The sequence below is a fragment of the Pseudonaja textilis genome, chromosome 4 (assembly GCF_049901715.1).
Source record: "Pseudonaja textilis isolate UNSWEBS1 chromosome 4, rPseTex1.2, whole genome shotgun sequence".
NCBI classification, from domain to species: domain Eukaryota; kingdom Metazoa; phylum Chordata; class Lepidosauria; order Squamata; family Elapidae; genus Pseudonaja; species Pseudonaja textilis.
The window spans coordinates 44,088,511-44,160,599 of NC_141993.1; the positions used below are offsets into that span (position 1 = coordinate 44,088,511).

Genomic DNA, 72,089 nt, shown 5'->3' on the forward strand with positions numbered 1-72,089 from the left:
GCAATATGGGCCCCAAAGTGCCCCAAAGACTGCTTTAGTTGCCACACTTTGCACTAGCTGAAGCTTCTGAATCGATTCCAAGGGTAGCCCCATGTAAGAGTGCATTGCAGTAGTCCAGATGATAGATATTAGAGCTTGAGTAACTGAGCACTTGATGGCTTTGTAGGAAAGAGCCAGTTCAGTCTAGTGGTTAAAGTGCCAGGTTAGAAACCAGGAGACTGTGATTATATAAAATAAAGTTCAAATAAAGTTGAATTAGCCATACTTGGAATGACTAATTGAACAATACGAATGCTTTGCCTCTCAAAATATACATTTATCTTAAAAAAAAACAAAAACAGAACCAAAGAAAATTATATGAGAGGCACAGCTTCAGAAATATTACAGCAATCTGATGTTTTCCAGATTTTTTTTAAGACTACAGAAGAAATCCTATGCTAGCTGGAGATAATTTGTTGGGAAAATAAATGTGTGGATGATGGGAGGTCTGATCCAATATATTTGGAAGACACTCCGTTGAGTGTCTTCCCGGAGTACTCTACCTTGCCAATTTAGTATAATAGATAGACGTACAGCATGGGAGACAGTAAAAAGAAATGCACCGCCATTTAAATCTCTGCCTACTGAACACATTAGGCGGAAATATGGGCGGATTAACACAACATGCTATAGTGGTTCATATAGTCCTGCTTTTAAAAACTACCAAGGCTACGTTCGCACAACACATCCAGCTGAAATGTAGCTGGCTTTTGATTCTGTCTTCCAGATTCCACCTGATCATCCGGGATCGCTCGCTTTGTGAACACATAATTCCTCAGCTTTCTTAAAAGATTAAAAACAAAAACAAAGAAGGGGGCTCAGCTCTGCAGGAGAAGCGAACGAAACGGGTGGATCCTAACGTTCCGCTGGAGGTGCCAGCCCTCCCGGGGAAAACTTGAATGGGAACAAGGGGAACGCCTCCTGCCGAGGAAGGGAAGAAGGACGGCCAGCGCTGAGAATCGTCGCTCCTCCCTCCGGTGTTCACGAGGTCCGAGACGTCAGTTGTGCATTGGCAGTTTCCGGAACCGCTGACATGAGAGCCCCCTTCCTGCAAAGTTATCAGGTGAGAATTTCAGAGGTTGAGGCGGGAGCGATGCTGTTTTCCCAATCGGGATGGGAATCGTTCGTGAGCTGGCGAAGAAGCACACGGCGGGGTTCCTGGCAACCTGGGAATGAGGCTCGAACAATGATAAACCAGATGGGAGTGCAGGGGTTATATAAATGAAGCTAATTTGGAGCGACTGGAGCAGAATAGCTAAGATGTCAGGAATTCCCAGAAAACCGGAAGCGTTTTAATCAATTTAGTGTCTACATTTCTTCCAAGACATCCATAAATGCACACGCGTGAATAGCTTTTTCTAATTCTGCGTGTATTCATTCAAAAATAAATTTCAGAAACTTCAAGGGGGGCTTTACCTGCTTAACTAGCATTTTTGATTGAACCTATCTCATGGAAAAATGAATTTCCCAAGTACTTTGCATGTTGCTGGCCAGCTTCAGCTTCCAAAAAAGGCTGAATGTCATCAAAGATGCGATTTTGATTTAGTTGAAAGAATGAACCTAGCCACTGTTGTTTATACAACTTGGATTGTGGTGAAGGCCCAGAGTACATTCTAGGCTGAAGGAAAATTTACACTTCAAGTTGTGTTCCAGGAGGCTCGCCATATAACTTTGTTATGTCAGAAAGGTGCTTTTTCAAGTGGCAACTGGACTTTCTGGTTTTTCTTTGAAGATTACTTATCCAAGAAGCTTCTTGAAGCTCATCTTGTAAAACCACCTTTGGGACAACCATGACCTCAATGACTGAGCAACTCCATAGACATTATATCAGAAAGTTTACACATGCACATCATGGTCCAAAATTGTCAATATGTCCTTGCATCCTGACATCTGATGCAAGGAGGTAAATTGCATTTTTTTGTATCATTATGATACAGGTTTCATTATTCCCCCACCCCACTATTTTTGGCCCATGCAAAAAACCAGAACCTAGATAAATGAGTAGAAGAAACATATCTATGATTTAATCCAAATTTAATTTGGATCAGATCACTTAGATTTGATAAATATAATTCTTCATATATCTAAGCCGTTTCCCTTCAGTTTGGTGTCAGCATTTGCAAACATTTTGCAAAACTTTGTGGGCCTCAGGTTTGGGCAGGTTGGTGTGATATATGAACCAAGTTATGGGAAGCAGTCTTTGACATTTTTGTTAGAGTCAGGGCTAAATATGAGATGTTCTTTATCCACTACTGATTTGTTAGGAAAGTGAATCCACTGTTAAGTATAAATAATAGATAAAAGTACCAAATATGTTGGTACCAATACTATGAGACTAGTAACATAATAATTGAATAACAGAGTTAGAAGAGACTTTGGAGGTCTTCTAGTCGAATGCCCTGGTCAAGAAGGAAACCCTATACCATTTCAGACAAGTGGTTGTCCGATCTCTTCTTATAAACCTCCAGTGTTGGAGCATAACTTCTGGAGGTAGGTCATTCCACCGATTAATTCCACTATTTCACTATGTTTGAAAACCCCGCAGAAATAATTACCTTTTTAAAAAGATTTCATGCGTGTGTTATTATTGTTAGGGTTGGTCACACAGTCCGATGTTAGGATTTGGCATTTTTATCCACCTATCAAGCCTTTCCCCAAGGACCTGGGAGTGACAGATGTTGTCTGGTGGTTTTTAAAGCTAACATCACAGGATGTAAAGTGTTCCAACTAAAACTGCATTTTGCAATTGACTGATGGTGATTTTTCAGTGTCAGTGGTGTTCAGATGATGCTCCAGATGTTTTGAGATTGCACTCAAGGCACCTATTCCTTTTGGTATTATTTTTGCTTTGTTTTGCAAAAGGCATTCTACTTTATTTACAGCTCTTCATAGTTTATGATTTTCTTCAGTTCTTTCTTTTCTATTCTGCTGCCTCCAGGTATTGCCATATCCCTTTCCAGACTTTTTCTGATCAACAGTTGTTAAATCTTATTAATATTACAGGTAGTCCCTGAGTTACAACCATCTTTTAGAAGTTACAATAACAATGAAAGAAGTGACTTACGATCAGTTCTCACACTTATGACTGTTGCAGCATCCCTGCGATCACATGATCAAAATGGCAGTCGACTGTATTGATGATGGTTGTAGTATCCCAGGGTCACATGATCACCATTTACAACTTTTCCAGGAAGCTTCTCACAAGCAAAGTCAATAGGGGAAACTGGATTCACTTAATGACTACTTGATTTACTTAAAGATTGCAACAAAAAAGGTAATATTATTGGGCAAGTGACTTATTTAACCACTGCATCACTTGGCAACAAAAATTCTAGTCTCAATTGTGGCCATAAGGACTACTTGTATTATATCCTACCTTTTTAGGTAAGGATATAACTCACCTATTATTTTGAAAGGTTACACAGTCAGCCAGATGTTTAGACTGGATATGGCATTTTTAGCCACCTACCGAGTCCTTCCCAAGGACTTGGGATATTATTTATTATACACACAACAATGTACAGTCACAGCTGCTAGTTCTTTAGCTGGCATTTGCTTCTGTATGAATCAAGTTCTTCCTAAGAATGTAGTATTTTATAATACATTGGTTTAATATATTGTGGATCCAAGCAGCTAGCCTTTTGTAATCGACAGATGAAAATTTTGTCAATGCACAGGGTTTCTAGATGGCATATTTCAATTTGTTTTTCAAACTTTGATATTTTGGGTTCTTCTTATTTTGGGTTATTCTTTGTCTTCTACTGTACTATCTGATGGTGTTGCAATCATCAGTTATACACTTTCTAGGAACAACTTGCATCCTGTGACAATACCTGTAGCGCAGTCCAACAAGATTTGTCTATTCCAAGTCCTTGGGAGAACTCAGTAGGTAGATAAAAATACCAGATCCACTCTAAACATCTATCTGATTGTGATGAATATAATTAAATTTCCCGCTCCAGTGGACTCTGGGTAGCATACCAAACTAGAAAATCATGAAAAACAGATAAAAACTACTAAATTGGTCGGATAGCTAACACTAAAATGATATAATAAACAACAAAATAAACAAAACAAAACAGGACCTTAAACAAATAATAAACATCACACTAAAACCATGTGAGATGGGTTGGTCTGACAAAGGGTAACTGGCCAAAAGTCATCCACCCGGCTCTCAAGCCTAAGGGAGAGGTAGAACTTCTCGTTTCTAGTCTAGCACTTGAAACACAACTAACTTCTGGTTTCTAGTCTAGCACTTGAAACACAACTAAAAAAATCATCTGCTCTAGCATTAATTACATTTTCTTTTCTTCAGTCCCAAACTCTAAACAAACATGACCCCGTCATGTTTAAATGATTAATTAGTCAATGCAAACCCTTAACTTTCCAATATAAAAGATAAATAGTGGTCGCCCTAAGAACAAACATTTGAAATCCAATATTTCTGACGAAATATTCATAGCTTTGGGGCTCTTCATTGGTTTTAATTGTGCTTCTGAAAGGATTATGGTAAATGACAGTTCTTTCTAAAGTACAGTTGGTATTTCTCTCATTTCATTATTCTCCATATATAACAAAGAGTTCATCTTTCTAATGGCATTTTAAATAAAATTTTGAAGTGAAAACAAGCCAAGATTCAATGACTGAAGACTTAAATAATTCTCTTGTTTTGCCGCTTACCTTTCAAGCATTAGTTTTTGGACACGAACTGGCAAATCAAAGAGAATAGGTTTTAGATGATTAATAATGTTGACATATCTTACAATTTAACTGAATGTATGATCTTGTTAACTTAATTTACTTATATTTCATATACTGCTTGATATAGAAAAGCTGTGTTGGAATTATATTCAATTAACAAACTCATGCAGCACAGTACTTCAGACACTAGACTAAAGCACCTTCCATGCGAAATTGGTGTACATATCTAGGTTTGGTCCTTCACTATTCTATTCCAATCATATTGCTTGTCTTGACAAAATCTTCAGTAGCTAAGTTGCTTATCTTTTGTTGAGGTGCTGCCTCAGAGGGGTCTATGACAATTTTCCACAGCCAAGGACAGCTTGCCTCAGGACAGCTTGCCACAGTCAATTCGCTGTGGGACAATTTGCTGCAGGACAAGAGTTACACTAATAGCAAGAAATGATGGAATAGAATCATTAAAGAAAGGATGCAAAAGGAAGGACAGAATGAAATGTGAATGACAAAAAATAACATGAATTTTATTTTAAATAAAATAAAATTGAATTTGTTAAATTGTCCCGTGTCGAGTTAGCAGTGGTGAATTATCCCTCAGCAAGTTAGCCATGGTGAATTGGCCATGGCAAGTTGGCCATAGCGAGTTGGCTCTGGTAAATTATCCCATTCCAGCCTCAGAGGCACCACTGCAAATCCATAATTGCCACATTTTCTCTGAGGTTTTAAGGTCAGTGGTTTTCCATTGGTGGAAGCTCTTCTTTCTTCAGAGCAAAGTGCCATTTACTTTGTCACTATCACTTTTTTCTTCAGAAGCAATTGGAGTCCTCCCCCCTTTGGCTTCACTGTGAAAACTTTTTATTTCACTACAAAAATGAGCAAGGATATAATAAAAATAGAGATGAAATAAGGTGGTGGCTGGAATGACAAGTATCCTCCAGTACCCTCTCTTCCCTTTAATTTACTGGTGACCTTTTTATCATCTTCTTCCTCATTATCCCCCTTCCCCGAAGAGCAAAGTGGACACTCACAAAGAAATATGAAATTATTGTGTAGGAGGTGCTCAAATTAAGGAAACCTCTCAGGAGGCTGCAAGTATTAGGTGGTAGGTTGTGCCAAATTCCTTGGGGAGATGACGGATTGAGCTGCAATAAAGAAAGCAGGGGTTGTACTATAAGGGAAAAAAAGGAATGTTCCTGTCTCATATAGTTGCAGTAGCAATGAGAGGCATGAGTTCAAGTGGGAGCCCTGGAAAAAAAATACTCCTTTTATGGAATTCTTCCTACTAGCAGCATATCAAGGGCATTAAGTGGTACTTGTTCCTGGAACAAAAGTTAATGAATAAGTACTTTTCTTTATCTTTTTTCTTCTTCTGAATAGCTCACAGTGTCCTCCTATAGAATACACATGGTTCTTTCAAATTTGTTTTCTTTTTTTCTATATGAGTTTTAGGCCTTTGGCATGCTACCCTTCTGATTTGTTAGTTGGAATTATGACAAATTGATCCAAGTTGACCCAAGGCTGGTGTATATGCCTATAGCTTCGGGCAACTGAGTGGAGTTCATATGGTTATTGTGTTCTGAACAATCTAATCCTGTGAAATATGTTAAGAGTTTGACATGAGCTTGGGATTTCTGGCTGAATAATCTAGACTGAAGTCCAACCTACTCCCCCTCTCCCTCCCAATGTCATGCTGCCTTCTGTTCTGCTATTGTGAACTGGTACAGTCTATTTTTGCAACAGTCATTATCTGCAATTATCCATTATGAAAAGAAAGAGGTTATTGTGGCCAAAGTCTGCTTACCTTTGAAGTTTTGCCCTTTGCTTTGTCAGGCATTGCTGAGTTAATGACGAGCAAGAACAGAACACAGAAGTGATTTCACTATCCAAGGCTGGGAAATTTGGGTTTCGGAAGGATTACTACCTGGGACAGGTAAAATATGGGCCATATAGATGATGATGTATAATGCTTTCCAAGGTTTATTTTATAGAGACACAAATTCTTAATTTCATTTTTGTTTGACTTTATTGTTTATGTTATTGCTTGTTACTTTAATATTGAATGTACTGCCTGCAATGTGTATAGTATGAAATGAGGAGATCATCTGTATTCTTCAGAATATAGCAGTTTGGTTTAGAGACTCACCCCAAAGAAATGGAAAGGGAGTAAAAAGGACTTTTTGAAGTTGAATAGTATTATGGGCAGACGCCTTGGAGATACATTGTTTGAAATCAATGTGATTCTTTAAAGATGCAGATTAGGTAGTAGCTGCATGACATAAAAGAAAGTTAAGTTCTTCCCTTCCCCTTCTCCTTCCCTCCCTCCCTCCCTCCCTCCCTCCCTCCCTTCCTTCCCAAAAATGAGATAATGCCTTACAAGCCCAAGGAATATAAACAGGAACAGGAATAAAAAGTCTAAGGATATAATTTTTGAAGATGTAAAATAATATTAAATAACTAAGTAAGTAACGAAGGAAGGAAAGAAGGAAGGAAAGAAGCTGTGGTTTCCTTTCTTTTATGTCATGCACCTATTTCTTATAAATAGGAATCTAGGAGTAGAATGGTTATAAAGTGTGGTTCTAAAGTAAACTACTTGGAGAAAAAGGAATATATAAGTAGAAGGAAAACTGGTTAGAATTATACTAGGTATCTGAAGGCTACTGAAACATTAGTCTTATTTCTAGCTTATTTGCTTTCATATTTTTCACAACGTTACTAAATTAAAGTATTATTCTATGATGGGGATTAGATTCTCATATCAGCAAAATCTAGTAGCTCAATTTTTAAATTGTATTTCAGTCATTATTGTCAGTGTGCTACAAAAAGCTTGGTTACAGTGTAGTAGATGCCATGTTTCAAATTGATTCTTGCCTGCTAGCGGCAGTTTCTGCTTCATTAGTGGATCAGTGGCCGTGGTACATATTGGAGTGGGGATATGCAGTCAGATTTATCAACAGTGAACTTTCTGTCAAACAGCAATTACTTCAGTTGATCTAATGTGTGTTGAGGTACCATAACTTCTGTAGGGATAACAAATATAATCCTGAAAGAGAATGCAGGAAAAAAGGATTTATGGTGGTTACCAGTGAATTTGGAAAAACTTGATGAAAACGCAAGATGCTAACTCAGACTTTTCTACCTTCCTTTACCAAAGAAGAATGAATTTTGTCTGGCAGTTTCTTTTTTGCATTATTAGAGTAACACACGCCCACAATTTGCAAACCTACTTTACCACATCATAGTTCTCCAAGGGATAGAAATATTGTCTTATAATTACCTTGATTTGATAAAAAAATGGTTGAATTAGGAAAAACGCCTTCTAGTTAATGCACCATGGTAAGTGAAACAGTGACTTTGAAGAAGTTTATTCAGGAACAATTAGTGTGTGAGTATTTTGCTGTATATGTCAGATTTCCCTGTCTTCTGCTTTTTGAATGAGTATCAAGCACCTGCCAAATTAATTGTTCAGATACAAATCTCAGTTAATCTTAAAATATGTCAATAGCATTTAATGTAGCAAACATTTGATTTGATTGTCCAGTGAAATCTATGCCATTTAGGAAATAGAGTCATTTGAGAATGCACAGCTGATGTTAGAGCCTCCAAATATATAATTATCTGCCAGAATTGTGTGAGAACAAAGCAGAACATTAATTAAAGTAGTCTTATAAGGAACAATTTTCCAGCATTGTTGATCAGTTGAAGGCTGAAAATACCGTGCACCATACTCTCGTATGCAATGTAGCCATAAGGTGAAAAGAATGATGGTCACATAAGGCTTGTTTGAACAAAAGGTATACCTGATGCCTGAAAAGTCTGAAAAAAAATCATTTCAAAGAGCTAGTTCTTAACTCTTGTTTTGTTTGTGAGAAAACAGAGATGGCAAGCGATAATGCAACTTCATTGTTTTTTCTGTTTTATTTTTTCCCTCTAGGATTAGGTCTCAAATATCTAGATGGGGTTGTGGGAAATAGTTTATTGTAAAACTCTGTAATATAAAGTGTTATGACTCCCCTTCAAAATTCAAACGAACAAAACAGAAAGCAGCCGTTTCACAATTAAATCAAACAGAAAGAAGTCTTACAAGATAACGGCTGGCAGAAATCTCAATCCACAGCATAAATCTTTACTCTGTCCGGCAAACCAGTCCTGGCAATAAATCTCAAGTCTCAGAGCTTCTTGCTGTAACGTCCTCATTCAATAAGTCACTTTGTTCCTGGCAAATTGTACCAGCCCAGCTGTGTCCTTTTATACTCATTGAGGCAACGTGCTAATTTACTGACTCGCCCTGCTCCTTCGCTCCAGCTGATTTTGTCTTCTCAACCGTCTTCTGTTCCTTACATTTAACCACAAATTTTCCAAGTTCTCATCTCCACTAGAAGACTCTCTCAAAACTTCCCTGTCAGCCATTCCCAGCTGTTGATCAGATAAGGAACCAGAGGAGGTCAAAGGTCCTGACAATTCTAATACATCAGGTCTGTCTTCCTTTGTCACGTCCATCTCCTCATCCTGGTTACCAGTCCAATCACTGAGCCATGCCGGCTCATATTTTTCTGCCATGTCCTCCTCACTTGAACTCATATCAGTCACAGGAGCTGAATCCAAGCCCGGAGCCACAACAATAAAGTATTAAGTAGGATTGTGTGGTGTAATATTAGGTGCATATAATATGGAGTGTATCATTTCAGTGCTGCCTATGAATGACATACTGCTATGTCCAAAATAATGGTCAGCTGGCCTGCCTGCCTATCTATGTATCTTCCTATCTGCCCGCCTCCCTTCTTGTCTGCTTGCTGTCTAAGACAGACTGTTGTCTGTCTATCTACCTACCATTTGCTGATCAGCTCCAGGACTAGTGTATGCCAGAGGGTCAATAATTGTTTTGAGGTACAGTAGTCTAAGAAATCAGTCTAAGAATCTATCCCAAGATTACCTGCTAAATTTTGAATGCAGATTGAAACTTGAGTCTCCCTGGTTCTTGTCCAGCACATTAACTACTAATATATGCTTCCTTGAATTTGGACGAAGTTGTGTAATGTAATATGGCTAACATTACTAGATTCAAACTTTCAGAACAAACAAGTATTTACCCTTACTATAGAAAACAATCCTTGAACAATTGTAGAGCCTGCAATTTATTCATGGCAAGGAAATGCAGTAACATGGAAGAGGTGATGGCTCTCAGAACTTTCCCTATGACTGAAAACAGCAGCAGCTTGTGAATTATTTCCTTCCTGTTCTGTGTCCTTGCCCTTCTCTTATGTCTCAAAGCATCTGCTGCTTTTTAATTCCAAATGTTTCCTTACATACAGCTTCTTCCAGGCTGCCCTCTTTCAATTATCCACTGCCAAATAATTCAAGATGATTAACGTAAGATCTGTGAGAGTTTATCAAGGAAGTAATTGTGCAACCAGCTTTGATCTATGATGAACCATTCCAGTGTTTCTGTGACTGGACATTTAGTGGAAGACTAAAACTCAAAGAATTCTACTAATTGTAGAAGGCTGATGGCCTTTTCTATTGTTCCCCAAATATATAGAATGTGTTTCTAAGAGCTCTCTTTCTCTCTTGTCCACTAGTCTTTTCATAGAGAGACAGTTTGGTTTAGTGGTTAAGACACCACTTATAAACTGGGAAACTCTGAGTTCTAATCTTTTCTTAGACACAAAGCCAGATGGGTAACTTTGGGCCAGTCATCCTCCCTCAGCCTCATGAAAAAGGCAATGCCAAACTACTTCTGAAATCTTGCCAGGAAAATTGCAGGGACTTTTCAAAACTGCTGGCACCTGGAGTCAAGGTTGACACAAAGGCATGTGTGCACGCACAAAGTATTTTCAAAGGCAAGTCAAGACTACAATGAATGGTAATTCAATAGGCTGCTATTTCAACAGATCTGCACTGTGCAAGGTTGGGAAAGGCTATAAATATAGATTCAAGTGAGATCAATTGAAAAATTCTACTTGATAATTTTCTGGAATTTTAAACCTTCAGTACAAAATCAACAGGGCTCTTAACTTGTTGTTTTTCTAATAGGACCATGCTTCCGAAAATGACTACAGAACTGCTGAAGCAGCTTCGGCAAGTGATGAAAAATTCCAAATATGTTTCTGAACCCATTCAAGCCTACATTGTGCCCTCAGGAGATGCTCATCAGGTATTGGATTGTCTTCTGCTTGAGAACTGCCATTCAGAAAAACAAAACAAAACACTAAAGTAATCCAGACAATAGAAAAAACTGTTGGTGTTTCACCAAATAGACTGCAACAAACAGTTCCCAATTGTAATTTGTGCTGTGATATTGGTGATCATCAACAAGATATAATTTCAGTGAGGCAGTCTTTTGATAAAAACTTTTCAATTTGAAGCTTACTTGGCATTGTCAAGTATCACATGATTGGTATTCAAGCTTTTAGAGACTTGCATACAGTTACATAGTTCTTGTAGACAAACACTTCTTCAATGGAAAGCAAAGTGCAGTAGGGTGGATCAGGTTTATGGTTATCATGGCAGCAAATGAACTCTGGGGCCACTCCAGATCCCTTGTCAAGGGAAAGGTTTCCCAGGACTAGCAACCTAAGGAACTCTACATCTTAATTCCTGTTAATAGAAATGACTTTTTAAAAATGATATAAATATGTTTTAGATCATCATAGTTAAGATTAATTACCATATAAGTATCAATTGTAATGCTACTTAATTGACATTGAAAGAAGAAGGAAAGCTTGAGATAGATCCACTGTATTCTTTTTGGTATTCTTAACTATACAAAGACATCTGATAATATGCCAAGATCTTTCTCTGTGTATTTCAAGACTGAAAGAAAAACAGCAGGAAAGCAAGGCTAATTTATATGTAGTTTCTATTACTTTCCATCCCTTTGATCATCATCAGTTTTGCTTTCTAATTTATCTTCCTTAGAGTGAATACATTGCACCTTGTGACTGCCGTAGGGAATTCATTTGTGGATTTAATGGTTCTGCAGGTAAGTTTCTAGAATTGTGTCCAGCCAATTAAAGTTGGTATCTCTGTAGCATTCAATGCCAAATCTCTCTTCCTATGAATGGGGCCTTTAATGGGGCCCTTTGTTTTTCTCACTAAATTATAGAGACAAGCTAAACTCCTGTATTTTTCTTTTCTTTCCTTTGTCTGCTTTTACATATAGATGTTCAGACAGACACCTGTAGAATACGGTCCCCAAAATATCACTTGGAATTAAAAAAAGAACATGCATCCCAGATAAAATGACTAAAAAGAAAAAAAATCAAAAGTTAATATGCTCTCTGCATAAACTGTTCTATACTCAATGGCATAGAATAAAATACATAAATGGTATTTGTGCTGCCACTGGTATGCACTGAGGTATTATTTAGTTATATGTGGAATGATTTAGATACATCAGATGCATTAAATGGACATTCTAGTCATCTGTTTTTAACATTTGGCAATCCCTGTCCTTACTGGGAAAATTGTTGTCCATCAAATCTGATAGTTTCTTTATTTTTTATTTTCTTTTTAATACAACAAAACATCAGCTGATCATAGAGAATTATCCATACAAGTTGACTATTTAAAGTTCTTTCAGAGACTTTGATGTTGTATTAATTCCATGTTCAGTGATTAAGAGAACATTCTTGAATACCACATGTGAACTTCCTGCTTGAAGAATATGATATATTGCTACTTTTCAACATTTTTGTGGACCACATATAATAGATAATCTGTTAAGGCCATGGGCCAGTGATGAACAGGCTGTAGACAAGACCAAGGTGAAAGATGGGGAGTTTATTCGCTTCTGACTTTTCACGATGGACATCCTATAAATAGGATTGTCTGTAGGACCACCTATTTTCTTTGTTTCTACCCACACACAAAATCATTTCTTGTTTCTTTTTGATTCCTAATAGAAAACATGTAACCAGAAAAGAAACAGATCACATTTTCTAATCTTTCCAGACCACTCTTTTTTTCCACGTCACTTCTGGACTTTAGATTGTGCACCCATTGCATACCTGGATATATTACACTCAAATCTTTCAGGCCACATTCATATGAATCCCCAACAATCCTGCTTTCTTTTTTTCTTGTGTTCAAATAAAATTCTATATATATTTATTCAAAGTAATCCCTAACCGAGATTACTTCTAAATAAAAGTGAATGAGATTGTGCTGTTCTATCCATGTCTATCCAGAATGGGTAAGTACACATCAGACTGCAGCCTTAGAAATAGTTAGAGACTTTCCTTCCCCCTTTCCCCTATGTATATTGGGGACGTGAAATTACAACACCATTGATAATCATTTGTATGTATGTATACAAGAGGGAAATGACTAGCTCATTTCTGAAGAACTGTTTGGTTTTGCAGTTTACACGCTGGGCAGAAAAAGATTTGAAAGGTTTGAATTGTTGCTTCCCCTTTCAGTGTACACACCAGCTGGACTGGTGATGTAATATCAGAGTAGTAATGAGCTTTTGCTGACCCTTAGATGACTCTTCAATAAAACAAAAATCCTGTTAGCTATTTCATAGAGTACTTGCAGCTTTCCTTTTTCTCTGTCCAAGGCCTATGAAAATAGGATACTTGTACTCAGGGATTTGCAGTAAACAATATCAGTTAGCCAAGTTTAGTTTCCCTAAAGAACATTTTCTGCATCTGAAATCACTGAGCATTGAACACTAATTCTCCCTCCCTCCCTCCCTCTGTCTCTCTCTCTTCCTCTCTCCCTCCCTCCCTCTATTTGTGTGCATGTGTGTGTAAGAGAGTGAGTCTTGCATCAGAACAGCATGTTCTGTTTAGCAACATTTCCTGTGGCTTCAAGCATTGCACTGTAGTCTTAAGATCTGGGTTTAGTTTCAAGCTGTGCCACTGATTAACATGCAGTGCTAACGTTGTCAAGTCACCTTTTTATGGCTTTCCGTTTGCCTGCTAAGCAAAATAAGATCAACAAATTAACAAGTCAGTATATATAGCTCTGGTGGACCTCTATAATTATAAGAAAGCAAATCACCCAATAGATTCCCCACCCTTTAATCATAGAGGAAATTGCCTCTCACAATGCTCCAATTGGCATTTTCCCTTACTTGCTGAAGTGACATATTTTAATGGTTTGATCTCCAGTGACCATTCAGATACTTTTAATTATCTTTTATTTCCAGCCTTTTCTTCTGCCTTGACACAAAGAACTTTGGTTTACAGGATCAGCATTTCTTTTTCATATACCTAACATTCCATTGATTTACCAAAAAATGATTTCTTTTTTAATACCAAAGGACATTCATTATTAGTATCATCAGTGGTTTGGCTTAGCAGGCAAAGAGAAGTTTTTTCAGCGAGAACTCCAAAACTCCATCTGGCCTTGAGATGTTAACATCTGATTAATATTTTCTTTTCTTGGATTTATTAACTGAGAACAATGTTTGCCAGTGTCTCTGTAGTTTCAGTTCTGCTGTCTTTTCTGCTTTCTGACAGGAACTGCCATTATAACAGAGCAACATGCCGCTATGTGGACAGATGGACGCTATTTCCTTCAGGGATCTCAACAAATGGATTCTAACTGGATACTCATGAAGATGGGTATGTGTGAACCCAAACTAAGGTTTTATTTCATTTTACCCAGAAAAATTATTTTAGCTAAGTAGTGGCCAACGGGGTCATGTTGAGAAACCTCTATTGGCACGCCATCAAACTAATCTGTAGTATACAAAAGGGAATAATTATTAAGGATAGAACACATTCTATTTAAGTCATAAAATTCGTGTAAGTGAAATTAGACTTTTTAGTTCTACCTGCTTTTTGTAAAGTTATTCTCTGACATGCTAGAACAATGAAGGCCTTAAGCCTAATCTCACGAATACCTGCTTTGTCTGAAACAGTACTTTACATTATATAAACATAAGTTATTTAATTAACGAGTTGCATTTGTTGTTAGTTGACACCGTGTAATTCCTGATTTTGCCATGCTGAGTAGCCTGCAGGCAGAAATCAGAATAAAGTAAGTATAATTAATATTCATCATCATACTATTTTAAACAGAATGTTGACACTGCTAGTTCATGTGAATGATACAGAAATAGGGTTTGCGTTTTACTTTCTCAGACTTCTTTTGTCCATCCAAGAGAATGCAATGATTTCCATGTAGGAAGCAAGGTGATTATCCTATCCAGTTCATCTTCTTTTGAATTGGTCTTGCTTTAATGTTTGCACTCTTGTCTCTTGGGGTTTCCCTTTCCTTAGGATTGAAAGACACTCCTACTCAAGAGGACTGGCTTGTAAGCGTGCTACCTCAAGGTTCCAAAGTTGGAGTAGATCCTTCTATTATTCCTGCTGGTGAGTTTGACCCAGTGCTTTCAACTTAGTGTAAAGGATTAAATTTTCCCACCTTACCCTGATCTACTATTCACCAATCAACTTTGTTCAGTGTGCAGTTAGTAATATAATAATAGAAATACAACATAGATTTATATACTCTTTCACAGTGCTTTACAGCACTCTCTAAGTGGTTTACAGAGTCAGCATATTGCCCCCAACAATCTGGGCGCTCTATAAAGTATTACCAACTTTTCTTTTGGATAGCAAAGCACAGTTAACTGGCAGGATGGGGGTCTGCAGCATGCCCTATCCGCTGAAGGAAGTGGGGTGGACCAATCCCATTGGTTTGAAATGGTTCCTCAGGTAGTCTGGTTTTATGCCATGGAGGGCTTTACAGGTGATAACTGATATCTTGAATTGGACCCAAAAGAAAACTAGCAACCAATGCAGTTTGCGCAACAGTAGTGTTGCATGGAAATTATGTATATGCATATCAGGAATGCATTATATGTAACACATTGTTTCTCTCTGCATCTTTCAGACCAGTGGAAGAGAATGAACAAAGTTCTGAAATGTGCTGGCCATGTTCTTGTGCCAGTCAAAGCTAATTTGATTGATGCCATATGGGCAGATCGGCCACCACGACCTTGTAAGCCTTTGATGACGCTAGATCTTAGCTTCACAGGTAAGAGAAATCCAAATATGTTTGTGGATACAGCACTGAACATGGTTTTCCAACATGAAACCTTCCAAATTTTCTGATTTTTATTTTAGCCAACATCTTGGCAGGCAACAGGTCAGCAGGCTCCTTTTTTAATTCTATCTTGACCAAAGGCACAGGAAATGGAATGGGGCAGCATGAGATTTCGAAACCACTATTGTGACTTTAATATTTGCTAACTCATAGAAATAGGTCTGAAATAGAGTTAATCTTGCCCATTTGCAGCAAGAAGTCGTTGGTTGTGCACATGTCTAAATTCCAGCTTCATGAAGTTCTAACTTCAATTGTCTGTTGCAGGGATCAGTTGGAGAGAAAAGATTACAGCTCTGCGGGGCAAAATGACTGAGAGGAAGGCTCTCTGGTTTGTTGTGACAGCTTTGGATGATGTGGCTTGTGAGTATCAGTGTGAGCCATTCAACATTATTTTATTGCTTTAGTGAGTGATTTCTGGGTATTGGCAGTGAAAATATGTCCAGCAATATGTCTGGACTATTACTCCCTTTTTTTCTTATGCCATGGCTTGCCTAATCGCAGCTTGTTGAAAAAAACCCATACTAGGCTGGACTTATAAAATACAGTGTGTTCAGTAGCAGTCCTTTTGAAATGCAGAGATCAGAGGAATTGGTTGATCAATGCCATTAACAATGAATAAAAGGAGGCTGGTAGTTCCCAGTAATGTTAAGCAACTCAGCAGAAGGTGAGCCCTAGCTCTTGAAGATAATGGGTACTTTTTTGGAGCTGCCACTCTTCCAAGACTCTCATGCATAGCGCTAACTGCAAAGCTGCTTGTCTGCCTAAACCAAATCTTCAGTGACTTTTCTAGGGCTAAAGCTGTGGTCAGGCTTTGGGTGGGCTGCTATAAATCAGGATCCAGAACGAAGGCCAGGTCAAAACTAAATTTGTTGTCTTTTGATTCTAAATGTTTGGTTTTCTGTACCAAACACAACTTTGAAAGAAGCAGTGCAGCCTAACAGTGCCATCTTGTGGCAGAAGCCCTGAAAGAATCCAGAAATTTTATCTGGATCAGGATGTTGGTTAAAAGGTTGGTTGAATGTTAATCAAGGCTATAACATTGTCTTTTTATTGTGATACAGGGCTGTTTAATCTTAGAGGGTCTGATGTGGAATACAATCCAGTATTCTTTGCTTATGCTATCATAGGGATAGACACTATCAGGTAAGAAGAACTTACTAGTAAGAATTTTCGTACTAGTTTTACTAATACTGGGCCATATTTTTAATGTACACAAAATCTTTAAAAATAAAGTATTAAAGTGTTAAATTAAATTTGTATTAAGTATATGTATTTCCAAATCAGCATTAATGTAATATATATGATGCGTTAAAAGTCCATGAAGCAATTTTATTTTATTTTTTGAAGCTCTTTATTGATTTCCTGTGATAATTTCTGCTTCATGTTTGTCTTAGATTTCATTAACAGTAACATTATGAGCTGTGGTGGTGCAGTGGTTAGAATGCAGGGAAACTCTGCCCAGTGCCAGGAGTTTGATCCTAACTGGCTCAAGGTTGACTCAGCCTTCCATCCTTCTGAGGTTGATAAAATGAGGACCCATATTGTTGGGGAAAATATGCTGACACCGTAAACCACTTAGAGAGGGCTGTAAAACATTCTGAAAGGGTATATAAGTCTAAGTGCTGTTGCTATTATCCAGCAACTGATAGATTTCATCACTTTTTAGTCATACATTGTTTATATAGAAACATTGTATTAAAATTACCAGATGGCATTATATTGTTATTTGAGTTTAAAAAGTGCTTTAGGGAGAATTGAACAGAATGTTATGTATTGTATCAGAGTTTGAATAACAGTAAACTGTACCCTGAATAGAATCTGATTTAGATATCATCCCTATGTAATATTGCTTAAATTTACTTTTCTGAGAAGTATTATCTTAAAGACATTGTAGTAATTTATCAATAAATGATATCAAGCTCTTTAAATCTTTCCCAGTTACCCTACATACTGTAAATGTAAAAACACAGTTGTCTCCCCTTTATTAAAGGTGCAGGTTATCCCAGAAAGGTCATCTTTTGCTTTTTTCCCCACTGTTCTCTTTTAGGTTGTTTATTGATGGCAATCGCTTAGTAGACACACATGTGAGAGAGCATCTGTTTCTGGATTCTGCTCAGGACCCCGAATTGCACATTCAAGTGCTGCCATACGATTCCATCCTAAATGTTATGAAATCAATTTGTGAGACTCTGTCTCCACATGAGAAAATTTGGCTCAGTGATAAAGCCAGCTATGCTCTAATTCAGGCCATCCCCAAGGTGTGTACATGCTAACAGGCAATTTATGTCTGAAGCCAAGATCTTGGAAGCTGCTAATGCTTTCTGGATGGATGAAATGACTAGTATGTTAAAAGAATTTATTCAAGAAGTGTGTTGGATTAGAAAAAAAAGGTAGATGATTATCAGCATCTGAGGGAGAGGGAGGGAGGGAGGGAGAGAGAGACATACATACATTCATACAGGCAGAGAGAGAGAATGAGAGAGACAGAGAGAGACACAGAGAGAGACAGAGAGAGTCTTGGATCAGGCTGTAGAAATCAAATATTTATTTTACAATTCTGATAAGAAGGAAACTCAGCAGCCTAAAATTGCATTTGTATGTTTTTGTTGCCATATCTTACCACTGACTCATATTCAGTTTACAATGAGTCTTCCAAAACCCTTTTTACAAATTCACTAATCAAGTTCCGTATTCTTGGTGCACTTGATTTCTTAAATCAGGACTTTTGCATTTGTCTCGCTTAAATGTCTTTTTCTTAACTTCAGCCCTTTTCTTTAATCTATGAAGATCATTTTGATTTCCCTCATCTGTTTTACCCAACTGTTATCATCTGCAGATAGAAGAAGCATCCCCTCCACTTTTTCATTAAGTCACTAATACAAAAAAATGTTATGTGATCAAGGTGTGAACCTGTTTATTCTTAATTTCAATCCTTACAGTTAATTAAGTGACACATTTAACTAGTTTGCTAATCAGAACATCATGGACAACTGTATTTAATGCCTTCCTGAAATAAATTTATATTTAGATGTTCAACAAAGTTGCCTCACTTTTTGAAGAAAAGAATGAGATAAGACTGATCTGGTAGTCTTCCTTGATTAATCCATGCTGGTGTCTGCCAATTACCTTAGAGCTTCCTTTTCCCTTCATTGAATATAGGGACAAAATTTGTTTTCTTCTAGTTGCCACCCAGTTATCTAGTATTCTCTGCAGATGATACATAAAGGTTTGGCAAGGCCATTAGGAAATTTCTTCAGCTGTCTATTATGCAGTTTTTCTGACCTAGGGGATTTAAATTTTTGGTTAAATATTTATTCCCTGATTATGTCCCTCAATTTCAAGCCTTAATATTGCCGCTTATTCTGCTGTTTACAATATTGCTGCTTATTCTGCTGCCTCTCACACATGGGAGAAAAATGAGCCAAAATACTTTAATAGCTTCATCTTTTGTTTCTTATCTTTTAGCATTTTAATGCTCTGAGTTCTGGTCAAGAAGGATATAAATGCAAAACAGAGAGTCTGGGAATGAATAAATTACCAGATTATGATCCAAGCACATATATGATATTGAAGAAAATGTAGCTTATTGTAGTGACCATGCCATGCCACACCTGAACCATTAAGTACTTAGAGGCCTGATTAAACTCTGCTTTTTTTCGTTTTGTCCATGTTTCAGGATCACCGCTACCTCACCCCCTACACTCCCATCTGCATAGCAAAAGCTGTAAAGAATATGACGGAAGCTGAAGGCATGAGGAAAGCTCATGTAAGTGATATGCCCAATTTCCTAAAGCAACATCCTTCTGTGCAAAAAGCTGAAATAATGAGAAGAATTGCTTTCATTGCAATTGACTGCTGAAACATATATGTTAACCACTGGATCGATTCTTCCAAATTCTTCTACGCTTTTAACTGTTTTGTTTCTTCTTTTAATGGCAGATTAAAGATGCTGTTGCATTGTGTGAACTATTTAATTGGCTGGAGAAGGAGGTACAGTTTTACGGACTTTTGTTATGAGAGGGGCATTACTTGGAGTGAACACTTAAATGAATAGCATAACAGCATCATGGATCTAGGAAAGATATAGCCAACCCTGAACTATGCAGGCCTTTATGGGTAATGACTAAAGTGGGTTCTAAACAGAGGTGTAATATGAGTCCAGAATGGCCATCAAATTATGGGCCTTCATTCTCTGGGGGAGCACAACCTATTATCCTGCAATCAGTAAGCTTCTTAATAAGTTGCCATTCTGTCTTGTTTGGGTTGAGGCTGTGCCTGTTTCTCCCCATTCATATCCTGAAGGTCTTCAGGCATTGTGTGTTCTGTCATCTTCCACTTGGCACAGAGTGAAGGTACTGGGTATCACCTGCAAATTGATGCTACCTCACTCTGAACTGCTGGGTGACACTTCTAGTCTTTATATCCAGCTATGTAGATGTTAAGAGTTGAGAAAATACCAAACTCTGGTAACCATGGCATATTAGAAAAAATGCAGGTATGCACAGAAACAGAAGTTAGAACATTTAAAATGATAAGAGAAGGATTAATTTTACTATGAGTGTATATTTTGATATGTTTATTATTCATATGATTTAGTACTGACAAGTATTAATGTTATGTTGTGAAAATACTATTATATGATTACTGCTAATGCACATTGTTACTATTATGATGATGACTATTGCTCAAATTGATTGTGACCGGAAAATACTCTGTTCATATAGACATTGAAACTGTTGCCCTTTATATAGTAAAAAGAAAAAAAAATATTCTAAAAAAAAGAAAAAAATTAGGTATGCAGAAAATTTTTAAAAAGTATGATTGAGGATATGCTATTTTATTGATTTAATACGAATTTGTCTGATGCTTGCCAGGTTCCCAAAGGCAACATTACGGAAATCATAGCATCGGATAAAGCAGAGGAATTTCGTAGGTAAGAAAAAAGAGTAATGTGGGATGTCTTAGGTTCAACAAACTGTAGAGATGGCAGGGACTGTTAGATGATTTCACATGCTAAAAATGAAAACATTTGCATATGCCAAAAAATGCAAGTGTACTTTTAAAATTAAGTCATGAAATCTCTTGAGCTTTCATGTGAGAGCAGATATATTGTACCATTTGGCGGTCTTTCAAAAGTTTAGCTATTTTTATTTTAGAAATTACAGTGTTTTGAGGATTGTAACCTCAACTCTACTTTTAAGACAAAATTAATAAACTTGAATATATAACCTATTCTGAAGCACTCCAGCTAACACTTAAATGTTGTTAGTGGATGGAGACCCTAAAGGGACCATTAGTCTAGCACCTAATTCCCCTTCCCTTTCAGTTTTCCACACTTTGGTTGATTTCCTACCTATCATTAATCTAGAGCAGTGGTTCTCAAACTTTTCTTCACCGTGGATCCACTTTAAATACCTTTTGTGGCCACAGACCCCAAGACTTAACTCAAGATTTAAATCATAACATTTCTTCAATCCTTTGCAGACTGTCTGTGAAGACATCATGGCCCCTCCCAGGGATTCATGGACCACAGATTGAGAACCACGGTTCTAGAGTAAACTGAACAAGTCCTGGCTTGCATAACTAAGTGGTTCAGTTCCACATCTCCAAGATTCCACATTACTTCACTGAACTGGAGCAGTGAAAGATGAAGACTTTGGTTGGCCTTTGTTTCTTAGTATTCAGAGTTGTGTACCTTCTCCCTATAATAGTTCTTAGCATTTCAAATCTCACCCAGCTAAGTGGGAATGACAAAAGAGCAAAAGAAGAGGCAGCTGAAGGAAATATGGCTAGGAAGAATCAGCCTTTTCCAGTGATTTGGTTTTTCTTAATGAAATGTATGTCTTTTTCAGGCAGCAAGAGAACTTTGTTGACTTGAGCTTTGCTACCATTTCAAGTACAGGCCCAAATGGTGCTATCATTCACTACAAGTAAGAGCAATAAAAGTCTTACACTTTTGATTATATAACCAAAAAGACATTTAGCATGATGCTATCTAACAGCTTAATTCAAATTAAGGGATAAATTGATTACTATAACTGGATTGTGACGAGCAAACCTTTTATTTGCATTTCAATTCATCAAATATGTCATTTCAGGCTTCTTAGACCTGAAATGATAATCTCCATTGGTGGTAGCATTATTTTAGACTTCTGGCTATTTAATTTATGTAGGGATTAGAGAATTAGAATCTTCATACTGTCTTGAGTTTTCTTTATACCTGTGTGTGGGAGAAGCAGCAAAGACGAATGTGACCTGTGCCACGATCAGCTAAAAGTAGAAGCCAGCTCTAAGATTGCTTTCTCTTCTGCCTATTTGTGTGTTCATAATTATTACTGAGAAACTGTTAAAATGGAATGCTTGTGATTGTTGCTATAGATGTCCAAAATTTGAGGAAAGGCTTATCCCTGTTGCCAAGGACTGCATGACTTAGAATTTGCCCTTTTAAAAGAAGATTTAAAAATAGCTTTGGTGAACAACTGAATTTTGGTCAGAGTGCTTGCTTTAGAATAGAAACTAAAATTGATTTAAATGATGGTTAATGATGAAGGAAAAGGAGTTGCCATATCTAGGCAGCTTATTCCACATTTACCTATTTTTTTGAAAGTATATAAATTCAATGGATTACATGATAGTTCAATCCAAGGAATTAAATTGTCAATACTTATGTTGATGTTTATAGCCTTCCATCTTCCATCTCATCATAGCGATTCTGGGTAGCTAACAACATATAAAAACACTATACAAAATAATAACTAAATAAAAAATATAGAAAATCTATAATAAGTGCTGAGATAAAAAAAACCCACATCTGATAAAGTCCAGCTAGCCTTAATTCCAGTGTCTGGGAACAAATCCAAATCTTTAAAGCTCTTTGGAAGGCTGACAGAGTCAGGGCTAATCTAATCTTGGGAGATAAGATGTTCTGAAGGACAAGTGCCTTGACAGAAGAATCTCACTTTTTGGTTCCACAAGATTATATTCTTCCAGTAGAAGAAACCTGCAGAATATCTTTACTTCTGATCGAAGGGGATAGGTAGAAATGATCAGGGAGTGTTACCGTGTAGGTAATAAATTTTACAAACAAACAAACATCGCACTAATAATCTTGCTTCAGGCTGCAAAAGACTGTGTAGATGATAATACTACCTTGAGTTGACCCAAAAGCATATTGGGAGTCAGTGGAGTGCAGTGCAGGAGGTATAATATGAATACATCAAAGTGAGTCCATAGCTGCCCACACCATTGCATTCTGGATCAGCTAAAGCTTCCAGATGTTGTTCAAGAGCAGCCATATGTGGACAGCCTTGCAATAATTCTGTAATGATATGGGAATGTCTTTGAGGGACAAGGGGAAAAGACACTGCCTAGGAACTTATCAGATAAAAGGGTAAGGAGTTCTCAGTGCTCAATGGGCAAAGAAAGAAACTTTGAAACAGGGATGTCAAACTCGCATCATCATGGTGGCGTCATGTGACATAACTGAACTTTCCTCCCCTTTCGCTAAACTGGGCATGGACATGGCCAGTGTATGATGCATCCGGCCCTTAGGCTGCGAGTTTGACAGCCCTGCTTTAAAAGGATATGCCTTAATATTAAAACTGTTAAAAATGATGGCAGGAGATTTGAATTTTAAGACGTAAGATTCTCTTTAATGTAGCCTGAGAATAAAATGGAATTAGGTCACTTGATTGTATTTCTTGTTCAGTTTACTTGGGAAACAGACAAATTTATTTAGGAGGTGACCAAGCTGTGATTGATTGACTAGTGCCTCTTAGTTCAGAAAATGATGTAATTAGTGCCAAAGAAGAAGTATAAAACTCTCCTAGCCCCATTCCATGTGTTCCTGTAAGAATAAGTCAAGGAGGAATCTCAAACTGTGACCTTTTCCATTTGGGTGGAGCAAGTCAAGAACCACCAGATCTAAGGACCCTCAAATTCAATGCCACTCAGTCTTGTTAAGGGTTGACCTAAAGCCTGCAGTTTCCCTTTTGGCCCCCTCAGCATCCATAATCTCATTTGGTTGTCTACAACTGAACTCTGATAGGGAAGAGATGAAGGAGAACAGGATAGATGTACCAGACCCATCCGGCTCTGGCTAGACGTTATTCACAAGAGCAGTCAATGCTGTTTAATAAGAAAGTTCTGAAACCTGACTAAAAGGAGTTCAGATAAATTCCTTCCTCCAGGGTCCCCTGATGCTGCAGGGCAACCATTTTATCAACTATCTTTCCCCAAAAGAAAAAGTTGGAGTCAGGATAGAAGTTTCCAATGTGGCTGAGTTCAGTGATGGCTTCTTGAGGATATTAACCACTATCTTATTTAACATCAGCAGGAAAAATTTCTTCCTCAAGGAAACAGGTGTGTACTGGATGATAGTAGATAGTAGCTACTGTACCAGCTCTGCCCTGAGCTTTGGATTTCTGAGCTCAGGTTTCTGAGAGAGAACAGCCCCTCCAAACCATCCAGGTCTTGGTTATACATGAACTTTATAGGTACCCAGGCTACTGATATTATATGTAACAGACCAACCAAATGTGTTATTATTAACCATTATACATGCATATCAAAGTTAATCATCTAACTGTATAATTTAAGCAATAACTTTCACAAACTGAATTCCTGAAACAGGATGTTGAAATATTAAATTTGTATTATTATTATTGAATAGGCCTTCTCCTGAAACAAATAGAACTTTGTCCTTGAACGAGATCTATCTCTTGGATTCTGGTGCTCAATACAAGTAAGTGGGTTATTATTCCTACAGCTTATGTTTCTATTTCAAGCCAATAAACCTGTTACAATATTAACTCCCTTTTCTGATCTATATTAACTCTTTAAATAATCTCAAATTTGTTCTAAAGAAACGTAGTGAAAAAATAATTTCCAATTATTGTTATTCTGACAAGGGTTGGGAAAGGGTTTTGGGGGGTGGGATGGGAGGGAAATGAGCAATTCATTTATTTCATCTTCTATTCCATTATGACTTCTTTGTATAGATGCTGGACTTGAATTCCAATGGCTGGGCAATTAATATTTTAGTGTAGTTTTTGTCAGAATGCAAATGTTGATGTTTGCCATACTAGAATGTTGCTAAATTGATGCAATGTTAGAGACTATTTTTTTCTGAACATATGTTTCCTACAAATAAGAATAATAAAACGTAGTGTGCAAAACATCAGAATAACATTATTTGCTTAAGTTTAGCTTAAGGGATGCTTAAGAGGTAGAATGAGGCGATAAATGGAAGAGAAACAACTGACATATTTTAATGAAAGACATAATCAAACTTAGCAGACAGGATAAATTTTTATTGAAGTTTATGGCAGCCTTATTAAATTAAAATTTGTTTTTATGTTACCTTTGTTTTCCTTATGATGGATCAAGTTTGAAATAGGATTTGCTTTGTGTCTAGATGTTGCAATTCAGAGGACCTTAATTCATAACCTAACCTAACCTAACCTAACCTAACCTAACCTAACCTAACCTAACCTAACCTAACCTAACCTAACCTAACCAAGTTTCAATGACGTTAGTTTGATGGAGAAATATAAATTTGTTAAGGATGTATTAAAGGCTAGAATGCACTAATACTTACTTATATACCACTTCACAGTGATTTACAGCTGACTCTAAGCCATATTGTGCCAACAATCTAGGTCCACATTTTACTGATCTCAGAAAGATGGAAGGCTGAGTCAACCTTGAGCCTGTCAGGATCAAACTGCTGGCAGTCGGCAGAATTAGCTGGCAACCCTGCATTCTAACCACTGTGCCACTATGGCTCAGAATGTTTTTGTAGCATTTCAGCATTCAGTGTATTTAACATCAGTCTTCTAGCTGTAATCCTGCAAAAAGCAATCTTTTTGTTACTGCATATGGGAAACTGAGATGGTAAGAAAACAACATTCCCAAGGCTGCTTACTGAGCTCATGACAGGATGACCTGGGGATGACTTGAATTGTAGCCTACTCTCTTAGCTTGCTTTCAGACGTTGTGGGTACTTCATCACTGGAGGTTTTTAAGAAGAGATTGGACAGTCACTTGTCTGAAATGGTATTGGATCTCCTGCTTGAGCAGGTAGCTGGACTAGAAGACCTCCAAGGTCCCTTCCAGCTCTATTCTGATTCTAAGTATTTTGGAAAGATTTATAAAGATTAAAACTGTTTTACTCAAGTTTGAAGAATGTTGCAGACCTGACCTGTTCTTCAGGAGAAAATTGTTTGTTCAGAATTTTGGCATGTTTGCTTGCCAACATTCTTAGCGGGCCTTTGAATGTGAATGTTCTTTGATAAGACATATAATGGGATCTTTCTCTTCTCAGACAGTCTAATTATTGGTTCCTTCAGATTTACAAAGAGAAGCAGCCACTGGAGAATAACGAGTTAGCCATCCGTAATATTTTCCAAGCTATAAGGACAGCCGAACTGAACTAGCTGAGGTTGCAAAGTTAATGGAAGGACTTTTCAGGTCAAGTCATAATGGGAGTAGGATAGAGTGCCTGGAATTCTGAATATAACCAACTTGGAAAAAATTCTTACTTCAGTCTAATATCCATCAATGTTGATGAAGTGGTAAGTGGACTGAAATAATTTAAGTCCACACATTTTCTGCTGAAGTGTGTATAACCTATAAAACAGCCTTCCTAACATCTTACTTGCCAAATAGGTTGGTAACAGTCCTCAGAATCTCTATTGGATTTGTGGATTGTAATTTTAGAACTGCTGTTCAGCGCATACCAGATTAGTAAAAGCTTCTGAGGAATTATAGAGATGAAAGGATTATTTTTACAAGGCCAATCTTCTAAATAAAGACTAAGAAAAAATTGTATTATTTCTAGGAATAATCCAGCAAGTAGATAAAACAGTAGTATTAGCTGAACTTTGAAAATTTCTCCCACTGGATCCAGACTTTGTCTTTGCATCCACTTCTTTTTTATTATTTGCCAAAATCCAATACATTCTGAAGAAATTTAATATTTGCTTTCTACTTCGTTGGGTATTGGTGATTGTTATACACATCCCTACCACTATAGATGATCAGAATTGTACTTAGATTCTTCTAGCTTTGGAATCTTATTAAGTTGCTCATAATTTTTGAATCTGGACTGATAATTTGGATTAAATTTCCAAATTGAATTTGGTGGAATTCCTTCAAACTTTTGTATTTGAGTAGTTGATTTTTGAAATGGAATCAAGTGCAATTAATAAACTTAATCAAATCAAATCATTCAGAGATAAGTCCTACACATTTAGATAGATCTCAACCTAAATGTATAGGATTTATCTCTGATTGATTTGATTTGATATAAAAGCACAGACCCCTAAGTTTCCCACCCACTTTATGCTATGTTAACATGATTTGTTTCTCCAATGTTGATTGGTTCACTATAAGGCAATTTACTGTACATCTTTTACTTTCTTAAGTGCCAAATTGTGTAACTATTCTGAAACGCTGTTATAGTCTTACATAAAGAGACATCCTTGTGTGTGTTGCAGAACTAGGAAGGACTTAGATCATTCAGTACTTTTTGAAGCCAAGTCTTTTGCTGCTAAACATTCTGAACAGCTTTGGACTAACAACAAAAACATGCTGACAGCTTTCCAGACAGAAATGTTCCATAGGCAGAGAGCAGGAGAGATGCCAATGCCAGAAAGGCCAAAGGGCTATGCAATAGATTGGTTAGAATAGAATTTCCTTTCTTTTTTCTTTTTTTTCTTTTGCTCTAGTATCCTGTCAAACTACTGAGAAGGAGCTTTTGAGCATACCAATTTATAGGGGGAGAAAACCAAATTTTTGGAATTTGTAGCATTTAATTTTTAAAATGTGTTTAAAATTAATTTCAAACATTTTTCAGTATCATCTTCTAGCTGAAATATTTGTGAACCTGTAGGGCATCTCAGAATTTTAAAGAAACATTGTAATTTAAGAGTTTGAAGAACATCTGCTAATATGTGTTAAAAATCAATACTGCTGCAGTTAATTTTTTCTATCTTGCTATTCCACCTTTCGTGTTTACATTTTATGCTGCCTTGAAGGTCTGCCAGGCAGATTCCAAATTATAAATCAAAATAATTCAAGTATATAGACTAGATTTGCATATTATGCTGAGCCCTAATGCTATTTGTTTGTTTTGGCTTAGTATATTTCAAAAACCCATTCTTTGTTGTTTGTAATGCCTGTTATACAGTTTAGCATGTTGCCTGAACCAGGTGCATGACAGGTAACAAAGCCCAATTATTGTGCTTCAGAACATAGCCATATGAAAAAAAAACATATAGAGTTAATAATAATAATGCAAAGTAGAAAAAAATAAGCATGATATCAGCATTGACTATTGATTATTTGTTCATTCTGCCGTTTGGTATACAATTTCTATATTTTAGTTTCCAGAGCTTTTGCACAGAGTTCTTTTATGAATAATCTTATTCAAACTCTAAAATGCTGAAGGAGAGTCAGTGGTCTTTCAGTGTCTATGAAATAATTTCATTGTATAGCATTACTTCTCAGTAATGAAAAGGCCTCTTATAAGTGATCAGGGCAAGCAGTGGCTATTCTTATGGAATCTTATTCATTCTATTAAACATTCACAAAATACGTTCTTCCTTCACTGTGTTACTAGTTATTAGAGTTTGAACCTGGTTTTTAATCTTATAATATTGGCAACATCTTTTTTAGAAGTTCTTTTTGTTCTTTTTCTTTTGAAGGGATGGAACTACAGATGTGACAAGGACTATGCATTTTGGTACCCCGACAATGTATGAGAAGGTATACAATTTTTTTTCCCCTAATTGCCTCTCTCCAGCAGCTTTTAATTAGTAAACATTCTAGGTTACATCATTTGCTACATTGCATTCATTTAATGCAGGGAACTATCTGAAAATCAAATCTGATAATATGAATTGTCCCTTAAACGTTATAGGTAAGATATCCAACCTCAGGATCCAAGGCCATCCACCCTCATGGACGCCAGGTTCCACAAGGAAGGACGATTCTTTGAAAGATGTATGAGAGTAGAAACCATTAAACTAGGAAAACAGCAAACAAGTAACTCAATAGAATTAAGATGGCATCTTGTGCACTCCCAAGTCTTCCTATCGCTAGCTAGTTCACATACCATGTATCCTCAAAGTGTACTGTACCTTTTTTCAAACAGCCTAGTTGATTGGTTGACTATGTCAGTAGTAGATTCATAGATCCCCAGTTATTGTGTTGCCCAGCTGGTGTGTTTATTATCCTATCTTCTGCAGCATCACTGAATATAAGCTGTACATAGTTTTTATCCATAGGTCATTACAATTTACTTTTTACTTTGATCAGTTTCATTTTATTGATCTTGTCTATGCAATTGGTCCATGATTTCTTTTGAAGTTAACTCAAATCTTTGGACAAATAACTGAAGATGAAGAGAAAATTCTATTTTTTCAACAATGTAACTTTAGTGTTGGGGAAAAATAATGATCCAAAAACAAAATCAACATAAATTAACTTGTTTCCAGTTTTTTTCTCCTTTCCAAAATAATAGCCAATTATTTTTGCACCTACTTTGAAGACATGCAGGAAGTTATATAGGGCTTCGTTTTTCTAATTAAAAAATCCTATCATGTTTTTTTATTTTTAAGTTAATACATAAAATGCTATTCTTTTGGTGTAAGCAACATTATACAAATCAAGAAAAAGAGTATATAGTCAGTAAAGAAAGTTGAAGGAAGGTAACAAGAAGAAATACATCTAAAACTAGTTTATACACAATTTATCATAGCTCTGTATCTTTTTAGCTACTTGCTTTCTCCTTATCCTTGCTTTCTCCTCATCTATATAGCACCTTAAACTTTCAATTTCTCTTTGAGGAACTCATCAACTCCAACTAATCATGACTACCTTGGTTTCCTCCTTCCTCCTTTGCAATTTATACCTCATTCATTCTCTCTGTATCCTCAAATCACTGAAAGATACTTTGGCATTAGTCACCCACTTCATAAATCGATGCCTCATTCCCCACATCTCTAAAATTGAGAAGTACTAGTATAGCTTAATAACTTTCTTCTGGTCAATGACAGAAATTCTTAATACAAATATATAACAGAGCCAAGGAGAACATTTATGGTAAGTCCATGTAAATACTGATTATATGAAAGCTGGATCTTTTAGCCTACAGCCTCCATCCCTTATTAGTTTTAAAGAGATTTGTGAATTATACTGCTCCTTATTATCTTTCAAAAGTAACTGCAACTTGAAATATATTGACAGATATCAGTCCAGAATGATATCAGACCGGTATCTAAATGGTCTGGGCCACAAATGATTAGACATTTGTTTTTATTTGCTTTGTTTACTGAGTTTTCTTTCTTTGCAGGAGTGTTTTACCTATGTCCTGAAGGGCCACATAGCAGTCAGTGCAGCCATATTTCCTAATGGAACCAAAGGTCAGGATTTTTTTAAAAAAATTCAGTGTTGTCTATTAAAGTGATCATCATCAGCTGTAGTGATGTCATTTTCATTAATCGGATCTGGAAGGAGATATTTAGGGCATTGGGTCTAAGAGACTGAAAGTGTAGACTGTGTTAGTAGAATTTAGTTAAAATCCTGAGTGGTTTTGAGTGGCTCAGCTGTCAATGATTCACTTGGTGATATTGGGTCCCCTGTTGAATCTGATGATGCACTCATTGTATTAAGCCATAAACAATATTTTTTCTATGCCAGAATTAATTGACTGCATTAAAATATGAACTAGGGTTTATAAACAATAACATCTCACCAGATTGTTATGGAGCTTTTAGCTGGTGTGTAGATTGTGTGTTGTACTTTCAGTATTTTAGAGTTCACAATTTAATGAAGTAAACTTTTGTCTTTGTTATTTTGTACCAATGGCCAATTCCTATAGTAGGATTGGAACTTCTAAGAATTCCTCTTAATTTCTCCTCTGGATTATTGTGGCAAGTTTTCCAAATTCAATTCTTTAAATTAGAAATAATTGGTGACATCTTTCATCTCTGATATTAAATTCAGAGTATTAAAAAATATTTTCTGTTCAGGTAATGAACATAGGAAAAAAATCATCACTAATTACTTTAGATAATTAATTTATGGAAAAATCAGTAGACATAATGGCCAGATCAGCAGGTCCCAGAGGAGAAACAAAATGTTTCCCAAACCATTTCCTATTACTCTCTTCTTGATTATAGCATAAAAATATAATTAAAAAAAGGATAGTTTGGAGTTGTTATATTTGTATCTTGGTAACTTCTGTTTTGATATATAGGTCATCTCCTGGATTCCTTTGCTCGCTCTGCATTGTGGGATCAAGGCTTAGATTACTTGCATGGTACAGGTCATGGAGTTGGTGCCTTTCTCAATGTCCACGAAGGTCCATGTGGCATTAGCTACAAAACATTTGCAGATGAACCTCTGGAAGCTGGAATGATTGTTTCTGATGGTAACTTATCCCTGTTGATTGTTATATGAAAGCACATATAGATCTCTTTGGGCAAATGTATTTTGCTTTTTTTTTTTAACTTTTGGAATATTTGTATAAGAATGTTTAACCTTTACATATTGTTTGGTTCCACATATTTTATAGGGTAGGACGAGATTGCAATGGTATTTCCTCAAAAAATAAACACGAATAATGCGATTATCAGACTATTTTGTATTTTTAAAGTATCTTCAAGTATTCAGACTTTTTGCACACGCTATATCTCAATAATCACTAAAATAGTTCTGTAAGGTCAATTATTCCGTTTCCAACAAGGGTCCTCTCAAAGATGTTTTCTTAGATTAGGTCACAGACGTTTACCGCTAGAATGTTTTATCTACCCGTCTTGTATGCATTAAAGCAGGATGTGATCCTATATTCACTTAAACATAGCACACTTTTTAAAAATTAACTATATGCAATTTGAGGAGCTGTTGGCCAATACTTGAATATTTCTTACTTGTGAGAGTTTTGCTTTTATTTTTGAGAGTTTTATTCTAAATGTTTTTCCCCTTAATTATATCTCTACAGAACCTGGTTATTATGAAGATGGCTCTTTTGGGATCCGAATTGAAAATGTTGTCATTGTTGTTCCAGCTAAAACAAAGGTGATTGATTCTTCAACATCTCCAAGACATAATTCTTATGTGCATGCTTCCCTGCTGATGTATTTAGAAGTTTAATCCAAAATAAATAAGCCCTCTAATGCAGGGGTCGCCAACCTCTGATCCATTGACCAACATCAGTTTGTGGCATGTCAGAAACCAGGCTGCGCAAACAAGTGAAGCTCCATTCATGGGATGCAGGAAGCTCACAAATCCCGCCCCCTCTGGTCCCCGGAAAAAATTCTCTCCACAGAACCAGTCCCTAATGCCCTAAAGGGTTTTTTGGGGGGGAGGGGCACTACTTTAATGTAGCAGTATATAGTTTCCAGCATGTGGCTCAGAACAGAACATGGTTTTGAAATGTATCCTATTTTTCATGCGTTCTTCTCTCTGGGATGCACAGCATGAGGGCTTTGGACACCAATTGGATTTGAACATCTCCTTTGATGCCTGTTAAGTTTGATTCTTTTTATTTAAAGAAGATAAATGGGAAATTGGCACCCATTACATAGGTTTGCTTAGGAGATAAAAATGGTGGCTATAGTCTCATGCATTAAGAACATGCAAAGTAAGCTGAGCTGAGACTGAAGCAAGTAATAAAAAAACTGGTTTTGAAACTGGCATGATAACCATTTTATGAGAGCACCCTAACATGACAATTGGTCAGGATAACATAACATGGTATGCTGACCAATTCAGAGTTTGACTATTCATCTTACCTAATTGCTGACAAAACCCATACATTTTACATTTGATCAGAACAGAAATATTCATTTCACTATGCCTACAAACTTTCATGCTAGATTCCTTGGTTGGGAATTTTTTTAACAAGGGGGGAACCTTGTTAAAGTTTGTTTTAAAGTGTATTTCTTTAGAACAGAGCAAAACTGTTTGGCAATTATGCATACATATATTTGTTCCTCTTTAAGTGAAGAGAAATATGACTAAGTAGCCTTTTCTTCTTCACAGTATAACTTCAGTAACAGAGGGAGTTTGACGTTTGAACCATTGACTCTGGTCCCAATCCAAACTAAAATGATACTTGTTCACTTACTGACTCAGAGAGAGGTAAGATGGCTATTAAATGGATTGTGGTTTATTTGGAAGCTTTTATTCTGAACTTTGAAATTAAATCAAAATGACAATACCAAGGAGGAACCAGACAACTAGAAAGATGCTGTTAATACTTACTAAAGGGCAAGAAGAAGTTGGAGAGTTAATAAGAAACTGCAGTCATCTTTGGGATGTGGCTGATGCAGTGTGAGTAGATTTACGTATGAATAACAGCCACAGAAAGTTTGCCAATAGCACTGAAACTTTAGCAAGGTGAAAGCTATGAATTGTAATGTAGTAGAAAAGAATGCAATTCCTTGCTAAACCAAACAATATTATTATGTGCTCCATTTATATCACTATAATGACCTGGATTTCCTAAGCATGTAATCAGGACCTAAATTAAAGAGGGTGATTATAAGCTTCTTGCAAAAGTATAAAAATCTTTAATAATGAAATATATCTTGATTCCTCTCTCAAAAAGCCTACTATTACTACTACTACTGGGAGCATTGGGCACCCAATGAACAAAACAACAGCAAATTGTGCAGATTCTTCTAATAATTTTTGAATAAATTTTGAAAGTAAGCATAATTTTTGAAAGTAAGGCTAGGTAATTAGGAGCTTGAACAATCCCTAATAAATTCACAGCATACACTGGACAGTTTAAAACTCAAACTCAAAATAAATAAGTCTGCCTTCTATATATTGCATATAAATTATGCATTTACTTTATGGGATCTGATAAAATCTTTATTACTATAATAGATTGTCATAAATGGAATCTAACAAATGCACACACACCTCTGTGGACAAATAGATGACAAAATCATGTGTCATGCAATGAGGTCTCACATTTCTGTCAGATTTCTTAACATTATATCCTGCTCCACAATTCTCTATGTAGTTGCGCCTGTCCTCTGAAACAAGGTTGCTTCCTAGATTTTTTTTTTAAACAAATTGTATTGATTTTTTAAAGACAAACAAAACATAGGACATAAAAGCATAAAAACCTCCTTTCTAAAAATTACTTATAAGTTTTAACAAGGCAAATAAAACATTATTTTTTAAAGCATAGTTCCACATTATCACATTTCCATTTAAGCACGTATATATCTTTTCCAAATTTCATTATTTCTCCCTTCACTTTTATTCAATTATATTTCTTTCTATCAAGGTTTATTAATTCTCGATCAAATATAAACACACAAAATACAAAACAAAGGACATAAAACTTCTAACAAACAAAGCAGAAGACATAAAAACATAAAACCTCCTTTCTAAAAGCTGCTTATAGATTTTAACAAAGCAAATAAAACATTGTTTTATACAGCATAGTTCCAAATTGTCACATTTCCATTTAAACACATATATATCTTTTCCGAATTTCTCATTGTTTCTCCCTTCACTTTTATTCAATTATATTTCTTTCTATCAAGGTTTTATTAATTCTCAATCAAACACAAACACACAAAATACAAAACATAAAACAAGACATAAAACATAAAACCTCCTTAATTATCATTTGTACATATCTTTTCCAAATTTCTCATTGTTTCTCCCTTTAGTTTTATTCCTCCAAGGTTTTATTAATTCTCAATCAAACATAGCTAACCAAAACACAAAACATAAAACATAAAACTTCTTTTTGGAAAGTGGCTTAGCCCCGGGTTACATCTTTTTTTACAGACCTAAATCAAATTCATGCTCACCTTATATACCATTCTTATCTTATTTACTATTCTATATTTTCTATGTGACTTCTCCCTTCTTTTCACTCTCTTAATTATATTTTGTTTATTTCATCTTATTTTAAAATCGTTATACTTGTATCTTTTGTCCGTTCTTTTCCAATTATCTATTTATCTCTTCTCTTTAACAGAAAATTTCCCCTGTAATCACTTTTAAAGTGTGACGCCTTGCTATCTTTCCCCTAAATTAACACTTAAAATAACCCATAATTTCCATTCTGATTCTGCTTAGTACATTCTACATGTTGCATTTTAAAATAAAGGAATAATAAAATTATAATATAGTTAAATATATAATTTCCATTCTAATTCTAATTCTACTTAATACGTTATTTTAAAATAAAATGAAATAGTAAATTTATAATAACATTAAGACAATAACAAATTAAACTATAACTAAACATTAATCATTTTACACATTCTCTTTAATATTTTATTGAATATTGCAATCATTATTAAACATTTTAATATTTTAATATTTTATTAAATCTTATAATATTCCAATACACTATTTCAAATGCAAATACTACAATACTATCTTATGTACTCTTGCAGAATCTTTCTTTAATTATGCTTTACCCTTTATCTCTGAAAAAAATCTGCTTTTTAGCATCTTGTTTCAAGCCTTTGTGACTTTTTCCCCCTTTCCTGTCCCTTTTTTCTCCTGTCTGGCCTTTTTGCCAAATAGATGACAAAATCATGTGTCATGCAATGAGGTCTCACATTTCTGTCAGATTTCTTAACATTATATCCTGCTCCACAATTCTCTATGTAGTTGCGCCTGTCCTCTGAAACAAGGTTGCTTCCTAGATTTGTATGCCTCCTCCCCCTCTACTGTTGTTTAGAACAGGAGTCTCCAACCTTGGTGATTTTAAGCCAAGTGGACTTCAACTCCAGAAGGCCACCAGGCAAGGTTGCCAAGGTTGGAAACCCGTGGTTTAGAAAGGCTATGAAGATCCAGTTTTGCACCCAAACCTTTGATGAGGAAGAAATCCTTTCCCTTTATCATGCTTGCCATTTTTTAATCTTTCTTTTAGACAATTTCTTTCTTTTTCTCTCCTTTTAGTGTGACTGGCTGAATGACTATCACCGAAAATGCAGAGAAGTGATTGGGCTAGAACTTGAACAGCAAGGAAGGCATGGAGCCCTTCAGTGGCTCATTAGAGAAACAGAGCCAATCTCTCAAGCACACTAATTGTGTATTTCTATTTTTGGATGTAGTTCCTTTTTAAAAATACATGTTCAGGACTGCTTTGGCTTTACGGTAATGATTTGCGGGAAGGCATGGTTTTTTTAAAAAGAATAATAATCAAGAGAAATAGAAGAGGAACCAATGGGCAAGATAGAGGGTGAAAGGATTTATTCCCCTGTGATATCTCTGTTTTTTTCTTTTTGATAATGAACAAAATTAAATTCAGAGCTGTGAAATCTGTGTCTTAAAACAATGAGATGGGTTAGTGGGAAAGAACACATGGCTGTGAAACTAATCTCTGGATCAAATTGATCAATCTGCTTGGATAAACAATGGAAGTAAGAAAACCTGCCATAATGTGAGTTGACACTTGGCAATTTTCTCAAATGTTAAGGGGGAATGGTATTGCATCAAAGGTACACATACCTGCTGAAATCAGTGTCTGCATAGGTTTAGGTTTCCTAAGAATAGAATTTCTCATAACTATTCCTGAAAGATTTTAGCACCTGGCTTTGCTGCATCTCACACCTCAATTAGGCAACTAGTCACTGCATATTTATCTTTCAGTAGAGGAAGTGCCAAACAATACACTGCATTTCTGGAGTATTCATTGCAGATCATACATGATCCAGTGCATGCAGGCTGTATCCTTATGCCTGTCTTATCTAAACTATGTCCATTGCATTCAGGAGTTTTTATTGCAAGACACTTAGGACTGAAGCCTCAGCAGAATATGTCTCGATAACTTTATGCCACCTCAACAACTCTCAGTAATTTATTTTCAGCAGATCCAAATAATAAATGGGGAGATTTCCAACTGAGTAATGCCAAAGGTGGTATGTTTTCTTTTTCTTTTTTCTTAGTACATTAAACATTCTGAAACTCTTGGACACAGATAACAATACCCACCTTGCTGAAGCATGCAACATAACACAACAAAATTTTGTTATGACTATGTAAATGTGTGTAATAAGTAAACACAGTATCAACAAATGTAAGGATCTTTTGAATGTCTGAACAAATTCTTTATAGGTTTTATTTTTTAGACTGCAAAGAGCTCCAAGGATCTTCAGGTGTTAACTATTGAAAAGTTTAGTCCAATGTTTTTGTGATAGCCTTGAAGTTAATAGAATGTTAAATCCCTTCGATTAAAGTAGACTATGCTTTTCTTCAAGCATGAGAAAGGAATGGGGCAAAACTTAGTACATGTTACTTTGGGGCTACTTTATATGCAACTCTCTGCACTAAGAACATCCTGGATCTGCAGAAATAGTTCCAGAGAGAGATCTCAGATTGCCTATTTCTTTTGGGTATATTGGAAATGATGAAAGTTATCCCACTGTATGTGCCATAGATTGGGGAAGTACAATTTGTGCATATTTTAAAGCACACTTTTCTGTGGAGGAATGTGTTAACATTCAAGTGTATCAATTAATTAAAAAAACAAATTCTAAATAATTCAAGTTTGTTAATGTGGTGATGTATAAGAATGCTAACATGGAGTATTTGAAATTTAAGAGACATCTAAGACACAATTGTAAGAAAAATAGTTCTTCAAGAAGCATATAAAATACTTCAACTGGCACATTGTACACAGATTAATGCAGTTTGGGGAAAGAGAATGCAGTATGCTAGTAGTTGATTTAAAACAAGGGTGTTCAAACTTGGCAAGTTTAAGACTTGTGGACTCAACATGACTGGAGGAGGAATTCTGGGAATTGAAGTCCACAAGTCTTAAAGGTGTCAAGTTTGAAGACTCCTGATTTAAAACCAAGTGATAGTCGCAGTGTGATCTGACTAGAAAAACAAAACAAAATGCAAGTGCAGTTTTAGGCTTCATCAACAGGAGTATACCCTACTTTCCAAATTATGGAAAGAGTTGCTTCACTTCAATCTGAACTCTTGTACCCCACCTCAAAATAATTTGGCCAGTTCTAGGCATCACACTTTTGAAAATCATTTAGATAAACCAGGGCAGTTTTAGAGAACAGCAAGGATGATTAGGGGATTAAAACCAAATTCTATCAAAAGAAATGGTTCACTTGGAATAGGACACCATAATAATCTAGAAATACTTGAAAAATATTGTACAAAAGAAAAAGATCCATCAAGGGTGTAGAATATGAATAATGAAGAACATGTCTTGATTTTATTCTGCATAGTATTTTTTAAGTATTTCTATGTATTTCTATGTTCCATTTTAACTCATCGGAATAAATTGCTAACAAGTAGTGGTACTAATTCTTGGAAATGATAAATTGCCATTCACTAGACCTTTACTAGATTCCCTTCACTAACCAACCAACGGTCAGAGGAAGGGATACTTTGGATTACCAAGCAGTGGTTTGGTTTCAGTGGCCAAAATGACATTCCCTGATGTGATTCCAATCACGGTGCATTCAAAGCAAAGCATGAATTGCTGTGTAATGAGATGAGTGGCAAACCAATTTAATAAATAAATAATACAAAATGAGGGGAGCCAACAAGCAGCAATATAAATTTTAAAGCTCACAAAAGAGCTCTTTATCCTAATGTATCAAATATATGCTATTGCAAAAAAGGATGGTGAAAAATCTGGCACACATTAACAGCAGAAAAGCACCATTAAAGGGAGATTTCATTTTTTGCTTGTGCTGCTTTCCTACTTTTCTCAAAAGAACTCACGTTGTTGGGGAAAATTCTTCCACATTTTCTTCAGCGCTCCACTGAAAAAGGTAAGCTGTAAAAGCAAATGACTAATGAAGCTCTGAGAGATCTTCACAGCTTGATGGACTAATCAAGCATTTTGTGAAGTTGGCAGTAGTTGCTTCAAAAAAAGCATCTTGCATCATTGAAGTAATGTGACTAGTAAGCATGGAGGGAATGCATGCATGTGAATGTGTTGTTGAATTGTTTTACATCATCTGACAGCCTGATAGCACTAGCGATGGGCCAAGTAGTCTTTTTGCGCATAGTCTGAGTATATGCACAAGCTTCTTCTGATGCTTCCGCTATTTCCACTTTAAAAAATGCCATCTGTGTATGCACAGCAAATATGCATATCAATATACTTTATACACCAATGACTACATCTCAACAGTCCCTCTGTTAAAGTACTGAAGTTTGCAAATGATACAACAGTGCTTGGCCTCATTCGAGACAACAATGAATCTGCATACAAACAGGAGGTTGAACAGCTAGCCTTGTGCAACCAGAACAATCTTGAACAAAATACACTCAAAACCGTAGAAATGGTAGATTTTAGGAGAAACCGTCCTATACTACCACCTCTTACAATACTAGAAAACACAGTATCAACAGTAGATACCTTCAAGTTTCTAGGTTCTATCATATCTCAAGACTTAAAATGGACACCTACCATCAAACATGTTATCAAAAAAACACAACAAAGAATGTTCTTTCTGCGCCAACTCAGGAAGCTCAAACTGCCCAAAGAGATGCTGATTTAGTTCTAGAGGAACTATTGAATCTATCATCTGCACCTCTATAACTGTCTGGTTTGGGTCTTCAATCAAACAAAACAGAAAGACTTCAACGTTTAATTAAAACTGCAGAAAAAGCAATTGCTACCAACCTGCCTTCCATTTAGGACCTGTATACTGCATGATTCAAAAAGAGGTCTTTGAAAATATCTACAGACCCCTCATATAAATTGTTTCAATTTCTATCCTCAAAACGATGCTATAGGGCACCGCACACCAGAACAACTAGACCCAAGGACAGTTTTCCCCTGAATGCCATCACTCTAATAAACAACTAATTCCCACAACACTGTCAAATTATTTACTAAGACTGTATTACTATTATTCTTTTCATCCTTCCTAGTACCTATCTCTTCACACTTATGACTATAACTGTATCGTTTGTATCTTTACAATTTATATTGTTTTATTTGTTTCCTAGTATGATTTGATTGCTTATTAGTAACCTGTGACTATCACTAAGTGTTGTACCTTATGATTCTTGATGAATGTATTTTATTTTTTCTTTATGTACACTGAGGGCACCAGACAAATTCCTTGTGTGTCCAATTACACTTGGCCAATAAAGAATTCCTCTCCTCTCCTCTCCTTTCCTCTCCTCTTCTCTCCTCTCCTCTGTACAAAATCTCTTCTGCTTGTTAGAAGTATCAGTCAAGGCCGTGAAAAACACAACCTAAGACGGCATATTGTTCCACTGGGACAGCTTCAAAGGGATACTTTACAGAAATCCTTGAAGCAAAGACCCTTTTTTCAGCTTCACCAGGCAATATGACAATATACCTGAACAAAGCAAGCATTGTCTTAAAGCAAGGCTATAGACAAAGACTATGTGGGCAAATGCTTGAGTCACAATAATTAATCAAAACCAGAAATGGGACTAATCTGCCTGTCATTTCTGCTTTATCTTGTCCCAGTCCTGTTCTGGGTGATCATCTTAATGTTACCAGTGGATCATTAAATAGCATATGAATGATGTTAAGCAGAAAGGCATTGTAGCGGTTTGGCAACGGACTACATTGATTTATTAAGCATCGCTTTTCAAGACAGGAGAATGACAGAATCTGAAGTTGTTTTAGAGTATGAAAGCAACAAATGTTACCTGAGTAAATATATCTTGCTCAGAGGAGTTCAATCATATTGTATGAAAGATATAATTAGACTGATGATAACAATAATCCTTGTTGGAAACATCCCTATGCGGGGAAACAGAAGTGAACAAAATGCAGGGCATTTCAATCCAGGGTTTGGTTGGAGGTAAAAGTTATCCCCACCTTACTGTATCTGTAAATGTACAGTTTCTACTTCTTTCCATAGATTTGAGTCATTCTTTTTAATGTAAAAAATAAGGTAATTTCCATGTCAGAAGAATTGGTTATTCCACAGTGGCAATACCTTACATGTACTGTATCTCAGAGACCAGAAACAGCCACTCATTTTGATAAGCAGAGAAGAGTTTTAAATAAGCGCAACATCTTTGAAATTTCCAGTTATAGCTAAAATTACAATAGCAGTAAGAGGGAAATGCATTAGAAAATTTCAAAGGAAATGGAAGGAACTCTTCTTTGACATTTTAATTAACTTGCTATTTTAATGACTTAGAAACAAGTTTAATACAAGAATTTAAATATTCAAGTTGCTAGGACTGAAAATGCACTTTTGGCATAAGCAATATTACTCAAAGAGAAGAAAAAGAGGAAGAAATTTTAAGCCATAAAAATTAAAGTCAAGAGATAAAAGAGAAATAAGAAACATGTCTAAATCTAGCTAATAATAAAACATTCATAATACCTCTGTGTATCTTTCTATGCTCACAAACTATCTTTATTTTTACCAAACATGGTTCACACATTGTGTTTGGTTATTTAAATTTTCAGCTTTTTCTTTTTTTTCATTTTAGGACATCTTCAATTCCATCCAACCATAATTTTCACAGTATTTGTCTTCTGCTTCACCCTTCATTATTATTTCATATATTTGTTTTGCAATGCAATCTTTATTCTCGTTCTTGCCTTTTAAAGTTTTGTTGAGTTTTACAAAGATATTACAATTCATAGCATGTAAGGACAAACCTAAGAAAACTAACTGAAAAAAGGAAAATATAGACAAAAATGAAAAATAAAACAGAACATTAGAAAAGAAGTTTTTTTAAATTTTGATAGTAACAAACTGTCAATTTGGTCTTATTAAAGACTTCACAAATATGCCCAATGCTGTCAGAATCTCAGAGGTCAGTGAAAAATGCTATCAATACTAATACATTCCAATTTAACATTTAGCTTTATTAAGTTATAACCTTTAATAATGGTTCAAATATTTTAAGTTATCATTATTTAAAACTTGACTGAGATTACTAGTCCTATTTTCAGTCCTCCACCCAAATTTTGCAATTTTTTTAAAATCAAGATTATTCCTTAGTATCAATTGTTCATGTGTGTTAAATTCAAATATTATGTTCCTTTTAATGACCTTTAGTGTATCAACTTGTGTTCAGTGCCAAAATAATAAAGGTTGCTATTGTAAATTATAGTAGTAAATTCCCACTATATTTGAGACTAAAAACTTGCCAGCATTTTAAGGATACCAGGTAATAACTCTTCAGTTGAACTCATAATGGTGAATTATGTCTTTTTTGTTTTAATACATTACTGAAATTAACACATATGATATTCTTTACAATTAAGTTAGGAAAATTAAACCTAACTTTGTCTCTTGAAAGCCATAGGTTTAAAAGACAAATCATGTGTTATTTCCATTAAAAATGATAGATTTTCAATGTAGTTTTAAAAAGTGGCACCATCCTTAATTTTGGGGTCAAAATATATATTAATTTTGATACAATGTTCATTTACATCATAAACTGTTTATTTTTCACCACAAACCTATGGTTATTTTTGTCCATCTCTTAATGTTCCTTTCATTTCAGTTAATACAGCTTAATCAGCAGGATGTTTTCTAGGAATTGTATCATGTATTTTGGACACTAAATATCCTGGTAATTATCTGTATCCTTAGATACGTTTTTTCCAATGGACACAATATTAGACTTATTTCAGGAAACTGTATACCCATTGAAACTGTACAGTCTAAATGAATTTAGAGAATCTTTTCTGAGAATTATTTAAGTGGTCTCAAATATCACTAACAGATAGTAACAATGTCCATGCATTCCTAGGATATTATCAGAGTTCCAGCATCAAATGAAATAATAAAAGAAATGAAAAAGAATTCAAATACATGTTTGATGTGTTCCATGCTGCATTTTAATTCCAGGAGAAATACTCCCTTTCCAAATTATACAAACAGAGGGATTGTAATAACACATTTTAATCCAAGAAATAAAATTCTATAGGTTTTTTTATCATTTTCACCAGAAACTTGATATGTACCATCTGCTTCTAATGATTTTTCTGCATCTAATGATGCCAAAACAGCTGTGTTATGTATGTCAGCATATAAAGCTAATATCTCCATTAAAAGTTTAATGGTGCCTGAGGCTTGAAACACTTTCATGAAAGCCAATTGTGAAGGATGAATTACTGATTTAGTACTTTCTGTAATGGTCTCAGCAGAGTGCCTGTTTAAATCTTAGCATCCCACATCGAGTGGTAACTGGTGCATTTAAAACAATATCCCATTAAAATCTTTGGCAGTTCATCCTGAAAAATAGAGTTAATTGTATACAGAATTTTCACCAGCCAACTTTCTTAAATAGTCATAATGGATCAGGGATTGTGAGTAAAGCATCACCCTAGGCAGTTATATTAACAATAACAATAATCCATTATAATCCATCATATATGGAGTACTGTAACAGTCCAGTCAACATATTCATTCACCAATAAGTTTGATTCCAAGCCAGGCAATGGTATACACACAATAAGAAATCACTATAGCTATATCTACAATTCTTTTCTTGCTGGAAACAAATTGAACAACAAAGTTGGAGGGCAGATTTGCCAGGCATCATTGAGTTCTGGGTAGTGGAACTGAAGCGGGTAAAGAAAAAACTGAAATAGCATTGGCTGAAAATGAGTTACATTATGCCAACCCAATTCATAAAATGGGCCAATTGAAAAAAATATCTTTCATTCAGATTTGAGCTGCTCTACAGCTCTATTAAAATTTGAATTGCATCTATAAGAAAACAATGAAAAGGATAGAAGTATACCAATTTACAAATTAATTACAATTGATTACAAGGTATTAAAAGGAGAACACTAGTTTGTTCATGTTATCAGGATAATAGTCTGATTGTTAAGGGGACAATAACAATGAACTCAAGAGTATTTAGGCTAAACTAACCTCTTTTTTGAGTGAAGAAGTGTACAGTTACTTCCATTTCTCTATCAATGCCACCATATGTGGAAGCTTGCTTTAATATGGTCTAAAGCAATTAGAGTTTGTTTGGGAGACTGTTTTCGCAGATGCTAAGCTTCTCAAGTTTGAAGAAGCATGGAATATAGTTCCAATGAAAATGCTAAATGCCAAGTAGAAACATTAGAACCAGCCTTTTCTTTGAAAAGTCTAGCAAACTGATATCTGCAGAGAACAAGTGGAGTAATTGCTATAATGAATATGCAAATGATGTGGATTCTCTACCATATATCATGTGTCATGACATGGTACCGTGATTGATGTTGTAAACCATATAAAACTGTGTTATTTGTATAATGACATGATACTTATAACATCACTATGTTATAATGATATTACATATTTAATACCATATTCATGCTATTAAAAGGCAGAAGCTTGATGATTTTATTATGGAAGTACAAAAAAAGGCAGACCATTTTATCGCTGTGATTTTTCCAGTCCTTTTTTTCCCAGTATAGGTTGCCCTAAATTAATATAATTTGAATTTATGCCCAAAAGATCTGAATAGCAAAATGTTAGTCAAGCTAGAATACAGAAAGTTACATTTAATTTTCATATATTTGCCTTTCATTTTAATATTAGTGAAATCACATATTCAGTTTATACATTATATTGACATTGAAGTTGTTTAGTAATAATACTATTACAATTATTTCAACCTAGGGCATTTTTTAATTTCTCACATATAATCAGCTCAAAACTGAAACCTGTTGAACATTTCATAGTTCTGTTTGCATGGCTCTCTTCTTAGACTTGTCTTAAGCATAGAGCATTCTTAAGCATTCTTAGAAATGAATAAAAAGCATACCCATACTGTTAACTACATTTAGCATAACAATCATGTTAATAATAGGCTGCTGTTTCTACTTTAAAGATATTGTTCACTCTAGGAGCAACGTATCTATTTGAATTTATTTTTTTCTTGGAAACCACAAGGTGTCCCTCTTCTACCAGCGACTGACTCACTGTTTTCTATCTATCTATATTCCATGAGAGTATTTTAAGATGTCAGCTGCTGGCTACAAAAGAAGATCTCTCATTCCTTCTTTTTCCTCTTTTTCTGTGCCTACTTGTCTATAGGAATATTTATCCTAGCCCCATAAGTTCAGTGACTTGTTCTTTTTCCAAACAACCTTCCATTTTGCACACATTCTTTGCACACATTCTTTGTGTCTTGGAAATAATTTCTCTTCTATCTGATAGTCTTGCTTTGTTTCTCTTGCTTTGTTTTGTCTCTTGTCTCCACTTCCTGCCAGATAGACAGTTACCATCACATTCTGCAACCATCCTTCAATATTGTTCATTTACACTGAAGGGGAGATCAACTGGATTTTTTTTTTTACAGCTCTCCCACCCATCACTTTGTAAATGAAGGAAGAGAGTGGAGCATTGGGTAACTTCTGCAGTGATCACTGCCAAACACAAGGAGGAAGGGATAACTATTGCAGAAATGCTGCTTACAATTGAGGGAAGGTGGAGTTGGTAGCTGCATAGAATGGGGTGTCTTAGAGACTAGATGGGATAAACAATACACTATGAAAGACACCCAATTGGATTTGATTATATTTTATACTTTGGTTATATTGGTTATATTCTATTTAAAATCAGAGAAAAAGAAATCAAGGATCATCAGATCCTTATTCAGCTTGTGATTTGATCTAGTTTGTAAGTTTTTGTTAATTTTTTTTTCTAAAATAGCAATAGCACTTAGACTTATAGACTGCCCCATAGCGCTTCACAGAACTCTCTGGGGGGTCAACATATTGTTCCCAACAATCTGGGTTCTCATTTTACCAACTTTGGAAGCATGGAAGGCTGAGTCAACCTTGAGCCTGGTAGATTCAAACTCTAGACTGTGGGCAGAGTTAGCTTGCAATACTGTATTCTAATCTCTGTGCTATAAGGCAGTGGTGGTATGCTACTGGTTCAGCCCGGTTCTGCTGAGCCGGTAATGGTGATGAGCAGTGGAAATTGAATCAGTTCTCTCCATCGCACTGCTGTTGGGCCCACCTTCCCGCTCAGGCTCCCATCCTCACCCTTATCTTCTGCTTTTGAAGTGCAGCTGCTTTACGCAGCACAGAAGAGTGCTGCGCGGCAGCTGCTGAAGCGACCGGGAGAGTGTAGACTTGCAGGAGGCAAGTTGGAATGCCTCTGCGCCTGCACAAACACCTCTGCACCTGGGCAAAGTGTGTGTTTGGCATGCTTGTGCATGCAAAGTGTGTGCATGCACGCAAAGCGTGCCCACCAAGTCACGCCCACTGAACCAGTGGTAAAAGTTTTTGAATCCCACCACCACCACTGCCACAGATGAAGCACAACTAGATCTCCTACAACTGTTCATTCTCAGCATCCAGATAGATCTAGATTGTTATCATCCCAGTGTAAACGAAGTCTTAGCAGCCCTAAGGCATTCACATAATCCCAGCTGCTGTAACTGCTTCTGTGGCAACCAGTCCTGCCTTTTTCTTTCACATCCTCTAGGTCTCTTGCAGCAATTGAAATCTAAGAAACTAGAGAAACTAAGGTGAGGGTCTATTCCAGCAAGAGTTCTTTTCTCTTGTTCTTTCTTGCTTTTTCTGAGCCTGTTACCTAAGAGAACTCCTAGCAGGAATAGGATGATGAATGACCACTGTGGATAGGAGTTTTAGAAGAAAGTAAACTATGCCAATCAAAGTACTGAAGAGTCACCAAGCAAGCTGCAAGTTGTTGGCAAGAAGTACTATTATGGTCAAGAGGCATTTCCATCAAGATCTCTGTGGAATGTAAAAATTAGTATCAACCATGATCATCAGCCAACCAAATCACTTTGAAGATGAAGAATTGCCACAAGGAAGTCACTCGTAGTTCACGACCAAGCAACATATGCCATAACCAAGAAGCAACTACATTGTACAGATGTTCTAACACCATCTTTTAAATATAGTACATTATATATTCATAAAGCTAATTTGCTATTTTGCATATGCTTCAAAGCACCAAGACACAAGGCCAAAACCAAGGATATACAACCTTCTTCACAGTATAATTAGCTTATATATCTGTTTGTCAACTACAGATACATGGAACCATATATAAAGAAGACCACTTTATTAACATGACACAATCCACTTAATTTTTCATTCTTGCTTAATGAAATATTAATTGCATACCCATTCAAAATGGGGTTTTTTGGATTTGTTTTCATGCCTTGATTTAAGGGAAACTATAACATACAATGATGTGTCTTATACAGAACAGCAATTCAGGATCTAAAACTGATATATAATGGATAAATTCACACATCAAATTGAGCCAGAAACAAATTATCAGAACTATAGCTGAAATGAGAACTAAGCTGTGAATTTAAAGAAATGTTCAAAATTATACTTTTTTTATCATTCAGTAGACAAAGTAACTTACAAGATTTTACATGTAAAGATTTGATACATAAAATTTTTGTCATACTTTGATATACATATCGGCATGTATCAGTGAGTAGGGAAAGATACAGAAGCAGATAATACCACACATTTTAGGAATGCAGAAGTATATTCAATTTTATGTTCAGATAGGACAGCCAGGATGAAAGCGATCTTCACTCTACAATTGTCACTCTTAAAGTTCCCTGTATAAAGGAAATACCTGTCTTATTTATTAAAAATATATTTAAACTATCTTTATCCTTACAGAAGGCATGGAGCAAAAAACCCTCCACAATCCAAGAATGCATGAATATAAAAAACAATAGTAAAATTTTAAAAAGAGAGAATCAAAATGTAGAGCTAGTATTGTCAAGATGAAATCCTAAGCAATCCATTTCCAGAATGAGCTCGAATAAGAATAACACTGTACAGTATAAGTGTCAGTGAATACAGTGTGTCATTTTTGAATACAGTGTCATTTTTCCATTGATAGAGTTGTACTGTATACTACGTGTTTACATTTTCTCTTGGACTCCTTTCTTTCTTAGCAGCAGGCCATCCAGAAGATGCTGTCAAGCCATTTTATAGATTATTCTCTCATTTTGAGGTGCCTCTCAAAATGTTCCAGGATTCAGGTGCATGAAATATTTGTGTTTTGTATTCATTGTGATTGCTGAACCCAGCTTTTCCCCACTAGGTGCATTTCCAGTTGTACTGGAACTGCAACTCCAATAATTATATCTGAAGAATAATTATATATCTGAGATTTGTGACAGTTGCAGTCCACTGCATGTAGAGAAAACTTGGTGGTGGGATATATCAAAACTGAATACTAGCCTGCAGTATAAAGTCATATAAAAGGAAATTTTAAAATAATTCTCAGTGTAACTTTTATTCAGAAGTTTAGGAGACATTTCATCTTGGAAGCGTTTCACCATAAACAATGAGCTTTGAAACAAGTGGGATTTGAGTTCAGTTCAGTTTATCCTTGCTTTTGATAGATCTTATCAAGTTAATTGTTTGCTGGTGTTTGTATAATAAGGCTTTTGCTAAATGAGCCTTCTGCAAAAGTCTTTTAATCAAAGATAGCACTAGAAGAGAATCAGACATGGTAATCATTCTTTTTTCTTTCATTTAAAGAATGAATAAAAATAAAAATCATTGTCCATTTCATTCCTTTGCTGTAAATTCAGTACTTTTTCTACAGCATTACATGCAATGCCCATCAAGTGTGTTTGAAAATCTGCTAGTTTGCTCAGCATGAGGGCTGTAATGAGACATTCCCACCAGCTGTGAGACAAGCTCAGCCTCAATAAAATAAAATAAAATAAACAAAATAAAATAAAATAAAGTAATAAATAAAATAAAATAATTTTTTGTTTTCATTTATAGAGTTCTAAGTCATTCCTTTGCATCTTTATCTCTTCAGTGCCTATGAGCAGTTTTACTTTCCTTATAAGAACCTTTTCATGCCCCTGCAGTGATGGATGTAATGATTAGAAGTGAAACCCAAAGTCTGCAGTAAATAAGTCCCAGACAGTTACATCAAAAAGATAACAATAGGGAAGAAACAAATTCAAACTCAGTCAAATGGACAATCTCAATCAAACAAGCATCACATTGATGGAATTACATCCCCATGCTTCTTTTGCTATTGATTACTTATTATAACATACATTAGTTGGTATATGGATTCGTTTTAGGATTATTTTCATATTAATACCCATTTCCAAGCCAATGGAAAAAAATCTCATTTGCGGCAATGATCTTAAGAAAAGGGTTAGGCTATACCTATGAACTGTTTAATACTCTTTTAACTCATAAAATGGGAATATCTAAATGGCAATTTGCTTTGTCTGATTTACAAATCCAACCCCGATAAATAGTGATAATGCAAAGGAAGATAAGAATATAGTCTTTAGTAATTTAGTTTGTAGAAGACATTGTTTTCAAACGTATTAATTGTTAAGCCTGAACATGTACTTTTCCTTTTTATTTCACCCCCATAGAACTGAATTGCATAGGAACATTGCTAGGAGAACATATTATGTAAAGTACTACCTCACTAGTAACTCTGGCAAATTACTAGAGATTACAAAATTTGATGGCAGTGACAAGAGGAACTAATAAGATAGGGTCATACAGTCCTGCAAAGCCACAATATGTTTTGTTCAATTTTGGCTTACAATAATGTATGAATTTTGACCAATAATGGTACACTCAGTAAACCATAGTTAATAAAGAATTATTTAAAATGATATGCAAACCCTAACACTTTCATTTGTTTGTATTTAAAAAAAAAGGTAGTACCAGACCAATACATTAATGAAAATGGTAAGAAACTTCTGTTAAAAATCCTTTTGCTGTCTCAGCTAAGTCCTGTTCTCAGGATTTCCTAGGAAAAGTGAAAAATGAAATAATAACTAATGGCGTTCATAGTATCATAATGCTGATTGGACCTTGTCGGTAATATAATCCAACTCATTTTCACTATGAATTATCTATTCCCTAATATATCCAACAGAAGATTAGAAGTATGAAAGTACTCGTTAGTTTCATTATTGAACTACTGTATTCTCACTGTGGAAATACTGTGTCTAATGTTCACTGAAATCTACTCATAATTAAACTGTAAGATATAACCTGCTATCTGGGGCAGCAGTGATTAAGTCTTTGCTCCTTTTATGTGATAGTATCAGATGTTAAGGTATTAGAATCATGGTATTATGACTGTTAATAGGTGTTAGAAACAGCTACTATATTCAAACACAAAAGCAGATAACTTCTGCCTATCTTGCGATTGATATTCCAACCCATATGGAGGTTAGCAAATTGGGGAAAGTAGGAAAATGAAAGGAAAATCTTTTATTGGTGAAACTTTGCAACATATATTTTGGGGAGAAACGAGCTGGGTAGAAAAATGATACCACGTGGTTCTCAAATAACATAAGAGAATGGTTATTCAAAATCTGAATACTTTACATTTGGGTACATCATTCGGCTAGAAAATATAGAAAGTAAAGCAGAAATGCACAACATTAACTTTTTTCTTAAATTTTGAACTTACTATGTTTTTGCTACATAGGTAAGTTTTTTGGAACCTAATTCCTCCACATCCTTTTCAAAAGACATTTTGGATTTTGTGTCTACTTTTGGATATCTGGATGAAGAACTGGGTTGGAAGTAGGTTCTTTGATATGTTTATAATAAAATCATTGATAGTATAATGATGACTGGCATCATTATTAAACTATTATTATTATCCTTCTGAAAGAATGGATAATAGTCTCCTGTACATCTTTGCTGATTTTCAAGACTCTTGGGATATAACTAATTTATCCAAAATTATGATAATATTAGATTCATTTACTAAGTGATAAATAATAGGGGAATTTTGGTACTGCTTCTCCAACATAAGAATAACAAAAACTCACCATCTCATATACAGTTATCCAAGTTTTCATTTCCTTTAAAACTGGGTCATGTAAAACAAATTCTAAGTATGTGTGAAGAAAATCAAAATTCAGATCTTTCCATTTTAAATCTTTTTTTAAAGCAAACCTCTTCATGTTGAAACCTTTAAAAAGAACACATCCTCTCCCCATTAACGCTACCTCCTAGCTGCGATTTGAACTATTTCCATCATCTACAAAACATGTTAAAGCTTAATTTGGTGGGACAGCTTGGATTTCCCCTCAGTATTTTACTTCAACGGAGACTGCCATCTGTCAGAGGATCAGTTGCTATGACTCTTCAAGTATCTGCTTAAAAAAACAAAAGCCGTTGAGGCAAAAATAATCTAAATTCATCTTCATCCCCCACTCCTTCCACATTCTACATTAAAGCTTTATAACAAGATCTCTTTCATATTTGGCATGAATATGTATGCTTTCAGATTCAACTACGAGTAATGGAATTCATTTAGGGATGACTGAGGCTAAGATAATTTCACTGGAATAACCCCTAGGTCTGCCTAATCTTGATTGAGATTTGCTGATCAAAAGTGGAAACACACACACACACACACACACAAACATATGTGTAACATATGATATGTGCATATGCTACATTTATTTCACCCAATAGAATAATATCTGAATTTTAATCATATGCAAAGGAAGCAGTTCATCTATGGGGGCATTGAGTGGGTATGCAATTAAGTTATATGGAAGTAGGTAAAACTTAATTAGCCATTCAGAGTAACTTAGACAGTGAAATGAGTGAGGTACAAATTTGATGAATAAAAAAGTGTTTTGTTGAGGTCAAAAACCAGTGAAATACGATATTCAGATTTTGCTCTACCTCTATGATTAAAATCATAGGAACAATCTGTTATAAAGGTCACAATTGACAATACAAAACAAAACTTTCCTCATCTCTCATGTTGGTAACTATATATAGCTCTTCTAGATCCATTGTACTGTCTGCACACCTGCCATCTATGAAACTCAGTAGTTCTTTGCTACTGGAGTAGTAATGATAGTTCAGTTTTGCTCTAAATAGTACACCAGGCACCAAGCAACTGTCTGATCCATTTTCAGTTGTTGAGCCTGACAAAGTAAAAAAGACATTTGAGGATCTCACTAGTTATGTCCAGGCTACATATTGTTATCTAAAATTAGTGGATGAGATTAATAATAATACAGGACCAGGCAGGGCTCGATGCCTCTGTACAAGAGTAAGAATACCAATGATTCGATAAAGAGGGCTGTGAAAATATTTACAGGCCCCTCACACCCCAGACATAAACTGTTTCAACTCCTACCCTCAAAACGACGCTATAGGGCAGTGCACACCACAACAACTAGACACAAGAACAGTTTTTTACTGAATGCCATCACTCTGCTAAACAAATATTTCCCTCAACACTGTCCAACTATTTACAAAGTCTGCATTACTATTACTGTTAATCTTCTCATCACTCCTTATCACCCATCCCCGCCCACTTGTGATTGTATGACTGCAACTTTATCAGTTGTATCCTTACGATTTGCATTGACTGTTTCCTAGTATGATTTGATTGCTTATTGTACCCTATGACTATTATTAAGTGTTGTACCTTATGATTCTTGACGAATGTATCTTTTCTTTCTGAAAGCATTTACACCAAGACAAATTCCTTGGGTGTCCAATCACACTTAGCCAATAAAGAATTCTATCTTTCTATCTATCATAAAAATTGTTGAATCATTTTTTAAAAATATCTTCTTGGACCCCATTGTTTTGGACAATGATTTCTTGGTAGACAGCATTTCTCTTTTTTATGACAAAATATGGATCTCATAGTGACCTAAAATACTTGGATAACTCAGATTGCTTAGATCCATTTTAACTGGCTTTATCCTGCCACTTTCGTTACTTATAAAGTAATAAAGGCAGGATAAAAAACTAATAAATAAATAAACAAATTTCAAAACTGCCATGGTTATTGATTATCTTATTTGGGAGACATGGAGTGTGACCTTGATAATTTTCATGAATCTCTAGGAGCTTTTAAGGCACTCAACTAATCTTGCTCTCTCTTCTCTCTCTCTCTCCTGTCACACAATCAAAACAGACTGTAGACATAGCTCATAATAAAAACAAAATGTAATATTACAAATACGTCAGATTCCAAAAGCCTTCCAGATAAGCTATATTTGAAACTTCTCCCATATGGCTGATAATGTTGGACACAAACTGTCGTAAGAGAACTAGTATCACAGAAAAAAATATTATTCTGTGGACTAATACCAACGCTTAGACTAAGCTAAATATAATAACTGTTAAAAGTAAACATGAAGTATTCTGCTATGATTTATTGTATTTTGCAATAACCTTGCATTATTTAAAGTTTAGTAGATACTTTACATTTCTACTCATCATGTACTTGGCACTGAAAAGTATCTAAGTTGGAAGACAATGCAATTTCATGATTGCTCACAGTTGTGATCATCACTATTGAAAAACCTATTATCCTTGACTATAATTTCATTTGGTGGTATCACCTCCATTTTGTTTTATTGCAAAATAGGATAAAGGGAAAAAGAACGAAAAACATGCTTTATTTCAGAAAGAGGCTTTTGTTTTTTCTTTATATTTGTTTCTACTTTTATTTTTCAAAACACCAAAAGCTGAAATTTATTACCATGTCATAAGATATGCGATTCATACAAGTCCAGACTCTTGTTATCTTTTTCAGCCTGAGGTAAATATGTCATGTCAGTTGTTCACCACAGTTAGAATATATTACTTTGTAAGATGCCATAAACCATATAAATGCTAAGACCAACAGACAGAAGTGAAGCTAGAATTTTAAACTCTTAATTGAACAGTTTTATGCCTATTTTTGTATTAGCAAGTGTTACTTCAGAAGGCAAGCTAATATTTTTCTTCTTCCTTTCATTCTATATCTACTTTTATATTCCTCGTATCTTAGATCTTAAAAGAAAAAACAACCACCATTTTTTAAAATTAAAAAATTAGAAGAAAAGGATATTCTTCCCTTTGCATTTTATAATTGTACACACTAAAACATTTAAAACTGCTTTCAATTAGACTACCACAAAGATTATCAGAATAAAATTGGATCTGCTTATCTTGGCTTTAAATTAAATGTATTCATTATTTTATAAAACAATTTTACTTTAGGAAATGATCCTAAAAGTTTTCTAATCAAATGAGTATCCAATACACCCAGTAGCCAAAGTGCTGACAAGCTGCTGCAATAAATTAGGTACTCTGGTGGCAGATTGAGAAACGCTGATGGATGGTTGACTCTAATTTGTCACATTCAATCCATTCCACAAGGCTCCTTCTTCTATGTAGGATCAGAACTAAGTAGTAGTCAATGTTATGGCATTCTATTTCCTAAGCTAACTACCATTAATATTTCCTTATCAAACTACCATTAATAACTGTTTTTTGTTACACAAGTGTATCACTTGATTTCTGTCTAGACTGGATAGGTAGCTGACCAACTGCATAGAAAGATATTTTGATACACCCAGATGAAGCTTTAGTGAATATGTGGTAATGGTTAATTGACACATGGAAAAATCTCATTTGAGATTGACACAGAAATCCAATCAATTTTTTTCCCTAAGCATTTTCTTAGACTTTTGTAAATCTGTCTCCAATATTAAAAAGGAAGTGGTAGTAGAGGAGGTGGTGTTGCTATCTTCTACAAAAAGTCCTTACATCTAAAAAATATCCAAGTTACCCAGGAGCTTGCTCTTCCTGAGACCATTATCTGTGAACTGTCCTTAAATATCACAATTCGATTCTTACTATGTTACAGAGCACCTGATTATGACATTGAACATGTAAACAAGCTAAATACACTACTAACATGGGCAGCATCCTGCCCATACCCTTTTATCTTTCTTGGTGATTTCAATCTGCCTCATATTGACTGGACCCTAAATGAATGTACAACTGAAACCATACATGCAACCTTTACAATGCTGTTACAAATCTGGGACTGGAACAGCTAGTATCCAACAACACTAGACTAAACAACTGCCTCGATCTCATCTTCTGCAATAGTTTGAATTTAATTTATGGAATACAAACTAAAGAACCCTTTTCCAGCAGTGACCACAATATGATTGACTTTTGTCTAAACATACGTCCACACAAAAACACCACAATGATGTGATCCCCAATTATAATTTCAAAAAGGCAACTATGATCTTATAAACAACGATCTCTCATCCCTTGATTGGCAATCTCTATTCAATGGATGCAATACTGTTGAAGACCATTACAACATATTTTTACTTGAAGTCAAAAGAGTCATAAAACTATATGTACCAACAACTACTCCCAAAACAAAACAAAAAAACAGATTGCCCATAACAATAAGGAAACTTCAATCCAAAAGAGATCACTCTGGCGGAAAAACAAATCTGGTCACGTTGCCAATTTCAAAAGCCGATACAAAAATTTATGCCACCAAATAAAGACCGAATGCACCAATTATCATATTAAACAAGAGGAAAACCTTCTAAGCACCAATTCCACCAATGCTTTTTACAATTTTGTAAACAACAAACTAAAAGATTCAAGGTCCATCCCACCCTGATAGGACCTAATGGTAAAGACTGCAATGACGACACCATTAAAGCCAACATCTTTAACACATTTTTGGCTCAGTATTTGTAAACAGCAATGGATCATGCCCCAGCATTTCCTAGCCGAACCACAGATAACTACAGTGATCTAATACATATCGATTTTACAGAAGACAATGTTGAAAAAGCACTACGCAATCTAAAACCATCCCTATCTATTGGACCGGATGGAATATGTGCCTATCTCTTAAAAAAGTTATCCACTGCCATAGCCGAACCTCTAAGCATAATCTTTGAAAAATCTTTCAGGACCAGTTCCTTGCCTAACCTATGGTCACAAGCCACAGTCATCCCCATCTTCAAAAAGGGAGACCCTTGCCTAGTTGAAAATTACAGACCAATCTCCTTATGCTGCGTCACCTGTAAAGTCATGGAATCAATTATTAACCAATCCATCATCCTCCACTTAGAGACAAACAACCTACTCTCCAATAAACAATTTGGTTTCAGAAAAAGCTATCCTGTAATCTGCAACTCTTACACTGCAAAAACATATGGACTACACAACTTGATCAGGGCAAAACAATAGATGCAATCTACATAGACTTCTGTAAAGCCTTTGATTCAGTGGTACATGACAAACTACTACTAAAAATAAAATCCTATGGTATCTCTGGACAACTGCATAACTGGATAGAAGCATTCCTGTCAAACAGACAACAAATGGTCAAAATTGGGAGTGTCCTATCAAATTCTGTACCTGTCAATAGTGGTGTCCCCCAAGGCAGTGTTCTAGGACCAACTCTCTTCATACTCTACATAAATGACCTCTGTGATCATATTAAGAGCAACTGCGTTCTTTTCGCTGATGATGTAAAGCTGTTCAATACCACAGACAATACTGCTACCCTTCAAAAAGATCTTGACTATGTATCAGAATGGTCAAACAAATGGCAACTTCAAATCTCAACAAATAAATGCTCTGTCTTACATATTGGCAAAAAATCCGAAAATAAAATACAAGCTGAATAGTCAAGATCTTGTTGATGATCCAAGCTCTGTAAAGGACCTTGGAATACTCACCTCTAATGATCTAAGTGCTAGTGCCCACTGCAACTACATAGCCAAAAAGGCATTAAGAGTTGTTAACCTAATCTTACGTAGCTTTTTCTCTGGTAATATCACACTACTAACTAGAGCATACAAAACATTTGCTAGACCAATACTCGAATACAGCTCATCAGTCTGGAACCCACATTACGTATCTGATATTAGCACAATTGAGAAAGTCCAGAAATATTTCACAAGAAGAGTTCTCCACTCCTCTACTCGTTGTAGAATACCTTATGCCACCAGACTTGAAATTCTAGAACTAGAAAACCTTGAATTACGCCGTCTTCGGTCTGATTTAAGCATGGTATATAAAATCATACATTGCAATGTCCTACCTGTCAATGAATACTTCAGCTTCAACCATAACAACACAAGAACACACAACAGATACAAACTCAAGGTTAACCGCACCAAGCTTGACTGCAGGAAATACGACTTTAGCAACAGAGTGGTCAATGTCTGGAATACTCTACCCGACTCTGTAGTTTCTTCCCCAAACCCCAAAAACTTTAACCTTAGACTGTCTACTATTGACCTCACCCCTTTCCTAAGAGGTCTGTAGGGGGCGTGCATAAGCGCACCAACGTGCCTACCGTCCCTGTCCTATTGTTTCTTTTATTTTTCTTTTATTTTTCTTATATGTACTCATTTCATGTATTCATAATTATGTATACACTTTTACTTATCTCGTAAACAATTGACAAATAAATAAAATAAAATAAATAAATAAATAGTGAGTGGGGTTTTACATTGTGGATTTTTAAGTCACTGTACATAAGTTGTGTAGCCATGTAAATTTCTTCAGCAAATAAATCAATAAAACAAACCATGGATTCTAAAAACAACTCATTCTGCCTTGACAATTAACACAAATTTGGTGATTTAAGTAAGAAATTATGAAGAAGACCATCAATTTCATGGCAGGGCTTTGCTATTTTGGCTCTTTTGATTTCTTTCTGCTTTTGGTTGAAAAGCATTTTTTAAAAAAAAAATCTGAGCAAATCTTTGATGCTATCTTGGTATTAATTCTTTCATCTTCTGTGACCTCAGCTGCAGAATTGTCACCACTCTGCATTAGCTTTTAATAGTTTTGTTACAATCTTTCACTGACTGAAGGCAGGTATGTTGATGAAGATAAGTGTGGAGAAATGTGTTTTTTAAGAGATAAGTGTAGCTGTCTGTGGGATAAAAGATGATTGAACTGAAAGGGCAGGAGAATTGATTCATCTGCTGTTGGTTTATGTGTGATTTTAAGGACATCAATGGAATGACATGGGGGAAAAATAGAAAAAATAAAACATAACTCATAAAGTAGGGAAGAGTCATCATCAAACAGTAATGCTCCATGACCTATCCTTCCTAACATTTATGGCAAATTATAATGCTATATAAGAATATGTTCTATTTTTATAAGAAACTCAGAAAGATTCTTTCTGAAGTAATTCTAGAAAAGTATAGGGATTGAAACTAGATATAAGCAGTTATAATTAATATCTCTTTCTAATGAGAATGAATGATTTTGCCCTAAGCATAAAGCTGTAGCAAATTTATAATCCTTACCATTGTAGAAGAGAAACTTTGTTGGTGGTGTTTTTTTTTTCTTTGAAGAGATGTTGTGCATTGGAGAAAACATGATATCAATATTAATGTCATGAAATATCCTCTTTAATATTTGGAGTGATACAGTTTGGTCTAGTGCTAAAGGCACCAGACTAGGAATCAGGAGAATGGAAATTCTAATCCCATCTTAGGTATGAAAACCAGTTGGTGACTTTGGGCCAGTCATTGTCTTTCAGACCAATTCACTTCACAGAGTTGCTATTGTATGGAAAATAGAAGGAGGAAGGAGTATTAAAAATGTTCGCTGCCTTGAGTTATGTATAAAAATAATAAAGGTAGGATTAAAAAAAATCTTTTAAAAATTGGATATATATTGTAATATCTGTTACTTAAAGCATTCCTCTAGACATGTGTTTTTCAAACTTGGCAACTTTAAGAGGTGTGGACTTCAGATGAAGAATTCCCAAAACATCATGTTGGTGGGGAATTCTGGTAATTGAAGTCCACATTTCTTCAAGTTATCAAGTTTTAAAAACACTGATTTAGACTTTCCATTTTACCTAGTGTTCCTGAAAAATCAGACAAAGACACGATAGGGTACAGATTATATTGTCTATGAGAAGTTATGTTCATACAGCTTAAATATCTTCACTAGTTAATTAAGGATTCTGGAACTAATGATGAAAATCTATCTTTTCTCATTTTGTAACTAATCCAATCAAACACACACATGCAAAAGTGCCTGAAGTACATTATAGAACATCAACTGTTTAAAAAGATTAAAATATGGGTGTGAAAGGGGAACTACAACACAATTTTCTTTTGTGAGGCTATAGTCAGTGTAAGTTGTTTAATCACAGAGAAGAGGCTCAGAATATATTAGTGTGATTTCACAAAAACCTTTGGATTTAGAAGTTATCTTTGGCAATGAAACATCTTTTTTTCATAAACATGGATTATTTCAATTTATGGGGTGCAACAGGATATTGTTTATTCTATTTACTAAGGACCTAGGTAAGGATCAGGACAGAGTATAATGAAGATGCCTACAACATTTTTTTAATTCAGGGTTAGAAGAGACAACCATATTGCTGTGTAAAAGGCACAATATTTCTAGTAAAAGTCTTTTGTGTCTGCTTCTTGAGGGGTCAATTAAAGCTTTCTTGCTGTTTCTGCAGCACAGACCAAAAATGCTTTAGTTCTTCAGGTTTTGATTTAATATATTGCTGTAAACAGATGATACAGCACAAGAGAGAGAATCTAATCTGCTTTCTTCTTTGTCATCATTGAGGCCTTTGCAAATGAGTTAATTAATTTGTACCACTGCACTCTTTTCATGAAAAGGTGCAAAGCTGGCACATAATTTGAAATCTTACTGAATTCTCAAGGGAAAAGGGGAAGCAGACATATATAAAGCTGCAAGGCCGTCAAAGTCTTTGAGCATCCTATAGGGCTTTATTATTATTATTATTATTTCTGTTTAAGAGATTTCCTTATCCACTTTTCGTCTCCCACCCATGTATAAGATACAACAGAGTAGGCATTAAAATTTTTATGAAGTGCCTGCTTTATTGCCTTAATAAATCTTACTTTGGTTTCCAGAACGCAGTCCCACTGATGTTAAAGAGTTTATATGAAAATTAAGCTGCCAATCGATCTCTTTAATTAGACAAATGCCTAGATTAAAAATAAAACAAATGTCAGATAGAATGAAGGGCAAGCATGGTTGGCCCAGAGGGAGATTCTCCCCTCCATATCTATTTGCAAAGGTTAATGGACTCATATCTTATGATTAGGAGGTGCAAAAGGACAGGTCTCTCACTCCTGAATCGTGCCTTTCAGTCCCACTGAATTATTTACACCTGAAAATGAGTTACATAATTATGAACCTGGTTAAAGTTAAGCTGAGTACATTTTTCAGGAGGTTACTGCTGCATTTGGCCTGCAGTGTGTTTTTTCCTCTTTATCCTGTATGGCATATCCTGGCCGGCAAGGCAAACAAAAAATTTGTCAACTGCCACATTGAATAATGAGTTCCTTATCCAGAATGTCATTTCTTTGTCCAAGGCAAGGTGACAGATAAACACACAGATGCAAACATCTTTCCATTCCCCCTTTCTTTGATAAAGATTGTGGCCTCAGAAGTAAGTCTGACTTTTTATATGTTTTAAAAGAATATTAAAATAATTACCAGAAATATTAGAAAACCAGGTTCCACCAAGATGCTTAAATGGATGCTTGAAAGATAAAAATGTTAACAAGTTAGGAACGCTTTAGTATTTCCTTTTTGTTTCATTATCTAAAGATGATGGACAGTCATCTTGCAGGGATGGCATAGTGAATTCTGCAGAATTCTGCAGTTAGGGTTGATGACTTCTTAGGTCTCTTTCAACTCTATGATGTTATGATGCTTGATCCATAATGGCATCTGGGTGCTTCAGAATACTGGTATTTTACCTTCTTTGTTTATGCTATGTTCACAGCACTGCCTATTTGGCATTAGTACTTAGACATATATAGCAATAGCAAAGCACTTAGACTTATATACTACTTCAAAGTGCTTTACAGCCCTCTCTAAACAGTTAGCTCAGTCAGCATATTGTCCCCAACAGTCTGAGTCCTCATTTTACTGAACTCGGAAGGAAGTCAATCTTGAGCCAGTCAGGATTGAACTCCTGGAGTGAGCAGTGACTTAGGCTGCAGTACTGCATTTTAACCAGTGCGCCACCATGGCTTTTGTGTGATTATCTTGGTCCTTATGCCAAAAACTATTGAATAATTCTTTTTATGGGTGACTGGGCTAACATGCCTGAAATGCTTCTTCTCCCCCTATTAATTCATACATATAGCAGAATGCAATACCAATGGTACATTTCAGTAGCAATAGCAGTAGCAGTAAACTAAACATTATTTAGTAATCATGCTTCAGAGCGTGTAGACATCTGAAAGCAACATCTCAAATTAGATATAATTTTAAAGTTTCCACTTGAATGACAATGTTGCTGTTAATGCTGACACTTTTAAAATACCACTAATAAACAATAACACAGAATATGACATAAGCCTTCCTACAATAATTTGGGAAAACGTTCTGTGCTATTACCTGAATTCCAATAGTATATTTATAGCTTTCTCTCATTCCGTCCATTCCCATGGTAATCTATTATTGCTCAATCAAACTAGTGCTCTCTGTCCCAATGGTGCAAGCAAATTGCCCACTTAGGAAACATTGAGATGAATTAAACAATATTAACTTTATTTATCAAAGGCCCTGACCAGTCATTCACAATAATTAGGCCAATCAAATTTACCAACTCAACTGGGATTCGGGAATCCGTAGAGTGGAATCCTGGATTCTGATTGTTCCATCCAAAACTGTGCAATAATCTGCTCAACCCTGCAAGATTCAGGGAATTGAAGATAAAATAAATGTAAATTTGTTTTGGTTTTGCTGTAACAAAAGGAATAATATAGTTTATATGCTCAAGATTCTGTCCATTTAATTATCTGCCAAATTTGATACATAGCTGATCTTCAGGCATTTTTGGACTATCTAATAAATTTCGGATATTTATGACCAGAGAATTTGTTCTCTCCAGCTATGTTAACTAGCACTTATAGATGAATATTAGTGGAACCAATCAGTTTTTCCTGCCAATGTTGGAATGGCAACATAGGCCTAGATTATTACTTGTCTGAATTTAACTGTCAAGAGATTAAAGGAATAAGTTATACTGGGGTCCACGATGACAAAATCCCGAAAATGACTGATAATTTAATTGAAAACTTTATGGTGATCTGAGCTTTCACCAAGAAGAGAGCTGTTTGAGAGTACAAGTGTTCATTGAAAAATGTCTTTCTAAAGAATGAAGACCTTGGGAGATGCTTTTTAAGATTATGCTGGGATTTTCTTATTTTTATTTTTTACAGTATGGATCTACTACATCTTTCTTTCTTAAGTAGCAAACATGAGAAAGTGTTTGACTGCAATTTCAAGGAAAACATCAATTTAAACTACCAGACCAAGTATGATGAGTGAGTCCTTGTAACAAGAGACAAGTCTAAAATCTGAGGAACAAATGATAGAAAGCAAGATGAAGAGCCTTAATATTTTCCACCTAGAAAGGCTCATACTTACATAGGATTTGTTATTTTCTGTAGTGTTTAAAGCATATTTGGAAACAAAGACTGTTTGAAAGCTTTTGACAGGACTCCTCTATTCATTTTTTTAGAGTTAATTTTTTGGTGGAAGTGATGAGCTACAGAGTGTCTTTTCTTCCAAAGGAATCTTTGAGCCAGAGGTGGGCTGATGGTGGTTTGCATTGCCTCTGGCGGACCGGTAGTTAAGATTAGGTGCAGTTTGGCGAACCAGCAAATCCCCCCATTGGCTGGCCCTGCCTCTGTCCATTTTTTGGCCTGTTTTATGGGCCAAAAAATGGCCTGAAAAACTACCTAAAATGCCACCCAAAACTGCTTGAAAACAGCCATAAACAGGCCAAAAAATGGGCAGGGGCAGGGCCAGCCAGTGGTGGTATTAGGCCCAACCAGCTGAATCTTACCTTTGAGGCGAGTGGCCGGGAGGTGGGGCTGGGTGTGATGAGTAACATCAACCACCTAGTCACATGACCAAGTGGCAATGCCTACCCAGCCAGAGAACTGGTTGTTAAAAAATTTGCAGTCCACCATTGCTATGAGCTGCTAATGGTAGTAAGCAGTAATGAGGAAAATGTGTTAAGAAGAAATATATATCATACTCTTGTATGCTCGCAATGACTGGCAATTTGTATAACATGATGATTTCTATAAGAAGGAGACCTCTGACAGCCTTTGAATGGCTTGCTATTCATTTGTTCGATTTATATCTCAACATTCTTCAGAAGCTTGAAGTGCATATACATAGCACTTTCTCTTTCCATTTTTTTTCTATAGGTTGGATTGAGAGACAATGATTGGAGAAACATGGACTTTCATGACTGGTGGTAGCCCTGAACCTGGAGTTCTAACACTACATCACACTGGTTTTTCTCTCGGACTTTGAAAAAGTCAAATATTTTAAAAAGTTCATTGAATTCTTATACCACAGAGGTTGCCAACTGATGGTCCGTGAAATTTTTTTCGGTGGTCCACAGCACACCCGTGTCTGCAACAGGGGTGATAGTGGTGGCGAATGGACTGATGCACATGGGGAGGGTAGAATGGGGAAGATCACAGCATCGGAGCCCTTCCCGGGTGTTCCCTGGCCTGTGAGGGGAGGGCACGATATCCCATGCCCCTCTCCTCAGAGCTGCAAAATGCTTGCCGTCCCTCTGGCAGATGCCAAGCCTCCTCCCACTGTGTTCTCTTCCTCCTCGCCAGAAGTGCTTACACAGCCAGTGGGAAGGAGGTGGCAGAGGGGCGGTGAGCACTGTGTGGCTCCTGAAGGGAGAGGTTGAGCCTCCCCCTTGCAACATCTTCACCTGAGGGCATTGCTGGCAGCTGCTTCCTGCTGCTCAGGAGGTATGTGCTCTTCCCGCTGCTGCTTGGCCTCCTCAATGCACAGAAGCAGGAGGCAGCAGCCATGACATGAGTTTTCTAGGGAGAATGAAGGATTGCCCCACCTCCCTGGCAGCCATCTTGTCTTCAGGATGTGGCTCGTTGGCTTCCAGACATAAGATTCCCACCACCCAGCACCAGTGGTTCCTTTCCTCCCCCCGGGAAAGAGAGAGAGAGACAACACACACACACACACACACACACACACAGAAAGAGGGAGAAACCACCCAGCACCAGTTCAGAGGTCCTTCCCCCTCCTCCCCCCCACGGACAGAGAGAGAGAGGGAGACAAGGAACAGAGACAGAAAGAGAGAGAAAGTGAGAAAGAGAGAGAGAGAGAGAGAGAGAGAGAAAAGAGGGAGAAAGAGAGATGAGAGATCCCGGTGTTTTGTTTTTTGTGGGAAACTGATCCAAATGACTCTGAGTATTTAAGGTTGCAGAAACAGGCAGTCAAGCTAAGTGCCTGAAGGACCCCATTCCATTAGTGGAAGTCCAGGCGCTTTAGTGAGCAGCATACCATATTCATATTAGTGGTCCGAGGGATTTAAAATTATGAATTTGGTGGTCCCTCAGGTCCAAAAGGTTGGAGACCCCTGTTATAGCACATTCAGGGTTGGTTTTTTCTCCCTAGGTTTGGTGAGAAGCAAGAGCTGCTTTGTTGAACAACAGAGCGGCACTGTAAGTACATGAGAGTCAAAATACTCTTATAAATAATGCTGAATTATGCACAACCAGAAAACTAAAGATACAAAGATAGGAAAGGAAGAGGAAAAGAGAGAGGTCAGAACCCAAATAGCTGTGTAGTGTGAAAAAGTTCCAGACTTATTCTCTAATACCTAAAGCAAATGTTAGAAAACCCTACCTTAATTCCTGTTAATCTATTGTATCAGAATTCTTCAACTCAGTGCCAGCTTGTAGATTTTCCAGCCATTGCAAGTTTGTTTCCAATTCTTTGTCATTTTCTGAATGACAAAGAAAAAAAAAGTGAATTAAACACACACACACAGAGCACTATGGGAGATTGATAGTATTTCTATTTCTACATATGTTATAGTCATGTTGCATATATGGGAATGCTATTAGGTTGAAGACTCTTTCTAAGCATCCAGACTTTCCATCTTCCAATCAGTCTAGTTTGAAATATAACCAAGATTGATATCGGTTACCTTGACAATTTACAAATCTGGGCATATTTTAAGAATCACTGAGTTAGTCTACGTTTGCAAATCTAGACTTGTAGAGAAGCATCAGCTGATTTTTGCCCTTCTGGCAATTCATTAAGTACAAAGAACTGCTAACCAATTAGTACCTGCTTACTATTATTTCAAATGGACCAATATCTTGTTTTGGAAAAAAAATCCATAATCAGTCTGAAGGCTGTCAAACAAACACATTCCTTGTGTGTGTAGCCAAGCACACTTGGCCAATAAAGAATTCTAATTCTAAAGAATTCTATTTAAATAGATCAGGGGTGTCAAATGCAATTTCATTGAGGGCCACATCAGGATTGTGTTTGATCTTGGAGGCTGGGTGGGCATGGCCAGGATGGGCATGGCCAGCTCAGTGTCACTCATTGAGACACTGTTTCTTTTAAAATAAATTTTATTAAGTTTGCAAATTTTAAAAACGTAAAATAAAACTTTATACATTGTTATCAACATCAAGACATCTTTTGCATCTCCTCACAGTTTTTAGTATATATATTTACTTATTCCTTTACCATTACATCTTACTCTTACTATAAATCAATATCTTTTATCCTTACATCTCAATCTTCTCCATGGTATATTTACATATTTACATATTCCCTCATTCTTTTCCTAATTGCCATTTTATTTTCTTTTTATTTCTAAACCACTCATACCAGGCATCCCAACTGAATCTTCTCTGTCTTTTATTTTCATCATTAGCCTGTCTATCTCTATACAATCTATTATTCTTTTTATAACTATGCCTTCTGGTGGAACCCTTTTTTTCCTTCCAGAGTTGTGCATACAAAATTCTTGCAGCTGTTAATATATGTAACATAATATATCTATCTGTTTTATTGAATTTTTGTGTCGTTATACCTAATAAAAAAGTTTCCGGATTAAATTCAGTTTTCTGATTCGTGATTTCTTCTATCCACTTTCTAATTGTATTCCAATATTTTTTCACTTCCTGGCATGTCCACCAGGTATGAAAATAAGTGCCTTTTCCTTTTCCACATTTCCAACAATTTGGGTCTGATTTTTGCCAATCTAGTGGGAGGAAGGTGCCATCTGTAGAAAATTTCGTATTGATTTTCCTTGTATGCTGTGGCTGTAATTTGTAATTTGATCCCCACATTCTCCCCAATTTTCCAGGTCTATATTGTGGCCAAAATTTTTTGCCCATACCATCATCATTTCTTTGACCACCTCTTCTTCCACTATAAAATCTAGTAAGAAGTTAAATATTCTTGAAATCATTTTCTTTTCCATTTCTTGTAGAATTTTATTTAATTGATGCTTTTCCATGAAGAAACCAAATTGTTCTTTATCCTTCTGATATCTCACCTGAATTTGCATGTATGGCCACCAATCTATCTTTATATTTTGTTGCTGTAATTCTTGTCTTGTTTTTAATCTTCCTCTGTTTTTGATTGTGATGGCTTCCTTCAGCCCTCTGCCAGTGAAAATGGACCACACAGACTCCATTTTTGGGCCTCCATTTTTGCTGGCAGAGGGCTGAAGGAAGCCATCACAATCAAAAACCAGAGCCCAGGTGGGCCTTGTGCAGTATCCCTGACCTCTATTTTTTCTGGCTGAGGCACTGTGGACAGGTCCTTTGCTGTTTCCAGGACAGCCCCACGAGTCAGATCTAAGTACCCCACAGGTTAGATCTGGGTCCCGGGCCTTGAGTTTGACACCCCTGCTATAGATTTTAACAAATATAAATGAAAAACTTCCCAATCATAACAGAGGCAAACTTCCCTTTTTCTTCAACATCCATGGCTGGCAATGCTGGTATATAAACAATTTTTGAGATAATTTATCCCAATTATTCTAGCATGTTGTTACAATATGAACCCAGGAAGCGGAAGCTGAGACAAAGCAAAATTACTCTCAAATGAAAGCAGAGACTATACCTTGAAGCATAGGCTACAGTATGTTGCTTTTTCTGAAAAAGCATTTGTTTGACTCAAAAGTTTCCTAATTCACAGATAAAATAGGACTTGAAAAACTGCAGGATAACATTTTGCAACCAGGGCAGTGGGGTTGGTCAGGTCAATCTAGTGCCTTATAATCAATTCTAGGTAGACAATCTGAGTCAATATGTGGGCCAGGATAAAGCAATAGAATTAGCCATCAGAATGGAGATGAGTACGTTAGTCCTACTGCAAACCTGCTATAGATGTCTTGTTCCAGTTTCAGAAATATTTAAGTTATTATTTTGAAGAAATCCAATGCTGTATTTTCATAAGTAAAATATTACTTTGTTAGAATTTAGTTTGATCATTCATAAACTCCTTAGCAGTTTATAGCACTACTGTGGTAGATGTATAGTGGTAATGGAGAGTTCTGATATTTATAGTCCCCTATTGGAAGCTTTTTGTGAGCCAGCAAAAGTGAGGGCTATGATGATGAAAACTGTCAAAGCTGAGAAAGAAAAACATTACACAGACTAAAAGAAACTTGAAACAGTATTCTAAATGGGCAAATCAGAACAAAGTTGGAGTGTGTCCAGAAATAGAAAAAGGAGCAGGAACAAACATCGGCTAGAAGGCTAGAAATCCCAGAACAGGAGAGTTAAGATATGGTAAGTTTAAGGCTATACATGCTTTGTTCTTCACTTTTGCCTCCCCCTCCCAGATCATATGGAAACAACATAATTCCATATGCAGCCAATCAGCCCACTAAGAGAGATTTCATTAATTAACATCTTGAAAGACAAGTGCGAAAAGACTGAGGTAACAGAAACAAAGGGAACATCATTAAAACTTCAGAGAAGATATGTTGCTGATACTGTAAATTAATTGTATAAACAAATTTTCATTTCACAAATATTCATTCATACAATAAACGCCATTGCAAAAACCAATCCCAACCACAAAAAACTTCTCTCAAGACCAGACTTATCCATACTGTAAAGAATTTGCTCCCATGAACTCCGCAAAGAACTCAAAAGACATCTAGACAATGGAGAGAAGGATCTCTACATTGACTACCACGCAGATTGTATCAAAAGTAAGTCGCACAACCCACAACTCCACATCCAACCCTACCTCATCCAACCCACCATCACTCAAAACTAGGCATGCACTCCCCTAACTACCTCAATTCCAACTACAACTGACCTTAAATGCAAGCTACTCAATGCAAGAAACCTTGTGAATAAAATACCTGAATTTCTCCTCTTACTAAATATGGCTAAATTTGACATCATATTTGTCTGTGAAACATGGCTCAATGCAACTCTCCCTGACTCCATTACCACAGTAAGAGACTATCATGTTTACTGATCAGATCATGAAATCCATAGAGGAGGTGGTGTTGCTATCTTCTATAAAAAGTCCTTACATCTAAAAAACATCCAAGTTACCCAAGAGCTTGCTCTTCCTGAGACCATTGTCTGTGAACTGTCCTTAAATATCACATTTCAATTCTTACTATGTTGCAGAGACCCTAATTATGACATCGAACATGTAAATGAGCTAAATTCACTATGAACATGGGCAACATCTTGCCCACACACTTTTATCTTTCTTGGTGACTTCAATCTACCTCATATTAACTGGACCCTAAATGAATGTAAAACTGAACCCATACATGCAACCTTCTACAATGCTGTAACAAACCTGGGACTGGAACAACTAGTAACCAACAATACTAGACTTAACAACTGCCTTGATATCATCTTCTGCAATAGTTTGAATTCAATTTACGGAATACAACCTATAGAACCCTTTTCCAACAGTGACCACAATATGATTGACTTTTGTTTCAACATACGTCCACACAAAAATCAACACAATGATGTGATCCCCAATTATAACTTCAAAAAAGGCAACGATCTCTCATCCCTTGATTGGCAATTTCTATTCACTGGATGCAATACTGTTGAAGACCATTACAACATATTTTTACTTGAAGTCAAAAGAGTCATCAAACTATATGTACCAATAACAACTCCAAAAACCAGAAAAAAACAGTTTACCCATAACAATAAGGAAGCTTCAAGCCAAAAAGTGATCACTTTGGTGGAAAAACAAATCTGGTCACTTTGCTAACTTCAAAAGCCGATACAAAATTTATGCCACCAGATAAAGAGTGAATGCACCAATTATCACATTAAACAAGAGGAAAACCTTCTACGCACCAATTCCACCTACGCTTTCTACAATTTTGTAAACAACAAACTAAAAGACTCAAGGTCCATTCCACCCCTGAAAGGACCTAATGGTAAAGACTGCAATGATGACACCATTAAAGCCAACCTATTTAACACATTCTTTGGCTCAGTATTTGTAAACAGCAATGGATCATGCCCAGTATTTCCTAGTCGAACCACAGACAACTATAATGATTTAATACATATCGATTTTACAGAAGACGATGTTGAAAAAACACTACGCAATCTAAAACCATCTCTATCTATTGGACTGGACGGAATATGTGCCTACTTCTTAAAAAAGCTATCTACTGCCATAGCTGAACCTCTAAGCATAATCTTTGAAAAATCTTTCAGGACCAGTTCCTTGCCAAAACTATGGTCACAAGCCACAGTCATCCCCATCTTCAAAAAGGGAGACCCCACCCTAGTTGAAAATTACAGACCAATCTCCTTATGCTGCGTCACCTGTAAAGTCATGGAATCAATTATTAACCAATCCATTATCCTCCACTTAGAGACAAACAACCTATTCTCTAATAAACAATTTGGTTTCAGAAAAAACTATCCTGCAATCTGCAACTCTTACACTGCAAAAACATATGGACTACACAACCCGATCAGGGCAAAGCAATAGACGCAATCTACATAGACTTCTGTAAAGCCTATGATTCAGTGGTACACTACAAACTACTCCTAAAACTAAATCTTATGGTATCTCTGAACACCTGCATAACTGGATAGAAGCATTCCTGTCAAACAGACAACAAATGGTCAAAATTGGGAGTGTCCTATCAAATTCTGTACCTGTCAACAGTAGTGTCCCCCAAGGCAGTTTTCTAGGACCAATTCTCTTCATACTCTACATAAATGACCTCTGTGATCATATTAAGAGCAATTGTGTTCTCTTCGCTGATGATGTAAAGCTATTCAACACCACAGATAATTCTGCTATCCTTTAAAAAGACATTGACTATGTATCAGAATGGTCAAACAAATGGCAACTTCAAATCTCAACAAATAAATGCTCTGTCTTACTTATTGGCAAAAAAAATCAGAAAATAAAATACAGGCTGAATAGTCAAGACCTTGTTGATGATTCAAACTCATCTCTAATGATCTAAGTGCTAGAGCCCACTGTAACTACATAGCCAAAAAGACATTAAGAGTTGTTAACCTAATCTTACGTAGCTTTTTCTCTGGTAATATTATACTACTAACTAGAGCATACAAAACATTTGCTAGACCAATATTCGAATACAGCTCATCAGTCTGGAACCCACATTATGTATCTGATATTAACACAGTTGAGAAAGTCCAGACATATTTCACAAGAGGAGTTCTCCACTCCTCTTCTCGTTGCAGAATACCTTATGCCACCAGACTTGAAATTCTAGACCTAGAAAACCTAGAACTACGTCACTTTCAGTCTGATCTAACTATAGTATATAAAATCATACATTGCAATGTCCTACCTGTCAATGAATACTTCAGCTTCAACCATAACAACACAAGAGCACACAATAGATACAAACTCAAGGCTAACTGCACCAAACTTGATTGCAGGAAATACGACTTCAGCCACAGAGTGATCAATGTCTGGAATACTCTATCTGACTCTGTGGTTTCTTCCCCAAACCCCCAAACCTTTAACCATAGACTTTCTACTATTGACTTCACCCCTTTCCTAAGAGGGCTGCAAGGAGTGTGCATAAGTGCACCAATGTACCTACCGTCCCTGTCCTATTGTTTCTTTTATTTTTCTTATATGTATCCATGTATTCATAACTATGTTTTTACTCATACCTATTATCTTGTAAGCAATTGACAAAACAAATAAAATAAATAAATAAAAATAAATTGCCACTCATAGATGCAAGGGGAAAAGCTCTTTTTAAATATTTACTGTTACAAAAGTATGCTGGAGTAGAAACACACTCCAGTGTGTTTTCAAATCTGAGCTGCCATCAATCAACATTTTAAATCAACATTGGTAGATTCAACTTCAATCTTGCTACAATAATAAAAGCTTTAGAAAATCAATGTTATAGGTTACAGGTGTAGCAATTTTGTAATTTACAGTACTTTGTTTTGCACATTTATATTGATATTTCTTACAATGCTATGTAGATGGTAAGAAAATAAATGACAGTACAAGTTGCCTTTGTATCTTAGAGAGAAAACAAAAGCTTTAGTGGCTTTTTATCTACAGTAAAATGCACATCAACCACGTAGCACTAGTACTTAGACTTATATATCACTTCACAATGCTTTTACAGCCCTCTCTAAGTGGTTTGCACAATCGGCATATTACCCCCATGTTACCCATCTCAGAAGGATGGAATGCTGAGTCTATCTTGAGCCTCGTGAGAATCGAACTGCCGACTGCAGGCAGCCAGTGGTCAGAAGAAGTAGCCTGCAGTACTGCATTCTAACCACTGCACCACCACGGCTCTTTTATGATATGTAAAATGCATATCAATAATGGCTCCCTGGTCACAGTTCCACCATATCACTAAACAAATACTTCTTGTTTCTCATAGGAAGATGTTCTCATTGGAGGAAGAGGGGGTGTTGGGCTGATATCAGAGATGGGGTCCTGTAAAGCAAAAGAGAACCCCGAAGAAGATCTGGTAGGAGTGCTTGGATAGAGGGGAGCACAGTCCTTGGCACAAAGAGGGATGGTTTTAAACAATACTTAGGCTGTTGAATATTTGTTCTTGATTTCACTAAACAGCAATAGCTGGGTTTAAATTGAACTGGGCAATATTATATTGCGGATGGTGCATTAATTAAATAATGGTTGCAGAAAATGTTGCTGAAGAAAATGTTATTTGTCAAACTTTTATTACTGCCTATCTTATAGGAAATGATTCTGGGCAGCATACAATATAACCAGTAATTAAAACATTCTGCAAAATCAACTAAAATCATAAATATGGCTAAAATAAGACCACGAGCAGGAAGATATTACATATAATGCAGTCAGTGTGTGGACTCCCTATTACCAGGGGATCCCCTGGCTTTCTGAAAAAGGACTTTCTAGGAAGTCACAAGGATTGGAGCTAATCATACATTGGCAGGAATGATCTTCCAGAAAGCAAGAATTGCAGCAGAAAAAGCTTCACCTCTTTCAGATGGGACTCTTTTCACATAGGTCCTGCAGCAGGCCTCTCCTACCAGTCCTGATGGTACTGGTAGATAAAGCTGGCAAAAAGCAGTCTCTCAGACAACCTAGCCCCAAGCCATGTACAGTTTTAAAGTTCAAAATATTATGCAATGTGAGAACAATGTCGAGGGATCAGGGGAAGAGATGCTATCTAGGAAACAATCATAGAAGGGAGTGG

The 72,089-nt window shown here is 36.0% G+C and overlaps 1 protein-coding gene across 4 annotated transcripts; it reads left to right on the plus strand.

Annotated features, from left to right (window-relative positions):
- The first annotated feature begins 963 nt into the window (after positions 1–963).
- XPNPEP1 (X-prolyl aminopeptidase 1) lies at positions 964–36,692 on the plus strand. Of its 4 annotated transcripts, none has more exons than XM_026704741.2 (21): positions 964–1,102; positions 6,568–6,667; positions 10,768–10,888; positions 11,653–11,716; positions 14,202–14,306; positions 14,967–15,059; positions 15,583–15,726; positions 16,060–16,155; positions 16,857–16,938; positions 17,843–18,053; positions 19,472–19,561; positions 19,735–19,785; positions 20,670–20,728; positions 21,648–21,725; positions 24,467–24,538; positions 28,503–28,563; positions 30,152–30,221; positions 31,058–31,231; positions 31,802–31,878; positions 32,845–32,943; positions 35,746–36,692. In XM_026704741.2, the coding sequence occupies exons 3-21, from the start codon at positions 10,772–10,774 to the stop codon at positions 35,872–35,874; spliced, it is 1,872 nt and encodes a 623-aa protein (XP_026560526.1). In that variant the 5' UTR covers positions 964–1,102; positions 6,568–6,667; positions 10,768–10,771; the 3' UTR covers positions 35,875–36,692. The 4 variants fall into 4 exon arrangements, with proteins under 4 accessions (XP_026560526.1, XP_087788896.1, XP_087788895.1 ...); XM_087932769.1 differs by lacking the exon at positions 964–1,102 and adding an exon at positions 2,412–2,529; XM_087932768.1 differs by lacking the exon at positions 964–1,102 and adding an exon at positions 3,852–3,928.
- Positions 36,693–72,089: the final 35,397 nt, after the last annotated feature.

Bases quoted from the DNA above. Each gene is read 5' to 3' on its own strand.
- XPNPEP1 (XM_026704741.2), top strand. From the start codon at position 10,772: ATGCTTCCGAAAATGACTACAGAACTGCTGAAGCAGCTTCGGCAAGTG. The intron at 14,307-14,966 runs GTATGTGTGAAC...CCCTTTCCTTAG, and splicing joins CTGGATACTCATGAAGATGG to GATTGAAAGACACTCCTACT. The intron at 21,726-24,466 runs GTAAGAGCAATA...ATTATTGAATAG, and splicing joins GGTGCTATCATTCACTACAA to GCCTTCTCCTGAAACAAATA.